We start from the raw sequence: 62,264 nt of genomic DNA on the forward strand, positions 1-62,264 counted from the left end.
GCAGGAGGGGGTGATTGATTTGCCAAGTATAATCCCAATTGAGTAACAACACTTTCCGTGTATTTTTTCTAACTTGGCGAACTTGGACCATGATGCTGGTACACATTGGCCTGCTCTTGCGAATGACGTCACGGGATCTTTAACGTTCACAGACGGTGCCTATTAGGGTTATTACACACCGCAGTATGTATGTTCAAATTCTTTCGCACCGTATGAGGCCACCCGTGCTAATCGGAAGTGCGGTGGAAGGACAACAAACTAAACACAACCACGACTTCTAAAGAAATTAGTTTTCAATTCATAATAAACAAAAGATATATATTATAATCAAGGCAGCCTCCAGGTTCGAACCGTGAACCTTTCAAGAAGCGGCTATCACGGCTGCCGCTGGGCCGTGGCGAGAGCGGCATAACGGACAGCCGAGCTGCCACGCGGACCATGTGGCCACGCGGCCACGCGGCCACGTGTCCCCGTACCCTCGCAGAGCTTGGTGAGCGTGGTGACCACGCCGGAGCGCGAGTTTATGGGGAGGCCTTTGTCCTGCAGCTCGGCGCGCACCACGGCCAGCGCCGTTTTGCTGTTGCGCAGGTACGAGTTGACGCAGTACGGGGAGAGGCGCTCCGGCGACACCGACCGCCTGTTGATTTCCGCCCACGTCACGTCGTACCTGCAAAATCACGCCACACACGGACACTCGCCTCTCACCGTTTGTAAACTAACAAACGTGCATTTCTACTCGCACGAGCAGTATAGCAGCGTAACCAATCAGAAATCTGGGCCCTCTACACCAGTGATTCTCCACTCCGGTGCATGCGACCGCCATCCCCCGCCCAGCCCCTCCCGCCAACCTACGGTTCACACTGCATGCCCCTGGTTAATAATCACGGTGAGCTGGCCTATTAACCAAAGATTTCCAGTGGAAGGTGTCTGCACAGGCAGACTCTGGACTGGTTTGGGCTTTCTGAGTTTCATCAGTAAATGAGGCCTTCTGTATGTATGTAGAACGTCTTTTGCAGTGTACATAGACAACCATGCTAATCGCTACTGCGTTTTATGATGTCATTTGAAAGAAGAAGATGTAGAGCCCCAATTGTGACTCATCTGAGCCCTGTACCCCCCCCCACCCCCAACACCACCCCCCACGGCCACCGCTCACTTCTTCTGTGGCTTCCCCTGCGAGATGTGCAGGAGGCTGTGCACCGACGCGCACACCCCCGGCGGCGCGGCGGCCTCCTCGGCCTCGGGCTGCGCCGGGGACTGGCGGGGGTTCGACGCCTCGGCCAGCGGGACGAACGGGAGGTTGTCGGCCCAGCTCACCGCGGCCGACGAGGGTCCGGCCACCACTGCTGCGCTCACGACCGCACCGGCGGGAGACAGAAGAATAAAGACATGGAGAGGGGGAGGGAGAGGGCAGACAGGAGGAGGCAGACACAGACAGAGGCATGGGGGGACAGATAGAGACACAAAGGGAGACAGAAAGAGGGACAAGAGAAGAAATGGAGGGGAACAGACACACAAAGGGGGACCGATAGACACAGGTAGACAGACCGAGCCAAACACAGAGAGACTTCATAGTTTGTTGAAAAATACATTTAACAAATATTTGGCTTCAAATTTAAATAGCTAATTAGGTATTGGATAATTGACCGAATTAGTAATCAGGGCAATTCAGTGCACCCCTAGCAAAAATACATTCACGAATCAACCTGTGGCTCAAACGTTCACGGACAAGCGGAGGAGACGGTGGTTATATCCTCCCCGTCGCTCACCTCCGGGCAGCGAGAGCGAGGCGTTAGCCAAGGCCATGTTGTGGTTCCCATGGTAGGCAAACTGTGCCGCCTCCTCCTTGATGGACATGAACCTCTTTGAGGGCGACTGGGCTGTGGAACACACGAGGCGCGTTAACAACTAGACGTGTTAACTAGACGTGTTAACTAGGCGTGCAAGGAAGCTTCGATTCATCAGTTAATGAAGACGCTTAAAGCTTGTGATGCATGCCTTTTACTGCACACGCAAACCATCAATGAATCGCAAATTATGCAAACGATAAGCTTGCGTTACATTTAGGCTAATGGGGTTAACACATCGACACAAACAAGACAGAGTAAATGGGAAACAATACGGGATCAAGCGGCGATCACGAATTGTGACAATTCGTGAAACTTGCTGTGGGGCGATGACGCTTAACATGTCTAGTATTCACAGAAATCAAACAAATAAACATGTGATCACCTTTTCTCTCCTATACTTCGCTACCGAGCGCTATAATGGAATAATGCGTTTGCACCCCTGGTCTATGCTCTCTCTCCGAGTCTCCCTCTACCCAAGTCGCTCACCTTTAGTCTCCCCGCACTTGAGACAGAAGCACTTCCCCTCGGCCCCGACCACCACATCGCCCGCACCCTCCCAGCACTTGTCACAGATCACCACGTTCACCGCGCCATCCTGTGGGGCACAGGGAGCCACCGCTTAGTCCAGAGCTCACTGTTGTCAGCGTGCGCCACATGCTTGTACATGCACAAACACAATCACACCCAAACCTCCGATTAGCATGGTTAGCTACGTACGGTACGAAAGAAGTTCCACATACATACATCATCACACAAACATGTTTGCAGTGCAGCGCATAATCACCTCGTGTTAAAACTAAACTATTTATATTTTATCAGCTAAGGCCCACTGAGCTATGCAGCTCTTTTCATGAAGCGACCTGGCCACAAATGTTAGCTCAACGAAGTGGCTTATCACGTGGAAATGTTATAGCAGCCAAATACTCTAAAACGCGTGTTTCTAAACGCAGAGGAAAAAACCAGAACCCGGAGAAAAAACCAAAACCCCGATGAAAAATCCACACGACCACGGAAAGAGAATGTAAACTACATATATACGGGCTGTCAGGGTTGTGATCGAACTCACGACCTCCTGTATACCAGGCGAGGTAGTTAACATCTCGCAGAAAGAGCCGTTACGGAACGGCTCCTGACATCTCTTTCGCGTGACCTCTCCCGCACTCGAACGGCACCACTTTGCCAGCCAGCCCTGCTAGAAAGAAAGAAATGTTCGTCTCCCGAAGGTCACACCGACCGATATTCTTCACTCGCAGCTGATATGTGGTGAGACCAAGTGGTTCACTGCCGTTGCTTCCTACTCCAACAACGAGTATGGGAGTTATTTACACCCATAAGCCAACAGTGAACACATTCCACATTCATATATGACTGAGGAGAGTGAGTCCACGTGGAAAACGTGAGATATTTAGTACCAGTTTGTACCCAAGTGAGAAAAGTGAAATTACCGCTTGTCCCGAGCTCCCTTCTCTGCTGTCCCCTCCTGAGACACACACACACAGACACACACATACAGACAGTCAGACTACAATACAAAGATCACCCGTACAGCCTTTACAGATTGTTTGGTCGAGGGGGATTAGCGAGCACCTATTAAAGTGAACACCAGCACACGAGTAGGGGGGGGGGGTGGCGTGTTCCATGCCCGGCCGCCTTCGTCTCCCCACAGCTCATGTTCACACACCGCAACAGGTACTCATTTTAGGTTCAGCCGACCTAGGGGAAACCTGGTGCGCATTTAGTTAGTCCACCACTGCAAGCCATGGCTTGTACCAGGCTAGGTGCACTTCCGAGTCCCCATCCATCCCCACGTATCTCGTATGGCTACGTCTTGGTCATCAACACGCTCCAGTGGTGAACATGCAGTTTGCCGATGTCCACGGTGCGTATCCAGACCAAAAAACACACCAATGAGTCTCGAGACTCGTTTTGGGGAGGGTTCTGCCCTGCAACGTTTGGCCACGAATGAATGAGCCCGCCACTCTCTCGCTCTCCTTGCCCACTCACCGGGGAGCATGGCGCTCGCCTTCCTCTTCTGCCTCATCCTGACGACGACCTACGGCGCCAGGGGACACAGAAGGAGAAGAGACCGTGGGTCAGCCGGGTCACCCACCTTGCAGCTTGCCATGGAGCATCGCGGCGCCAATAGAGCGGCCCCCCCCCCCCTGGATCAGAGACCCCGAGCGGGGAGACGTGGTGGACCGGGCAGGGAGACGTGGTGGACAGGCCTCTGAGGACTCAAGAGGAGGAGGACCCAGGCCGTGAGAGCGGCACCCCGAGACCCAAACCCTCGACTCACGACCCGGACCCGCGAGGCACAGAGGAGGCCGGTCCCGAGACACCGAGACACGGAGACCAAAGGGCGCTCCGAGCGATGGGCACCGAGACCCCTTTAGCGTGAGACGCAGCCTCATGGACCCTGCACCCGGGCCGCGGGAGAGCCTCAGACCCGGGCCGTGACGCCCACAGACCCCGCGCTCGCCACCCATCGCCCAGGCCTCGCCCTCTTCGCTGCGCGCGGTTCCCGTGGGCGCGAGGCCGCCGCGAGGCCGCCGCGGGAGGCGGGGAGGGGGCGGCTCGGCTCCCCGAGCTCTCGCCGCTCCTTCCCCCCCCGCAGCCCGCGGGACGTGGCCCGCCCGCCGCTGGACCCACCGCGCCGCTTCTGCCCTCGGAGCGGCTTCGCCAGGCAAAGCTTCGCGCGCGCCGCGGCAGCCTCCGTGCGTCGTGACGTCACCGCGGCCTCCGTGCGTCGTGACGTCACCGCGGCCTCCGTGCGTCGTGACGTCACCGCGCCTCTCGCCAACCCCCCCCCCTCTTTGTCCTCAACGAGCGCTGGGGAAGCGGGTGGGGGGCGGTTCATGACGTCATCGCGTCGCTGTGCGCGGTGACGTCGGCAGAGGGGAATGCTCACGCGGGATTTTGCGTCATCTCGGGCAATTGTGGTGACGTCACGCGGTAAATTCATATTTTGACGTCATCACTCCACCGTGTCCTCGTCTGTTTTGTAGTACTGTAACTAAGTTATTTGTACTGTAGTGTGCACCAGAGGTGTGGACTCGAGTCATGTGACTTGGACTCGAGTCAGACTCGAGTCATGATTTTGATGACTTGAGACTCGACTTGGACTTGCATAACAATGACTTTGTCCCACCTCTGGTGTGCACTATACCCTAATGTAAAAGAGTAGGCCAAATACACTTCATAGGGGAGGGGGGGGCTCATTCGCGCAAGGTGGAGGCCCTTTCAGCAGTGGCGTGAGCAGGCAATGGCGGACAGGGCTGGGCCTTTATCTTTACTCTTTCTGGGACAACCAAGGCTCAAGCATTCGTAAATGTTGCTTTATAAACTGCAAACACGTTTATGCAGTTTCCGCGCTGCGGCTTCAGCCACCGTATACACAGGACATTTTAATAATTTTTTAGCGCCGTGACGTCACCACGCGAGCGAATTAATGATGTCACCGAGCGAAGTAGATTATGTGACGTCATCACGCCCCCGAAAGCTCTGGGCAGACCATGACGTCATCGCGTACGACGAGATTTGGAATCATGCGTGCGGGAATTCTTGCAACGTCATCACGCACGATGAGGTCACGGGTTGATGACATCATCACGCACAGCTCGGACACACGTGGTGGTGGTTGGGGGTGCGAGTGGAAAATCTCGCGCCGCTCGCGTTCGGCAGGAGCCGGACTCTGCCTCTCGACGCCCGGGCCCCATCCCCAGCTCAGCGCGGCGGCGGCGGAGGAGGCAGCAGCAGCAGCAGAGGAGCCATGGCGGAGACCGCGAGGCTGCAGTTCCACGAAATGGGGCTTGACGACCGCATCCTGAAGGTGCGCCGCGCCACGCCGAGTTCGACGAGCCTCGGGAAGGCCGCGGGGTCCCCCCCCCCCACGTGGAGCCACCGCGCCTCGGCTCGTGTCGAGCCGCGCGCCCTCGTGGCTGCGGGCGGGGAGCTCGCGCTGCGGGCCGCGTCTGCCGCGGTTCAGTGAAGGAGTCGGGGTCGCAGCCCGAGTGAAGGCGTGGATGGAGCGGCGGTGGCGTTGTTAGAAACGTGCCTTGAGAGTGTTTGGCTACTGCTTTACATTTACACGTGATAAGCCACTTCGTTGAGCTTATGTGTGGCCAGGACGCTTCTGAGAAAGAGTTATACAGTACAGCTCAGTGGGCCTTACCTGGTAATATAAAACATGTTTTAAGTGAGTACGCTGTGCTGTAAACCAAGGATAACGACAGTAGCGAGTGTTACCCGAGCCGGCCAGCGTGGTGAAGTATGGTCACACAAACCCTCACGACCCACACAGCGTGAGGAGGTCTTCATCCAGCAGTGGGCCGGTGTTTGATTTAATTGCCAGGGTCCGATTTCCAGCCGGATAATGAAGTCCGTGGGGAATCGAGTAGCCATCCAAACAGCCACGTGACGGTGGTCTGTGCGCCGAGAGTGATAGTGGAGCTTGCGCGTGTGGCTATGATTGTTGATACTGGCTGACGTGGTTAGCGCCAGGGTCTGGGTGCTGCTGTGGTGAGGGCTGGGGTCTGAGTGGCTGGTGTGGTTAGGGTTGGGGTCTGGGTGCTGGCGTGGTTAGCGCCAGGGTCTGGGTGGCTGGTGTGGTTAGCGCCAGGGTCTGGGTGGCTGGTGTGGTTAGCGCCAGGGTCTGGGTGGCTGGTGTGGTTAGCGCCAGGGTCTGGGTGGCTGGTGTGGTTAGCGCCAGGGTCTGGGTGCTGGTGTGGTTAGCGCCAGGGTCTGGGTGGCTGGTGTGGTTAGCGCCAGGGTCTGGGTGGCTGGTGTGGTTAGCGCCAGGGTCTGGGTGGCTGGTGTGGTTAGCGCCAGGGTCTGGGTGCTGGTGTGGTTAGGGTTGGGTGGCTGGTGTGTGGTTAGGGCGAGGGTCTGGTGTGGTGAGGGCTAGAGTCTGGTTGGCTGGTGTGGTCATGGTTGGCTATAGGATCTGGTTGGCTGGTGTGGTTAATAATAATTGACTTATTTATCCAAGAGAGTCGCACTTAATCGTAGGACTTTTTCAGAAGGATCCTGCATTGGGTTACAAATAATGACAAGTGTTTATACAAGTAGCAGAAAACGGTGCGAAAGAAGTTCAACATACATAGAGAAATTAGTTTTCAATCTACATTTACAAGTGCATAGCTCCAGTGGCTTCTTAATATTGGAAGGAAGTGCGTTCCAGACGGCCGCAGAAGCGCATCTGAAACCGTGTGATACGGTACCTTTCTTTGTTCGATGGCTAGCCAAAAGCTGCTGCAAGGATAACCGATGTTCGCATGATGGTTTATGCTCCTTGACGAGATCAGCAATGTATTGTCATTCATTTGTGGCAAGCACCTTGCGTGTAATGAGTGTGACCTTATAATGTATTCGTTCGGCAACCGGAGGTCAATGCAGCTCGGTGAGCACTGGACGGTCGGATCTTGCAGTGCCCATCACGACACGTCCCAGACAATTTTGTACAAGCAGCTTGGTAACGTTTTTGCCAGACGTCCCGTAGATTCGTGAGTTGCAATAATCGAGCTTTGTCAATACTCTCCTACACCGTGTTGGCAATGTCACAGCTCAATAGTATTCTTGGTTCTTTCGGTAAAGTCACGTAAAAGGGAAATATTAAAATAATATAAATTAAACATAATATAATAAAATTATCACGACGTTTCGGCCACAACACAAACAGAGCTGTCTTTCCGACAGCTCTGTTTTTTCACCCGAGGACGGCTGCTTGTGTTGTGGCCGAAACGTTGTGAGAATTTTATCATATTATGTTTAATTTTTATTATTTCATTATTTTCCTTCTACGTGACTTTACCGAAAGAACCAAGAATATGAATCCCTGCAGTCACGAAAGCTTTAAATCGAAGCTCAATAGTAGTCAAATGTATCGTAGAGCCCTGATATGGCATAGTGAGGGTTTGGCATGCTTGAAGAGGGCGAATGCTTGTGTCTGTTTGGCAAGTTTGTGCCACTCCCTATCAGTTTTCTTCCCACATTACCAAGTGTGGCCTGTTCACGTTGATTATCATTGCCTGCTTTTGGTGCTGGGGTGATGCATAAGAGGATGACCCATAGTCCCCTCCTCTTCCCCCACCCCCACCCCGACACCTCCAACCCCCTAGGCGGTGGCGAAGCTGGGCTGGGCGCAGCCGACCCTGATCCAGGAGCGAGCCATCCCGCTGGCGCTCGAGGGCAAGGACCTGCTGGCGCGGGCGCGCACAGGCTCCGGCAAGACGGCGGCATACGCCCTCCCACTCATCCAGCGCGTGCTCACCGCCAAGGAGGTGTGCGCCCGACACACACGATGCCCGGCACACGACGCCTTGCATCACGGGGTCGCCCCGCGCCACGGTGGCAGCCGCTCGCTGCCCACCCTGCTAACGTTCACCCTTCACGACTGACCCCATCGCTTCCGATACCGAGCCCTGCTGTTTCTAAACGGTCCTTCTCAGAGCCAAACCAACCATGCCATTTGTAATTTGTCGTAGACCCCAACCTCTTCTCCCCTCACCGCCTGTTCAACATTGGCCTCCAAGGATTGGCTCCCCCAATTTCGTAATCGTTCAAATGTTGCTGCTGTTTGTAGTTTTAGAGATCTCACAATCGCATTTGAGTGAACGATTGTGCCCCCGTGTCCCCCCGCCCCGCCCCCCCTCCCCCGTCTCCGGCTGGCAGGCGGTGTGCGAGCCGGCGGTGCGCGCGCTGGTGCTCGTCCCCACCAAGGAGCTGGGCCGGCAGGCGGCGCGCATGCTGGGTCAGCTGACGGCGTACTGCTCACGCGACGTGCGCGTGTGCGACGTGTCCGGGCAAGTGGAGCTCAGCGCGCAGAGGTGAGGGGCTCGCTCGTGACGAACAGGGCCGGGGCAGAGCCCGAGCAGCAGACGTGACGACGTTTGGCCCGTGACCTTGCGGTGTCGCCAAGCGTGGGTGTGTGCACGTAGCCGTCTCACCCAGGTTTTCCCCCCTCCCACCCACGTGACCCCGTGGACCCCCTGTGGCAGGCCCCTACTGATGGAGAAACCGGACGTGGTGGTGGGGACCCCGAGCCGCGTGCTCGGCCACCTGCAGCAGAAAAACCTGGCGCTGCGCGAATCGCTCGAGATGATCGTCATCGACGAGGCCGACCTCATCTTCTCCTTCGGCTTTGAGAACGACCTCAAGGTCCTCTTGGGGTCAGTTTCTCGAGCGCACGCACGCGTGAACACGCGCGCCACCCATGAACGCACACACAGGCATGTGGATGCACACCCACGGACACATGAATGTGTGCACACACAGGTGCACACAGACAAAGATTCCCCATTTAGACATGCAGGCTGTTGGGGCAGAGGTGCGGGGGAAAGACAACAAACGACCACACAAACGTGCGGGCGCACACAGACAATATTGTACATTGCTACGTATGGATGCGTACAAACAGACATGCACGCGGGTACATGGATGTGTGTGCAGTGGTGAATCGCCGCTGTAGCAGCTGACTTGCAGTAATTGACAGCAGTAGTAGGGAAATCGCAGCAGCGAATTCCTCCTGCAAAAAGTGAACGACTTTGAGCAGCAGTGACGAGACCCCGCCCCCCCGCCCCGTGTGTGCCCCCAGGCACCTGCCCAACATCTACCAAGCCTTCCTGATGTCGGCCACGCTCAGCGAGGACGTCAGCGCCCTCAAGAAGCTCATCCTGCACAACCCCGTGAGTTGCGCCGCCGCCGCCCCTGTTGACCGCCGCTGACCCTAAGCTAAACTAATTTTTATTTTACCAGGCAAGGCCCGCTGAGCTATGTAGCTCATTTTCAGAAGGAGCCAAATGCCCTAAATGCATGCTTCTAAATGTGGAGGGAAAAACAGGAGGACCCAGAGAAAAATCCTCACCACCACAGGGAGAACAAGCAAACTCCAAATATACATACTGTTGGGTCTTTTGGTCAAGTTGCGTAAATACAAAATAATAGATCACGACGTTTCGATCGCAACACAAGCAATCGTCTTCAGGTGAGAAAGGGCTGCTGAGACGAGGTCTTATATAGGCCTGAGAAGGGTGCATCAAGGTAGGTGGGTGGAGCTAGAGATGGTCCAACCACAGAGGCTGGAACAGTGGACACCCAGCCTGTCATCCTTTTCCACTTCCATGGTGAATTTGATGGCTGGATGTATGGAATTTATGTGGTTGAAGAATTGGTTCTAGTGCTAGAGGGCCATGTGGCCAGATCACGAACGTGTCATCTACGTATCTCTTCCACAAAGAAGGACGTAGGTTGGATGCCTGGATGGCATCTGTCTCAAAATTGTACATGAAAACACTCGCTACCACTGGCGATAAGGGAGACCCCATTGGGGTTCCTTCATCTTGTTTGTAGAATGTACCATTCCAGGTGAAGTAATTGTTGGTAAGACAGTGTCTCACCGGGGTTGTTGGACCACATCTTCAATGATTGCAATGGTGTCAGGCACAGGAACTTGGGTGAAAAGAGAGACCACATCGAAACTAACAAGCAAATCACCTGGAGATAGTAAGATGCCTTTAATTAGAGAAACCAAATGAGCTGAATTAAGTACAGCTGAGGTGGTCTTGCCAGTGAATGGAAACAGGGTCTCAGACAGAAATAGGGCCAGTTTGTCGGTGGGTGAGTCAATGGTGGAGACGATAGGATGGAGCGGGTGTGCCTTCTTTATGGATTTTTGGTAGGCCATAAACTCTGGGTGGTCTAGCAGCAGAGGGTTTTAGAGAGAGCCGCTTGGTTGGTTCGATTAAAGATGTCGTATCAGTGATGATATTGTTGGTTTTCGTAACCAGGCGGTTGGTAGAATCTCTTGATTTTGGTATAGCTGCCCTCATTGAGTAGGTCCTGAATACAGCAGCAGGCATTAGGGTCGGGATTGACTCCACAACCTCCTGTATGCCGGCCGAGCTAGTTAACATCTCGCCACCGTGGCGCCCTGACTGAACTTGGCCGACCCTGATTTACGCCGGATCATCCCGGATGACCCCTATTAACTCGTGTCTTCGTGGTCTTCCCACGTACAATTGAGGAGCTCGGGGTGTACCTAGCATGGCACGGAAGCCACGGGGACGTCCCCTCCACGGAGTGGTTAACGATTGAGGTTGAACGAGTCTCGTGACCTTTTTCACGAGGGTCCTGCCCCAGGAAGTTTCCATTTCATTTCCATTTTAACACGTGCGAGGAAACTGGGGAGGACCCGGAGAAAGCCTCCACATACAAAGGCGATAACACTCCCCTACTTGAGAACAGCATTGAGACTCAATATCTTTAGACGTCCACGGGGAACCGGGGCCCCAGTCACCAACGAGGCCTCACCGCATCGTCCCCCCCCCCCCCCCAGGTGACCCTCAAGCTGCAGGAGTCTCAGTTGCCCGACAGCGGCCAGCTGGCTCAGTACCACGTGAAGTGCGAGGAGGAGGACAAGTTCCTGCTGGTCTACACGCTCCTCAAGCTGGGGCTCGTGCGCGGCAAGACGCTCGTCTTCGTCAACGCCATCGAGCGCTGCTACCGCCTCAAGCTCTTCCTCGAGCAGTTCAGCCTCCCGGCCTGCGTGCTCAATTCCGAACTGCCCGTGCACTCCAGGTGGGCCATGCCGTGTGCCTCCGTGTCCCGCCGTGTCCCTCCGTGCCCCGCCGTGTCCCTCCGTGCACCTCTGTGCCTTGTCACCAGGCCCGGATTTAGGGTCGGGGAGGGTGGCGGGAACTTTTGTCCAGGGTCCGAAACTCATTTGCACCTCCGATTAGCACGGTTGGTTCCTTACGGTGCGAAAGAAGTTCAACATACATACATTCCCGAGGGGCCTACAAAAAAATATATATATAATTTATTCATTGGTGCTAACAAAACTGGAGCTGTTGATTAGTACTCTGGTTTTAACAAGGGCAATGTAAACAATGCTAACTTAATCAGTAGCTGTCCTAATTGCAGCAGTTTCCTGCATGGGGATATTAGAGAGTTAACTTTTTAAGGAAAATCTGTGGTATGGGAGGAAATTGGTGAACCGGCATCATAGGCACATGCCATCACTCGGATTGTTCTTGTCGGTTTAGAGTTACGGATGATCACATGATGCAAAGCATCAGAATACCGGTTAAGCAATCCTCGACCAGCGCCGAGACCGACATGGCGTGAGAAGGATTTTATTATTATTTCTTACCGAGTCTCACCGAGTCTCAAAACCCCTTTCAGGAGGGACCTTGCCCAGTTTTTTGCAGTAGGGGGCGATGATTGGGATGTTTGGTCATGAACAGTTCGCTCTCACCCAGCAGTGAACCAAGGTCTGTTGCCTCCGCTCTGTGTCTACACGTTGTGTGCGACGGGCTGTCGTGTAACCGATCGCGGCGCGCAATGTGGGCTGAACCTCCTCGCGAGCCTCTCCTGGTGACGACGCGCGGCTCAGACGCTCACCGCTACCGCGTTCCCCAGGTGCCACATCATCAGCCAGTTCAACCAGGGCTTCTACGACTACATCGTCGCGACGGACGAGCACTCGCTCACCGAGAACGCCAACCGCGAGCGGCCCTCGTCGGACGGGGAGGGAAAGAAGGAGGAGCCGTCCAAGAGCAGGAAGAGGAAAGCGGTGAAGAGGTGAGAAGAAGCAGCTGCCCCACACACACACACCAGCGTTCTCACTTCTCCCCCCTGCGTGACTCCCCACCGGCCCCCGCCGTGTAACCACAAATACCCTCACAACCCCATCCTGGATCTACAGTAGCAGACATCGGTGATTGGTTTTTTGGTTCACCTTTTGCCTGCCATAGGACCCCATGGATTCGACTTAACTTTAACATTTTTATTAACTGTATGTTTACATTATGCACGCGGGTGCCAATTTCGACCAATCGGAGCGCTCGTAAGTGGGCTGAGCCATGCCTCAGCCAATCAGCGATGCCCATTTATGAGCGTTTAGACCTCAACTCGCTTTGTTTACTCTTTGGTTATTTTGGTAAAGTCACGTAGAAAGAAAATAAATTAAATAATAGAGTATGACGTTTTGATTGCAACACAAGCAACCGTCATCAGGGAGAACAAAATTTGAGAGAGACAAAACACAGACACGGAGACACACAGACAGACACACAAGCAGAGAGAGACAACACAGACACACAGAGAGAGACGCACAACACAGACACACAGAGACCCAATGCCTCTGTGTCGAGGCCTTAAATATAGAGAGAGGTGAGTCTGCTGGAGCAGAGAAATTAGCTTGTCACTGAAAGACTCAACAAGACTGGTACATTTTAAAGATTGTTGTGTGGAAATCCACCCCGAAGTGACCGAGGGAGAGAAAGTGTGAATGGAGCTATGAGAGCCTGGTAAATTTTAGAGAAATAGGCAGTTTGAGAACTAAATTTAGCACATTTTTTGGAAATGTAATGCAGTGCAACACAGAGAGTCGGCTAACACACAGCTAACGCATAGCCTGGTTGATTACGATCTCCAAAGAGTGAAATTTGACAAACAGATACACAGAGAGATGTGTGGAAATCCAACCCGAAGCGGCCGGGGGAGAGAAAGAGTGAATGGACCTATGAGATCCTGGTAACAAAAATAAATTCTACCTGATGACGGTTGCTTGTGTTGCAATCGAAACGTCGTATTCTATTATTTAATTTATTTCCTTTCTACGTGACTTTACCGAAAGAACCAAAGAGTAATTATTGCAGTCATGAAAGCTTCAAATCAAGTCTGGCTTTGTTTACATTGTGTTTTCTGTTTTGGCAGTGGGAACAGCTCTCTTGCACACTCGGAGTGATTTTTACTTTTTTTCTACTTATAAGTGAATTATATTTTTAGTTATTTCGGTTTACAGTACTTTTCGTGGAACGGGTACAAAATTTAAAACGTTTGAAATCCTCCCTGGCTTTTCCCCTGCCTATCTCGCCTCTCCACTCTCATCCCACTCTACTCCTCACGCATCCCTCCGCTCCGGCAAATGAGGCTTCCAGTCAAAACCCCCGGTTAACCTGCGCTTGAGTGGGAGGTCGCTCATTCTGCTCTGCTGCCCTCGGGGTCTGAAAATCCCTTCCCCCAGCCGTCCATCCTGTGAACTCCCCTGTTAAAGTCCAAATTCAAGATATTTATCATCTCGACTGACTATGAGTGACAGCCTCTGTCTCTCTGACTGCTTCTCGCTCTCACTCTTTGAAGTCAATGTCTTCTGTTTCTCTACAGCCATTCGTGATGCAGTCAATTATTAGACTATATGTAAACCAAATTGCATTATGTTGTATGAGCCCTCAGAGAATCATAGGCTCACATAGAGACCAATAGACTCGCATAGAGACAAACAGACTTACACAGAGACCCACGTAGAATCCAACCCTGATACCTTTTCAAGTCCAGGATCAAGACCGCACTAACTTGACTGCCCCTCTCTATAAAATAAAAATGTTTCCGTACAGCATCTCCAGACGCCGTTGCGTCTCGACTCCGCTGCGTAAGTCGACGTCGCGTGGGAACTGTGCGGTCTCTCATTGTCGCCATGTGCTCGTGCAGGGGTAAGGACAAGGAGTACAGCGTGGCCCGGGGCATCGACTTCCAGAACGTGTCCAACGTCATCAACTTTGACTTCCCGCCCACAGTGGAGGCGTACATCCACCGCGTGGGCCGGTGAGTCGGGCGATGGAGTTGTGTATGTGTGTATGTGTGTGTATGTGTGTGTATGTGTGTGTATGTGTGCGGGAAGCGGTAGTGTAGTGGTTCGCGCGCTGCGCTGCGAACCCGGCGACCCAAGTTCAATTCCCGCTCACGGTCAACACCAGTGACGATTTTCTGAACCGGTCCTGGGCCTCCCCTAGGTCGACTCAGCCTCAAATGAGTACCTGGTGCGGTGTGTAAACATCGCCACGGGGGAGACAAAGGCGGTCGGGCGTGGTGCTGGCCACCCACCCCCTCGTGTACCGTATCGGCCTATATAGGTGCTCGCTAACAGCACTTTCCCCTACAGTCTGTTAAGGCTATACGGGGGATCTTTGTGTATGTGTGGGGAGCGGTAGTGTAGCAGTTAGCGCGCTGCGCGATGAACCCGGCAACCCGGGTTCGATTCTCATTCACGGCCAATACTTAGTCTCTTGAGGCTATACGGGGGATCTTTGTGTATGTGTGCATGCCTCGTTGAGAACACGCTGCAGGAATCCACGTCGTGCTGCATACCAAGTACGCGGCGCCTCGCCAACCTCCCCTCGACTTCCCCTCGACCTCCCCTCGACCTCCCCCGACTTCCCCTCGACCTCCCCTCGACCTCCCCTCCATCTCGCACTGATCTCGATATTTTGATGGTGCTGTCAGGACGGCACGGGCCGACAACCAGGGCACGGCACTCACGTTCGTCAACCACAAGGAGATGTCGCTGCTGCAGGAGGTGGAGACGATCCTAGCAGGTCAGTTGCCTGTGTCCACCACCCCCTACTCCCCTCCCCCACACATCCATCTCGTACAACAGATTCACCCACCTGCTTCTGCCCTAACCCTGTCACCCACCCCACCTTGGGTCGAGAACTTCAGTGATCACACGCAGTGCAGACTGTTACCCCACTTCCCATCCTCTGGTGGTCCCTCGACTCTGGACACGGAAAGTCACGTCATTGGAGCAGCGAGCGGCCACCCATAATCACAATCGTTATTTTATATTCACCCAAGGCGGTTTCGGAGTGTCAAGATTTCACGTTGAGGATGTCTTTTGTTCGGGAACATTTTTGGTCCGATGGTGTCTCGTGTTTCTGTGAGAACCGCGAGCCGACAGCGCCCGTGTCTCCCGCTGCCGTTGCAGGAGACAAAGAGAGCGCGGCTCTGAAGCCCTACCAGTTCCGCATGGCGGAGATCGAGGGCTTCCGCTACCGCTGCACGGTGTGTAAGCCTCCGCTCGGGGCCCCTCGCTCTCCCGCGGCCACGCTCGGCCCTCGCGCGACCCCCCCGGCTCTCTCGCCACAAAGGTGGCAGCTGCGGCGCCACGAGCTTCCCGTGTGAACCGCGCGAACACTGACGGCAGTCGTGTTGTGTGTGTAAAGTGGTAGTGTAGCAGTCGTGTTGTGTGTGTGTGTGGAGTGGTAGTGTAGCAGTCGTGTTGTGTGTGTGGAGTGGTAGTGTAACAGTCGGCGCGCCCGTGCTACGAACCCGGCGACCCGAGTTCGATTACCGCTCACGGCCAACACCAGTGACGATTATATTATCTGAACCGTTCATGGGCTTTCGCGAGGTCGACTCAACGTCAAACAAGTACCTGGTGCGACGTGTAAACATCGCCACTCGGCAGCCAAAGGCGGCCGGGCGTGATGCTGGCTACTAACCCCCTCGTGTGCCATGCCGGCCTTCGTAGGTGCTCCCTATAACAGCACTTGCTCCAACAGACTGTTAAGGCTATACGGGGGGGGGGGGGGCCTTTGTCTTTGTGTGCGCATGTAGAGGGCCGTGCATGCTTCTGGCCACCCACCCCTTTCGTGTGCCGTGCCGGCCTTCATAGGTGCTCGCTGACACCTATGACAGCACAGTCTGTTGAAGGGGGATCTTTGTCTTTGCAGGACGCCATGCACTCCGTCACTAAGCAGGCCATCAAGGAGGCGCGTCTGAAGGAGATCAAGCAGGAGTTGCTCAACTCCGACAAGCTCAAGGTGCCGCCCGCGATTCCATCACTCGTGCCGCCACAAGCTCCGGCGTGTCGCCCGCTCGGGGTGGAGGGGAAGCCCCTGGGGGCTTAGCGCCAGGCTCGGGGTGTCTGTACACCTGGCGGCCTCGTCCAAGACCTCGTGGTAGAGCAGAGAAATTGGAGTTTAGTGACTTAGTGAAGGCTTGGAGGTTGTGTGGAGGCCTAAGGATTTAGTCGTGGAGGCCTTGGCCTATGAGCACGAATGCAACGTGTGTACATGTCACGTGTGTCAGCGCATACATTGTGTGTACGTGTCGTGCGTGCGCGTACATGAGCGTCACGCATGTGCTTAAGTGAGCGTGATCTCACGCGTGTGTGCATGTGAGTGTTAATCGTGCGCTTACGGGCGCGCTAAGCGTTTGCGTACGTGACCATCACACGTGTGTGTGTGTGTGTGCTCACGCACGCCTCCTGTGTCCAGACGTACTTTGAGGACAACCCGCGCGACCTGCAGCTGCTGCGGCATGACCGGGCGCTGCACCCGGCCGTCGTGAAGCCGCACATGAGGAACGTCCCCGACTACCTCAGTGAGTTCCCCCCGCCGGGCGCAGGCGGCGACCATCGAGGAGCGCGCAGGCGGTGCAACCGTGCCCGCCCTCCCCGCCCCCCCCCACCCCGGCGCTGTCCGCACGGCGCCCCGGGAGCGGGGAGCGCGCGGTGGCCCGGGCCCACCGGGGGGCGCTGTCGCCCGAGCCTCTGTCGTCGCCGCACAGCCTGCGCCGCCGTCTGGATCGCGAGCGCTCGGCGGGTCGGCAGTTTGGCCAATGGCCGTACTGCAGGGATCGGATTCGCTGGACGCGTGCTCGTTTGCATCGTCTCGTTGGTATTGTTTCTTGCTCCTCCCCGCTCGCCTCGTGCGGTTTTACTCGCTGATTTTGCAGCGTTATGAACATGGAGGAGCGCGCAGGCGGTGCAACCGCGCCCGGCCTCCCCTTCGTGACTGCAGGAATTCATATTCTTTGGGTCTTTCGGTAAAGTCACATAGCTAGGTTCCAAGGAAATAGCAAAATAACAACAAACTACAACGTTTCAACACAAGCGGTCCTGATGACGACCGCTTGTGTTGCGATCGAAACGTCGTAGTTTTTTGTTATTTTCTTTGAACCAATCTACGTGACTTTACCGAAATACCCAAAGAATATCGTTCGCATTCCTCTATTTAGCACGGTTGGCTACGCACGGTGTGACATTATTTCAATGTTCATACATACATGTACTGCTCAGTAGGGATTGATGCTAATCTACCACTGGTGGAAATTCCACATTATTATGGTAGAGGCAGGTTTGTACATAGTGCTGCTACCTCTTGTGATCTCTGGTACTTAACCAACACGAGAAGGCTCATGGGCTGAAGTTGACCCTAGCCAGGATTTGACCTCGCGACCTTCCGATCGCGAGAGCCGCTTGCTTCGACCACCGGGTGGCAGCACGTGGCCTCGCGTCTCCGCGGTCGTGGAACCGCGTGGATTTGAACTCCCCCAAAACGCTTTCTCCCCTCGCCTCCGCCCCTCCCGCTCCCCAGTCCCGCCCACGCTGAAGCAGATTGCGCGGCCCACGCGGGGAAGCAGGAAGCGGTACACGCCTGGCCCGAGCACGACCACCACCAGAAGACCCAAGGTGAGCGCGCACGCGTGCGGCGACAACGTGGCTACCGAGCATCGGGCGTCCACGCGCCGGAGGGAGTACTACGAAGAGGGGGGGCGGGGGAGGTGGGGGCGACGAAGGCAGCGGTGGCCCAGGGCGGTGGCCGACGGCCGGGACTCGGGAGGGGTAGCGGCCACATCGGTTTGCGCGGTCGGGCGTCCGTGACCCCGTCACTCGAGCCGCATGAGCGGAACGCGCCATTGGCACCTGGAGCCGTGACGAGGGAGGGGAACGGCGATAACATGAGGGGGGAGCGGGCATTGGGGGGGAGGGGTGGTGGAGTGCGGTGGGGTGGCACCCATTTGATTCCTCGCACCGGGGCCCATGCCGACTGCGCTCCGCCACGGGTCGAAGGGATTTCGTGGGTGTTGAGCGAGCGGCGTGGCGCGGTGTGCGTTGCAGAGGCAGCAGCAAGACCCGCTCAAGACCTTCAAGTTCGCGGACAAGGAGTAGGCGCGGGGGGCAAGATCCTGAGCGGGCGGGCGCATGAAACGACTCCCTCCCCCGTGCTCCGTCTGTCCGGGGGAGGAGCAGAAACCATCGCCACCTCGCTCTCTTCCCCGCTTCACCATCGCTGTGCCCGGACGTTGCCTTGTTCATCAGGGAGGCGTCAAACTTGTACATTCGTTGGTTTTCGGGGTGTTTAGTTTTTTTTAATAAACATCAGCGTACAGATAATTTACCAAACGACTGCGCGTGCACAAAACAAAACTGTCGCAAAAAGCCCCAAGCCGCGTCGGGGTTTTCTGAGCTCCACGGGGAAGTGCCGTCGCTGCCCTGCTCACGACGCGGTCGCCCCGGCGCAACAGCCCGAGCTCAGCCTGCGATGGATCTCCCCCCCCCCCCCCCCCCCCCCCCCGAGTCCTCCACAGCGGTGGGGACGGCTCCAGCCGGTCTGCACCATCGCAGCAAAATCCCCGAGCCCAGTGTGCTCGCCCGGGATTTCGCGTGCGACCCCCATGCCACCCTGAGATTTTCAAAAGACCAGCGCCCGCCGTTAGCCCGCTACCCGCGGCACGAACTCGACCCCTGGGGGTAGCGCTGTGCCCAGGAGGAGGACGCCCAGCCACGCTTGGCACCTCCGATGAGCACGGTTGGGTGCGAAAGAAGTTCCACTTACACGCCTCCACCTGCAAAGCCGCGTCGCAGGTGCCAGCAACGGGACACGCAACACGGACGGGTGTCCGCGCACAGCCGGCGTTATTCGAGCGTTGGGTAAATGTAACAATTTCTGTAGAAACAACTCTTTAATTCTAGGCCTGGGCTGTTATTCATATTGGAGGTTAAGCTAACGAACGCGCTTCAGCGTGGCCTTGGAAGCGCGAGTAGGAACGACGCGGTGAGCGCGCAGAGGTGGGAACGACGTGGTGAGCGCACAGAGGTGGGAATGACGCGGTGAGCACGCACAGAGGTGGACGAGAAACAACTCGTGGAGCTTCAGAAATAGCACTGCTGCAAGAAGGGAAAAATAAACAATCCCGAGGCTACCGACTGATACAATTCTCGTTTTTAACACCTTTCATCCGACGAGTTTATGCATTATCCTCCGTCTACAAAAGAGGGGAGAGGGAGGGGGGCGATAACCCCTCTTAGAGATGATTCCACCGTGAACGAAACTTTTCGTGTAAAGTTGTGGACTTGCCTGAGAGAAAACCAAACATCGATAATTATTAATCACCACAGTTAGCCTTTGTAAACCGAGCTGGGTACCTGCCAAAGCGGCTTTCTCCGTGTAACAAACGTTGGATCGAATGTTTGCAAAACGTGAAAATGCATTTGCATATTTGACAGCCCTATCCGCCGTCGGCTTGCGTGCTGCTAATTAAATACTTCCCAAGACAAACGCGTGCTAGAAAGCGTCATCTAATGTATGCGTTTTGTTCTTAATTTTGTCTCAAAGCCTGCTTCCCTTACACTGCCTGGTCAAGTTGATGCCAGAAGCTGCAGGTCGTCAAGCCTTAAAATCGCCGCTCAGGGCCGCCGAACGAACCCCACTGGTCCTCAACCCACGCACCACCGCACTGCCCCGTTGCGCGAACTCCCCCTTTGCCACCCCCCCCCTACCGACGCCACGGGCTGCGAGGGGGGGGGGCGGGCGCCCCCGACCACCTCACGACACGACGGTGGAGCTCATCATCGCCGCATCCGCGCCGCCCGCCTCCTGCGCAGCGCTTGCTGCCGCCGCGGAGGACGAGGACGAAGCAGATGGCGAGGGAGGCGAGGAGGAGGAGGCAGAAGAGCAGCAGCAGCGTCGACCAGGCACCCACGGGCAGGAAGGAGCCCCTGGGCGGCTGGACCGCCGGCACCATGTTGGTCTGGTTGAGCATGTAGCCCAGGGTCCAACCCAGGCTGCTGCCTTCGATCTGCACGCGCACAGGAGACCGGGAGGGCACCCGAAACCCGGGGCTTGAACTCAACCTCGGCAGTGCCGGCGCGGCCCCTGGGAGTGCGGCGTGAGACGGGTGGTGTTCAAATTGCGTGGCATTTGGACGTTCGCCAAGTAGTGTGCTCGGAGCTCGTCGCCGAGCGCAGTGTGTACATGCGTGTGTACATGCTCGTGTACATGCGTGTGTACATGCTCGTGTACATGCGTGTGTTTCGCTTCCACTACTCGGTCAAGTTACGCCACAGTGGCAACAAATAGAGAATGTACTACTACTTGGCTTCCCTCCTTGCCTGGTATGCAGGAAGTCGTGGGTTTGATCCCGACCCGTGGCACCTTTATATTTGTGAGTTTGCATGTTCTCTCTGTGGTCCCGGGTTCTCCGTTTTTTCCCTCCACATTCAGAATCCACATCGCACGTTTCGAGTTTGGCTGCTATACATTTCCACATAGTAAGCCACTTCGTTGAGCTGGCATTTTTGTGGCCAGGTCGCTTCTTACCTGGTCGAATAAAAACAGTTTAGTTTTGTGTGAATCAATCCGCCTCCCTTTGCCCCAAATCAGGCGGTCCCCCCCCCCCCCCCCCCCCGCTTGCTGCGTCTCGGCAGCGACTCACGCTTTTGAGGAAGCGGATTTTGGCGAAGCTTTCCTCCGTGAAGCCGTAGCCCCCCAGCAGGAGGCTCTGCACGTAGTTTCCGTTGAAGCAGACGTCGCGCAGCCGGTCCTCGCGAGTGCCCGGGTTCGCCTGCTGCGCCTGCACTCGTGACGACAGGCAGTCAGTGCGGTCAGTGCGGGCTGTGAGCCGCCAGGAGGGGCGCGTTGGGACGTCGCTGCGCCCGGGGCTGGCTGGCCCCAGCCGGCTCGGGGCGCGGCTCGGGGCGCGGCGCGCTCGCCGGGGCCTCCGCTCTCGGTCGGCGTCGTAGCGAGCGCCCCGTGCCGGCCCACGGCGCTCGAGTGGCTGTCACCGCACAGAGGCAGCGAGTTCTCGCTGCCTCTGCCCGGAATAAACCGTCGATGATTCGCCGTGAGCAACCTTTGACCCAGGTTTAAAACACCGTGAAGGGTGGAAGGTCAGCATCACAGCTCATTAGTGGCGTGTCGAGTATCAGATATTTTTTGTTTTCCTTGGTTCCCCCATCTCCCCCTCTTTTTCCCTACCCCCCCTCTTTATTTGCCCTTCGTTACCCCCTTACCATGTTGGTTATATCCCCCCCCCCTCCCCGTTTTTCCCTCCCCATTTAAATCTTCATTCTCGCCAAAACACGAAGTGCAGCGGGGGGCCCCATCATTCCCCTTCTTCCCTGCCCGTTTCGTTGGGTCCCGTGTCGCCGGGACAGCTTTTGGCAAATTTTGGTTAACCCTGTCCACACGACCTCGTGGGCATCGTGAGGTGCAAGCCGTGTAACCGATGCTAAACACAATCTCAAAATCTGAATTATGCTTCGTGCCATGCACCCCTCTATGTCACCGTGTCCCTCCGCTCACCTGTGTCCAGGGGCGCGAGCACGCGGTGGCCAGTTTGGAGTTGAAGGTGGCGACACTTGCCGTGCCGTCTCCGTGCGTTAGGTTCAGGCTCTGCATGGTGAAGTAGAACCCAGCGAACGCCTGCATGCGGACACGAGACACGGAGACCGTGGGACACGGGGGACACGAATCACGGGGACCGTGGGACACGGGGCACGAGACCGTGGGACACGGGGGGCACGAGTGACGCGCGAACACTTAGACCCGAGGGCTCTCGGGAAGCGCTGCACGCTGGCGGACCGCTCTGACTCTCCTCACCATGAAGCCGCCGTCCACGGGCGGCTGGTAGACGCCGTTGAAGGAGCACTCGGTGTGGTTGTCGCACGCCGAGAAGTTGAAGATGCGTCGCACGGCCCGCAGGCACCGCGCCGCAGTCGCCCGTGCCCACCAGGGTGACCGTGGTGGTGTTCCCCGCCGGGTCCCACGTGCCTCCGCCCGGGTGCGGCGCTCGCGAGCAGCCGCCGCCATAGAGGTCCGCGAGGCGCACAGGAGCGGCGGTAGCCCTCGTTGTAGCACGGGTTCGGCGCCGTGTCGTTCCCGCGCGCGGCCTGCACTGCGCACACAGCAGAACCCCCCCGCGTGACCTCTGGCAGACCGTCGGGGCCGAAGCGCCGTTCGCACGCGGCGCCCGATCGAGGTCCGCACGGCCGCCGCGTTGGGCACGCACCGCCACGAGCGTGCGCAGCAGCGCCAGGCTGGCCTGGTCGCGGCCGTAGCACAGGTAGCTGTAGGTGTACACGGCGTAGTCGGAGCCGAAGAGGCGGAAGGACGAGGCGTCGCGCCGGGGGGGGTCCCGCGGCACGAACGAGATCTGCGTGGAGGCGCCCCCCAGGTCCAGCGCCCCGTGCGTCACCAGCGGCTCCGGGCGCCACCAGCGCATGGCGCTCGCCACCCACGACGCGTCGGGACTCTGCAGCGCCACGCGTGGAGGGGGGGGGGGTCAAGGGAGAGGAGGGAAGATGGTGGGGGAACTTGAAACTTTAATCTTCACTCGCAACCCCACTTTTGTGACCTTGCACTTAATGGGTTTTGACCCGGGCATGGCACAGCTGGTTTGTGTCTCAACGTCGATGAAGAGTTCCGATTTTATGTTTGGTGGGCACAAGCGCTTCAGTAAATCTTATGCTCAATGTAAACAAATGAATGAAGTGAACCAAAAAATGGTGGAACAAAGCAATCATTACATAATTAACGAACCGAATAAACCAACGGAATGCCTGCTTAATGATGGTATACGACGGCGATGGTTTTGATTTGCGCCGGGGTTAGTTCTGTCACTGACACAAAAGGAAAACCTCTGGTTTGGAGGACGTGTATGAGCACAGGTTCACCCCCGGCTCGGTCATCGTCTGGTGACTCCTCACAAGCACAGCAGAGCTCAATTCAACCCGCTTGGATGGCGCACACGGGCGTAGGAAGGAAAGGACGCAGCTTCATACCCCCCCTCCCCCCACATTTTTTTTACTGGAGGTGGAAGGTCAGCCATACAATGCCGCCCCCCCTCCACCACCCCCTCAACCCCGCCACCAGAGCTGCCTCTTTCACCGGGCGACGACTCAAGAGAGCAGGGCCGAGTACCCTTTGGGCGAGAGTGGCCAACACGGCGAGAGCGATTAGAATGAAGCGACGAAGCGAACGGAGAAATCGGAGCTCAAAGCAATCGCGCCCCAGCCAGCGCGGGTCGCCTCGTGCCTGGAGGAAGTTGCCCTTGAGGTAGTTGACCGTGACCCAGCCGCACGCGCCCTCCTCCTCGCCCGTCAGTATCCGCGCCTCCCTGAAGCTGAACTCAGAGCGCCGCATGGCGTCCCTCACCGACGCCAGGATCTTCTCGGTCGCCGCTGAGTCCTGCAGTCTGAGACGGGCGGTGCTGGAGTTCGTGAGAGGCTCCCCGTGGCTCCCCGTGGGGTCACGTGGCTCACCGTGGATCCCCGTGGGGTCACGTGGCTCCCCGTGGCTCTGTCATTTTGTGGCCAGATTGCTTCTGAAAAAGTGCTAATAGCTTAGTCGGCTTTACGTGGTAGAATCAATATTTAGTTTGATTTATGTTTGATGTCCCCACCGACTACCCTGCCCGGAGCACTCTCTCTGATGTCACCCACGCGGAATTCTGCCCGCTCAGGACGCTTCTCCCAGCTGCACTGTCCGAGGAGAGAGTCGCGTTACGTAGCATGCGAGGGGGGGCAGACTCACCGTGGACAGGGTGGGGGGTGAGGAGCCGCGGTCCAGAGGGACATTTATGGGAGTGAGAGGAACGATTTATTCAGCAGTGCCCTGCACTGGCACGTTCGTCCAAATGCCAGACTACCTGGGATTAGCATGGTTGGCTACGTACGGTGCGAAAGAAGTTCAAAATACATACGAAGTAAACCCAAGGCGCACTCCGGAGCTCACGCCCCACCACCGCGCGCCTCCCCTACGCCGCGTTCATTAAGACTCTCTACTCGTACGCACCCGGGGTGTCGTGCAGACAGCACGGGCGGTCTGTACGCGTTCGTACAGACCGCCCGTGCCAGCGTCACCGCCATATAACCCGCACGTTCAACATTCGCTGGTTCGTATTGTACCATCTCCCTACAGATGGCCACACAATGAACTTCATAACTCAATTTTATGTCGTTGCAGCATCTACTCGGTGCCCTCCACACTCCTACGCGTCCCACACGCGGACCGGGTTTTTTGTTTTGTATGGCACTCGGAAGACTGAGACAGCCGCTCCACAAAGCCCTGGGCGCTGAACCGCGCCAGGCGGGGTCCTGGGGTGGGCACTGCGCCACCGAATGTCCTGTCCCCCCCGCCCAAGTCCACGCAGTGTGGTGGTACCACCACCACCCTGTGACCACCACCAACTAAAAGTTCTACTGCCCCCCCCCCTCCGCCAAAACCGAGTAGAGCCTAAGCCGGGCCTGGTCACGGCGTGGAATAAAATAACAATGACAAAGATCCCCCCCCCCCCGTGTAGCCCTAACAGGCTGGTGAAGCAAGTGCTGTTAGCGAGTAGCAGCACCGATGGAAGCCCGGAACGGCGCACGGAGGAGGGAGAGTGAGAGAAGAAAACGTCGTGTAGAATGAAAATGTTTTAACGAGGAAGGGAACGAGAGTAGATGGAGACGGAGCGGAGAGCCCCAGCGGTTAGGACTTGGGAAGCGAAGGGCACGGCGAGGAGGAGGCAGGAGGAGGTCACGCGCCTCTCACGCTGCACGAGCTGCGCGAAGACGGCGAGACGGAGCGTCGTCGTGACTTTGAAGATGAGGATTGAGGAGGAGGAGGATTATAATGCTTGAGGACGATGAGCAGGAGGAGGAGGATGTTAAGAGAGAGTCGAGAGTCTGGGCTCGCTCACTCGAGGAGCCGCATCCCGGCCGTGGCCCCCAGGAAGACGGGGCTCTCGGCGCGCCTCTCCGCGGGGACCCGCGCCGCCACGGCGCTGAGGCACGGGCCCAGGGAGCGGCCCGCGCCCGCGGGGTCGCGCGCGTAGCTCGAGATGCCGGGGCCTGCGCGCGCACGGAGACAACGCGACGCGACACACATCACACATTACAACACGACACACAACACACACAACACACATTACAACACGACACATCACACGACACATCACACGACACATCACACAACACGACACACACACGACGCGACACATCACACGACACACACACACAACAAACCACACGACACAACACACATTACAACACGACACACACATCACACAACCTACGACACACACAACACATGAAGTTCATCCTCTAGCCTTAACAGACTGTAGGAGCAAACCACAAAGACGACACACACACACACCGACACACGCGAGTGTAAGTATCCTGCGTGAGTGTGCGCGTGTGTACGGGGTCGTGTCACGGTTAGCGCGCTGCACTACGAACCCGGCGACCCGAGTTCGAGCCCCGCCTCACCATTCCGAACCGGTCGTGGGCCTCCCCTACGTCGATTCAGCCTCAACTGAGAACCCAATGCGATGTGTAAACATCGCCAATGTAGGGAGACAAAAGCGGCCGGGCGTGGCACTGGCCACCTACCCCCCTCCGTGTGCTGCCATGCCGGCCTTCATAAGCGCTACAGGACTCGCGAACAGCCCTGCGAAGGCTCCAGCGCGCGGGCGTGGGGGAGGATGGGTCTTCGTCTCTTTGTGTCTAATCCTGCATTTCCTCTACCGATGCATCTGCCATTTGGCAAAATCCCTTCCTTCCCTTCTCCGCGCTCACGCACTTCGAGAGGCGCTTTTCCGTTGGGGCACCGCGCGTTTATTTCTGTTTGTGACCGCGAGTCGCGTCGCGCCGACAAAGACGGCGGCGACGGCGGCTATGAAAGTGTCACGCCAAGGCGCAGCGAGAACGACGAACGAGATGAGAGAGGAGATGGAACACAACGGGGATGGGGGGTAGGAGGCGGCATGGACGGGGCCACACCGCTGCTCATGCAAAGAGAATTCCCCCCGGGAAGGGCTTGGGCTGCAGGTGGCCTGGAGGGCGGGTGGGGCGGGGGGGGGCGGGGGGGCACTCAAAAGCCAAAATTGAAATGACATCCGGGCGCAATCTCCTCTTCTTCTACAACACGATGTGGATGTGTGTCAGCGCCCAGTGCGCTGCATCTCCAGGTGCTGTGCAGGGCGGGTTGGACGCATCGTTGTCACTGAGCAGGGGGTCAAACAGCACGGACGGCCGCGGGAAGAGAGTGACAGACAGTGGGTGCCAGCAGACGCGAAACGAGCGACCTCTCGCTGAGCGAAGACTGGAGCAGAGAGCACGTGGAGGGGAGTAGAGTGAGATGAGTGGGGAGAGGTAGGAGAGTGCGTGGAGAGGAGTAGAGTGAGATTAGTGGGGAGAGGTAGGAGAGTGCGTGGAGGGGAGTGGAGTGAGATGAGAGGGGAGAGGTAGGAGAGTGCGTGGAGGGGAGTGGAGTGAGATGAGAGGGGAGAGGCAGTCAGGGGCGAGTCAATGAAGGACCATGAAGACGGGGGGTGGGGGAGTTCGACCTTGAAGTCGATCGGGGATTGGATTGGGAGCCGGTGGCATGAATCTGAGTGTTGCGGGGCTGTGGTGTCATTTACGTGTGCGGGTGAAGAGGCTGACAGTGGCGTGGTGTGGACCGTGTGGAGTTTGGCCAGGGGGTTGGTTTGCGGAGGCCGTCGTATCTCGAGCGCCACGAGTGGAGGGGGGGGGGTGAGTCACTCCCAGCGAGTTGCACTCCACGGGCCCCGGGGGCTTTTGCTGGGAATTCTATCCCCGTCTGCGGCGTCCGCGACGCGCGCCGTCGCTCCGCCGCGGAATGACGGCGCTCATTCATTTGAATGTCAGGGGTCAGACCGCTCACAGGGGTCACGCGCGCATGAATGCGGCGCTCAGTGGTGAAGGCCAAGACCTCTGCTCACCCCCCTCCCCTTTCGCCTCGAAGCACAAGTACGGCTGTCTGCGTCCTCCACAACCATCGCTATTGTCCTGCAGACAATGCCCACCCCCTTTCCCACCCCACTGTGCCCCTCCACGTGGGCCCCCACTTGCCCGCCCCCAAAATTGGGGCCCCTCGCGCGGGGCCACAAGCGATGATTTCGAGCCCGCGCCACGTAGCGTGAGAGCGGAAACACAGCAACGTGGGCCCTAAGAGGGCGGAATGTCCCGGTGCCACCAGCGACACGATATCGGAAACCGCGGCGGGCGGCACGGCGACACGGCGACACGGCGAGGGCCACGTGCCCTGCACGTCGCCCGCAGTCGCCGGTGGTGCGTGACAATCGTCAGCGTGCTTCCGGCAAAGCCTCGTCGAGCCGCACGACACGTTTTGTACTGCCTCAACAAGGACGCCTGAACAATTTGTGTGGTTTTAATCGAGAAGTGTTTTGAAACCGGAGCGCCTGTGTTGGCTCGCGTGTGTGCTATTGTAGGGGTGTTACGGAGGGGCTGTATACAATGGGATCAGATGGGAAAGAAACACAGTGGGCGTGGCTATGTCGGTGCACGGGCAGGTGCTCCCAGCGACGTCCGCATCGGGCAGCCTGGGGCGCTGACTCGGAGCTGGGATCCCCCGGGGCCCCACCCCTCAGCGGGGGTTTTGGTATAAAAGGGGATGAGCCGGAGGGCTCAGAGAGAGATGTTGAAGCTAACCAGTGAAGATCGAAGATCGTCATAGATAGAGCCCTGGACTCCCCTGGATCGCCGCCCTTGTCAGGGCCGGACAGGATCGAGCCAGCGGCGTGGTCCCGAGAGCCAGAGCCGGTGCTCTTGTAAGAGCTGGTCTGGGACTCCGGGTACCGTGAGCCCGACTTACCAGTGTCGGGCTAGCTAGACTTCCCTAGCCCGTTAGTGGACGACCCAGGGGTAGGCTAGGCGTAGCTAGAAGTGTATCCCCAGTTAGACGGGTGAGGGGGCCGATACCCCCTCCAGTGTTGTATGTCAGTGCTGTACTGTACCGACACGGAATAAATACGTGTGCCTCCAACCCCGGTGTCAAAGTCTCCTGGAACACTATTACACTATGGGTAGGGCGGGTGTCTGGGATACAAGTAAAGTGTCGCTGGGGCACGGGCTAGTATCTGGCTGCCTCGTGTAGCTGGGGCACGGGTTAGTGTCTGGTTCGTGTAGATGGGGCACGGGTTAGTATCTGGCTGCCTCGTGTAGCTGGGGCACGGGTTAGTGTCTGGTTCGTGTAGATGGGGCACGGGTTAGTATCTGGCTGCCTCGTGTAGCTGCGGCACGGGTTAGTGTCTGGTTCGTGTAGATGGGGCACGGGTTAGTATCTGGCTGCCTCGTGTAGCTGCGGCACGGGTTAGTGTCTGGTTCGTGTAGATGGGGCACGGGTTAGTATCTGGCTGCCTCGTGTAGCTGGGGCACGGGTTAGTGTCTGGTTCGTGTAGATGGGGCACGGGTTAGTATCTGGCTGCCTCGTGTAGCTGGGGCACGGGTTAGTGTCTGGTTCGTGTAGATGGAGCACGGGTTAGTATCTGGCTCGTGTCGCTGGGGCTCGTGTCTTGTGTCTGCCTCGTGTCGATGGGGCTCGTGGTTTGTCGTCGCGGGCGAGTGTCGCGTGAGCTCTTCTCCTTCGCCACTCTCGTATTGGTCTCGTTCAGTTTTTGTTTTTTGAAGTTTCGCTCTTTGGCGTCACAGCCCCAACTCTGCACCCCCCCTCCCCCCAATCTCCCCCATCGCCGCCCCGCCTCCCCATTCCACCCCCAATCCCCCACCACCCCTCCTTGCCCCCACCCCAGTGCTCACCTTCAACAGAGCAGTCGGTGGTCTGGCTCACGACCCCCGTGCCGTTCTCTTTATCCGCCGGCCACTGGTACAGGGTCACCTTGGTGTGCGAGGAGCCCGCATCCAGCACCACGCCGTACTGCGTGGCCGCGTGCGGGTGGCGGGCGGGGGAGGGAGGGGGGGCAGGGGTCGGGGTGAGAGGCACGCCGATGGGGAGAGGCAACACGTGCCAGACAAGGACAGGTCAAACGTCCCCGACCTTTTTTTTCAGAAGTCGATCCAATTGTGACCCCAACATGTCCTCTCAGCGTCATAACTCAATTCTGATCTCTAGCACGGGGCCAGTGCGACAGACACCCCGCGTGTTCGATGATAAAATGGCCCCGTGGAAGGAGATATCATGAAAATTATTCATGAAATGAAACTAAACTGAACGATTAAACACATTTTTTTTGTTTTACCAGGTAAGGCCCACTAAGCTATACAGAAGCCACCTTGCCACAAATGATAGTTCAACGAAGTGGCTCATCACGAGGAAAATGACAGCAGGCAAATGCTCTGAACGCGTGATTCTAAATGTGGAGGGAAAAACCGGAGGACCCGAAGAAATATCCACGCGACTTCGGGGAGAACATGCAAACATGCGTCAGGCTCGGGATCGAACCCACGACCTCCTGTACACCAGGCGAGGTAGTTAACATTTCTGCACCGGGTGGGGGCAGCACTTCCCCACGTGATCTGCTGGAGAGCTGTTCGTCACGTGCCGGGCCAGGCAACCCAACCCGTTAATTTTTAACTCTCAGAGTTGGAATTTCGCCAAATGAGGTTGAAAGCACAAAAGTAAATTGATGTTATTCGCTTGTTTTCAATTTGTATTCACTGAACCCTGTCACGTGGCTCGGCGGTGGAGCACCGAGCGGCTCGCGAGTGGAATGTTTCGAGTTCACATCCTGGCTGGGGTTGACTCGGACCATCATTCATCCCCCTGGGGTCAATACAACTAGTGCCAGTTGTGAGGAAGCTAACAGTGGTTATCCTGTGGATAGAAACATCCCCAGCGATATTAATGTGATATTTCCACCGCTGACTCAGAGCTATGAACGGGAGTCGAGACCTACCTACCTACACGCTCATTTGAGCAGGAAATCACTCTGACTTTTGGCCGTTCATCATCCCCCTGGGGTCAATGAAACTAGTACAGTAGCAGTTGTGGGGAAGTCAACAGTGGTTGTCCTGTAGCTAGACATCGACTCATCCCCGCGATATTAATGTGAAACTTCCAGCCGCGGCCTCAGGGCTGTAAAGCGGCAGTCGAGCGCCTGCCTCAGCGCTCCTTCGTGCGGGGAATCACTCTGACTTTGTACTGCTGCCTTTCCTCTCCGATGGCCTCTCGAGGTGAACCCGTGAGCGAACCACGCGTGGAGCGCCCGGGCTGCGGCTGCTCGGACGCGACTTCACTTCTCGCGATGGGGGGAGGGAGGGGGGAGGGGGGAGGGGGGAGGGGGCTACTCTTCGCATCACCCCACGCCAACTCACCCCCCCCCTCCCTCAGACCAGCCACAAACAGCACTCCATCGCGGGCAGTGGAATCGCGTGGGGCTAATGCGAGTGGTTGAGGAAATGACTTATCCACGTCGGCACTTGGGAAAGACGCGTGGGAGTTCGCAGGGAACATTTCAATTTCCCTGCAACGCTCGGAGATCCAAGGGCGGCTCTTTTCGAATCGGGCAGTGCGCTCAGCTGCGGCTGTTGCTGCTCCCGCTTCTGCTGCTGCTGCTCCCGCTGCTGCTGCTGCCGCTGCTACTGCCGCTGCTACTGCCGCTGCTGCCGCTGCTACCGCTGCCGCTGCTGCCGCTGCTGCTGCTGCTGCTACTGCTGCTGCTGCTGCCGCTGCTACTGCTGCTGCCGCTGCTGCTCCCGCTGCTGCTGCTGCTGCCGCTGCTGCTACTGCTGCTGCTGCTGCCGCTGCTGCTGCTGCTACTGCTGCTGCCGCTGATGCTGCTGCTGCTGCGGTAATCACGAGGAACAGCAACAGCAGCTCCCGCGTATTCGAATCTCAAATCTCAGCTCAACAAGGGAAACCACCTCGTAAGTCGCTTACATAAGAGGCCTCCTTTCTTAGTCTTGGCATGGAAACGGGACAGGGAAGAAGATTCATGCATGCGCACCGTGGATTCTTAACAACAATAAAACGCTTTGCTTTGTTGCTATGAATAGATGCATGTTACCGGCTCTGGCGACTTGGATCACAAAACATTGGAGTTTAGCATTGACCGTGGCAAGTGGGGGGCGGGGGGGGGATAGACAGACGCGCGTGGAGGAGGGGCGCACACTTGGAATGACATTGAGAGACAGATGCACGCGTGGCTTAGAGGACATGCACAGGTTAATTACGTAATTCCAACTGTTAAGAAGAGAAAATAGGAATTTGGGACGATGGCCGACGGTTAGGAGTAATGACCGGAGTGGCAGCCAAGGGATAGAACGGGTCCGAAGAAAAAGCCCAAAGGCGTTGGTTGTCATGGACCCTGCATGGTGCAAGCGGATGAAATGTGGCCCCCTGTCCAATGTCCTCCCTGTTCGTAGCCCGCAGTTTGTGCCCTTCTGGCCCAGCGCGCACCGGTGCAGTTGCACCGCCTGCACGCCCGACTGCTACGCCACTTGCCCCATTAATTCCAGTAGCGAAGCAGGAATCAGTTAACAAAGTTAAATCGCAATGCGTTTGGTAGCTGGTGGACCTCCGCGGCTCGCGGGCTCGAGCCGACGACGGGATTTCCTCCGCGTGCCCAAGGGGCCGCGAGCGAGCGCTGCACGCACCTTGAGCGGAACTTGGGGCACGGCTTTGCTCGCGTTCCACGACACGCAGAGCGCCACGAGGCCCGTGACCCCCAGCACGAAGAGCGCGAGGCCCACGGCGCGCCAAAGGCGCGGGCGCGCGCGCAGCGCAGACTCCACCCCCATGGCGAACTGCGCGCAGCGGGGGAGACACGGGAGAGACACGGATGGAGGCACCGGGGGGCGGCGGGGGGGCACGAGGGAGACATCGAGAGAACCGGATACACGCGGGGACACATAACAGAGAGACACTGGCGGTGGAAATGTGGAGACACCGAGACCACACAGGTGAATGTACGCACACGTGTCGCAGGGAGCATCGTGGAGGGACAGAGACACTGAGACACCGAGACTGGAACAGAGACACTGACATACCGAGACTGGGGCAGAGACATAAAGACAGCGAGACTGAGACACAGAGACACCGAGAGAGAGAGAGACGCTGGGAGAGGCAGACAGAGAGAGCCAGAGACACAGAGACACCGAGAGGCAGACAGGCCCGGCGAGAGACACTTGCGTTCTCGATCTCCGCTCACGTTCACTCGTGGTTTCACTGTCACGGGTCTCCCCATGTTTACCTATCCCTTTGCGCTCCCTTTGCGCTCCCTTTGACTCTCGTCGTCAACACCTGGACGCACTTGCGGGACCCCGGGGCCCCACGGGACACTTCCTGCGAGGCCTGGGAGCGATTAAGGGGGAGGGGAAGATGTGGGGGGGGGGGGCGTTAAGCGGCGCTGCCTTTGGGGTTGACAGGCGCGCGGTGGGGGCCCAATCAGAGCCACATGGTGACCTCCGCCTCCAAACCTCGTAATCGAGACACCGCCTCCACCTCCCCACTGCGTTGCTGCTTCACGCCCTCGGCAGTCAAGAGGTTCCCGAGCCAGCCAGCCCTGCCTGCTCCTGTGGGAGCCGCCCTTGTGGCTCTCCCCACACACATGCAGTGGTGCATCTCGCTGTAACTGTCGGTGCCACGGTGGCGAGATGTTAACTACCTCGCCTGATCTACAGGAGGTTGTGGGTTCGATTCCGACCCTGACGCCTGCTGTATATGTGCATGTTCTCCCCGTGGTCGCGTAGATTTTTTTTTTATCTCCGGGTCCTCCGGTTTTTCACTCCACGTTTATAAACATGCGTCGATAATATTTAGGGTATGTGGCTGCCAGAAATGTCCACGTGATAAGCCATTCGTTCAGCTCTCATTTGTGATAGCCAGGTCGCTTCTAAAACAGCGTAATAGGTCAATGGGCTTAAACTGTTAAGATTTTAAAAATATATAGTTTAGTTATATTGTTTAAATTTGTTTACATTTCCAATACTTTGTACTCTTATTGTGTCTTTGTATTGTTTGTTGTCGTTACGTTCTGACCGACTGGACATCTGTGAAAATGAGCTTTATAGCTCATCAGATTCCTCCTGCAGTATAAATACAGATTCTGATTCTGGTGGCGCATCGCGCCATGATCCAGCGTCCGAGGGACGCGAGGTCGATTGCAAGTCCTGTGTGCTGGCCGTCATCCCGCAATGCAGCAGCACGCTCCTGAGCGACAGGCTCTCCGCGGTTGATGCATTGGCCTTGACATCCAAGACTTGGCCTGGTGATGCAGGGACATGGGGCGTTGTTAATCCTGGGCGCCTTTCGTGGAAAAACCAACAAAAGCCACACCCACACACCCACGCAAAGACAAAGATCCCCCGTATAGTCTGATCAGACTGTTGGGGCAAGTGCAGTTAGCGAGCATCTATGAAGGCCGGCACGGAACACGAAGGGGGTGAGTGACCAGCACCACTCCCGGCCGCCTTTGTCTCCCCAGTGGCGATATTTACACACCGCACCGGGTACTCATTCGAGGCTGAGTCGATCTACGGGAGGCCCATGAACGTGGTCGATTTCACGCCCTCGATTCGTTTTGTGGAATGCACTTGCCTCTCCGCTATCACTCCCCCACAGACAAACACACACAACAAATCAAAGATCCCCCCCCTATAGCCTCACAGACCGTTGGGGCAAGTGCTGTTAACGAGAACCTACGAAGGTGCTCAAAGGGGTAGGTGGCCAGCGCCACGCACGGCCGCCTTTGTCTCCCCCAGCGGCGATGTTTATACACCACGCACGAGGTACTCATTTGAGGCTGAGTCCACCTACACGCGCAGACACGCGCAGGCGCGTCCCACGGGAGGGGGGGGGGGGCTGTCCCCCACTCCCTCCCTCGTCCCATCCGGATTCACGCGGCACGCGCACTCGCACGCGCCTCTCTCTCTGAGCGCCTCTCTCTCTGAGCGCGCGCGTACCCGTCTTGAGTTCGCCGTCATTCGCAGGCGAGGAGCAGCCGAGGGAAGCCTCCAGAGCGCGTCGGCAAAAGTTGGAGACGTAAAATATCACACACAGGCATCACAGAGACAAAGACGCGAGGCAAACAAGACAAAGGTCCCCCGTATAGCCTCAACATATTGTTGAGACAAGTGCTGTTAGCCAGAACCTCTCAAGGCCGGCACGGCACACGAGGGGGTTGGGTGGCCAGCACCACGCACGGCACACACAAAGACAAACACACACAATCACAAACACACACCACAAACACACACACACCTCAAACACACACAATCACAAACACAGACCACAAAATACACACAAACACACACCACAAACACACACAAAGACAAACACACACAATCACAAACACACACCACAAAACACACAATCGCAAACACACACACACACAATCACAAACACACATACAATCACAAACACACACCACACACACACACAATCACACACCACACACACACACAATCACAAACACACAATCACAAACACACACCACAAACACACACCACAAACACACACAATCACAAGCACGCAATCACAAACACACACAATCACAAACACACACACAAACACACACCACAAACACACACACAATCACAAATACAAACACACACAATCACAAACACACACACAATCACACAATCATAAACACACGATCGCACACACAATCAAACACAGAAACAGCAAGAGACGCAGTCTCCCTGGGCACGGCCATGAACCCCAAACACAAACCAACCCGTGCCACCACCAGCAGCAGCAGCAGATGCGGAGACGTGATTATGAGCTCCGCGGCCACTGTGGTTGGTCAACCAGCCAGACGAGAACAACCGCGGAACTCAACGGCGACTCGACGACGACTGATCAACGACTCGGCTGTTTCACAAACACGCAGGAGGAGGAGGAGGGGGAGGCGGCATCGTCACGGCGAAGCTGCACAACTCCGCCACTCCTCACACAATCATCTGGCTCATCGACCACCTCGGTGTACAATTGTAGCCGTCGCTCTGCGTCCACAACCAGCAACACGAAGAAGCTGCCCGCGATAAAAGGGGAAATATACAAGAGGCGGCGTTGGAGCGACGGGTCAGCTTCATTGCCTGTGTAGTGACATCACGGGATGTCACTGCGTGGTGCCGGCCCGAGAGGGGCACGGCGTTCGGTGTAGCGACACCGCGGGCACCACGTGGTGTGGGTGCAGTAGCGGCCCTGGAGGGGCTCGGTGAGCGCTGACTGACAGTGCTGGATGGCACCACGCTCTGCGTGCAGTGCCCACCCCTACAGGATAGGGTGTGGGAGTGCCGGCCATGGGAATGGGGTTACCAAGGGCCGTGGCACTCTGGTTGACCCCAGAGGACACGTGACCGGTAAAGTCCACACAGGGGCCCCAAGTGGGGGCTAGGGGTGGTCATGTGTCAGGGTCGAGATCCTGCTCGAGGATTCTGGAAGGTGGGCGTGGCCAAGGGCGGACCTGGCCACGCCGCAGAGGATATAAGCCGGGTCCCCCAGAGGGACCGGCGCTGTTGTTCACCCTGAAGACACCTTCGTCTACGTCCTACAGAGTCTCCAACACGTGGACCGGGACCCAAGTTGTGGTCCGGTCCGTTGTAGCTAGTCACGGTGTAGTTAGTGTAGTAGGCCTGGTGGTCACCACCATAGGTTGTTATCCTGTTCAGGGGCAGCTACCCCATGTGTTGGTGTTAATACATGTGTTTGCCTCCAAAGAGTACGTCTGCGACTCAGTTGAACTCGCTACACCTATAATAGGCTACGCCTCTTCTCTATCACATAACGCGTTGTAGGGGCATTGCCTAAAACGTCGCCTATGCACATTTGCTTTCCTTAGTCGGGCCGCAGTGTTACCGACGGGTGTGTTTGGGTTGTTGCCATCGCATCGAGAGGGTGACATCGTCAGGAGCGCTCGGCGGGTCGCCACGCATGGGAAGGCTGGGCGAGGCGGAGAGGGCGGGGAGGGGGTAGAGGGGGTAGAGAGGGGGAGGGGTAGAGAGGGGGGGTAGAGAGGGGAAATAGAGAGGGGGGGTAGAGGGGGGGTAGAGAGGGGGAGGGGTAAAGGGGGGGGTAGAGAGAGGGGGGGTAGAGAGGGTGAGGGGTAGAGGGGGGTAGAGAGGGGGGTGTAGAGAGGGGGGTTTAGAGAGAGGGGGTAGAGAGGGTGAGGGGTAGAGAGAGGGAGGAATAGAGAGGGGGGTAGAGGGGGGGTAGAGAGGGGGGAGGGGTAGAGAGGGGGAGGGTAGAGAGGGGGGGGGTAGAGAGGGAGGGGGGGGGCTCTCGATGCTGACGGCTTCTCTCCGCAGCTCGGGGTAGAGGTGGGAGGGGGAGCGAGGCCGTTGGGGGTGCGGTCGAGGGGGGGGGGTCCGTTGGGGGGTGGGGGGCGCTCGTTCGAATTGAGCTCCGCGAGTCTTTGTCATGGAAATCGCCGCGCTTGACCGAGAGCGGGACGACCTGGCCTGGCTCCCGGCCTCATCCCCCGAGTTCCCGCTCGGAACTCCCCAATCGACGACTGTACGCCTGTGAAGAAGAGCTGTGTAACTCATCGCATTGCTCCAGCATGGATACAACAAAAAATCTGGTTCTGACTCGAGTGGGCTGCGCTCAGCTCGTGGCGCAACGAATACTCCTCCTCCTTCTCATCATCATCGCACAACATTTCACTCCTAGACTCCTCACCACCAGCACCAGGACACCGAGACCGCAACAGCCCGCTCCGCCGATCCCTCTACCGGCTTCCAATCCAGTCAAGGTCCTCCATAAACTTGCCTCTAACTACCTCTACACTCAACTCCCCTCCACGCACTCTCCTGCCTCTCCCCTCTCATCTCCCTCTACTCTCCCTCCACGAACTCTCCTACCTCTCCCCTCTCATCTCACTTTACTCCCCTCCACGCACTCTCATACCTCTCCCCTCTCATCTCAGTCTACTCCCCTCCACGCACTCTCCTACCTCTCCCCTTTCATCTCACTCTACTCCCCTCCACGCACTCTCCTACCTCTCCCCTTTCATCTCACTCTACTCCCCTCCACGCACTCTCCTACCTCTCCCCTCTCATCTCACTCTACTCCCCTCCACGCACTCTCATACCTCTCCCCTCTCATCTCACTCTACTCCCTTCCACGCACTCTCCTACCTCTCCTCTCTCTACTCCCCTCCATAGGCTCCTCCACCCCTCCCCTCTCATCTCACTCCGCACACTGTCGCTCAATGGGAGGTCGCTCATTCTCTTCCCCAGTGGATTCCCTGCCCCTGTTGAAGTCCAGGCTCAAGACGTTCCATGTTCGTCTGCCAATGAGCGACTGTCCCTCTCTCTCAGAGCGTCAACCGGCCCCCGGCTTCCGTGCGGCGTCTTGAGACGCGGTCCCACACGGACGCCACGGGCGTGCACCCTGCGTGGTCACTGCGTCGCGGCAGCGCTGATTGACACCCCTCGATCATCAGCATCATCATGATCACCACGACCATCACCATCTTGATCAGCGCAGCCCCGTGAAGCCGCGCTGCAAACATCACTCCCAGAAGACCGCGTGGCTGATGGGATGTGTCAACAACGCGTGCTTGTGTGTGGAGGGACAGCTGTGGGAAGGAGGCGGTGTTCTGCCTGCGTGCTTGTGTCGTGATCTAAAGCCCCCCCCCCCCCCCCACACACCTCACCCCCGCAGTGAAAGTGGACCCCGGATAAAGCCTTACCTTGATGCGGGTGCCGACTCGGGGGAGACGGGGTCCTCTGGCGGCGCGCGGGAGCTCCTCTCCTCGACCCAACTCACGCGTCCCACTCCGCGCGTCTCCCAACGGAGTCTTCTCCCTTCTCTCTTTCTCCCCCCTCTCTCTCTCCCTTCTCTCTCTCTCTCCCTTCTCTCTCTCCCTTCTCTCTCTCTCCCCTCTCTCCTTCTCCCCCTCCCTTCGCGCGCGTTTTTGTCTTTGAGGTTTTTTTTATTTTTTAGCAACGGTAACCAATCGTGACGTCACGAGCCCCGGAGCCGCGCGGGGTTCCTCCTCCCTCCTCTTCCTCCTCCTCCTCGTCGTCGCCGTATCCTTCTTCTGCGCTCCTCTTCCTCCCCGCGATCTCCTCCCCTCGTCCTCTACTCCTCCTTCTCGACTCCTCTCGTGCTTCCTCCGACTCTGTGCGCTCCTTGAGCAAACACCGACTCCGTTCCTCCCTCCCCCCTCCTCCTCCTTATGCAGCCGCCGCCGTTTCGCCCTCCGTGCCCGTGGCGTGGATGGGTGGCGATGGGAGCGCTCCCTCATCCCGCTCCCTGCACCACCCAGCGCGTGACGCCCGCTCCAACCCGCAGCTCCAAGCCGCGCCGCTCTCCCTGTCCGAGACACCCTGCGTCGCCCTGCACCCCGGAGCTCGGCCCGGACCAGCCTGCACAACCATGGAGCATCTCCGGTTGCCGTGTGGACCCCGGCGTGACCCGCGTGTGGACCCCGGCGTGACCCTCGGGGCGGGGAGAGGTCCGCATTGGCGACTAAAGGCGAGGGGGCCGCGATGAAAGTAGGGGGCACCATCGCTACCTCCTCATTGTCCACCCGGCGCCCCCCCCACCGCCCTCAGCAATCACGTGCGCGCAGAGTCCGCAGTTCAAGATGTCGCGTTATCTGCGCTCCGTCACCTGACTAAGATCCCACGTGTATCCTTAACAGGCTGTTTGGGGTAAGTGTTGTTCGCGAGCGCCTGTGAAGGCCGGAACAGCACATGGGGGTGGGGGGCAGAACCACGCCCGGGCGCCTTTGTCTCCCTAGTGGCGACGTTTACACACCGCAGCAGGTACTGTACTGATTTGGGGCTGAGCCGACCTAGGGGATGGCGTTTTCCAGCGGGATGAAGTTGGCTAGCGCAGCGCGATGACCGCTCACTCCCCTCGGTGTGTGGAGCCGGGTTGCCATCAATTCCCACGTCAAGGGATTTCCCGTTGCTTCAAAGCCGCTGCGAACGTGAACCACATGAATCGCCCCCCACACCTCACACCCCACACAGCCGCCACGTGGAACGCACGGGAGCGCGCCCAATGTTTGCTATCGTTTAGCCACTGAACATCATCTGTAGTCGTCGTCGATACAGACAGAGAGAGTGATTCCCATTTATAATGCCAATTATTTACCAAGGAAAAGCCTCAATGAGACTCGAGACGCTCTGTCAGGAGGGTGATGCTCCACCGGGTGACTTGGCCACGAATGCCTCGAGCGGTGCGAGTTCGACTCCGCGTGGGAGGAGGGGACCGGAGACAGCCCGGAGACAGGCCGCACCGCGCTGCTGGACACGAGGGGGTGGGGGGGGGCACTCGGCACTGCCGCCTCTCGCGGCCACAGCGCGCACCCTGCAAGCCCCGGGGGGCGGTGCTCGCCCATCCAGGCACGAGTCACGCCTCAACCTGCTTAGCTTCCCAGATCCGACGAGATCGGGCGAATGCAGGTTTAGTGGGGCATTGCTGTGGTGGGTGTCACATAGCGTAGGTGTCACACACACGTGGTAGGTGTCACACAGGGTGAGTGGAGCATTGCTGTGGTAGGTGTCACACAGGGCAGGTGACACACACACGTGGTAGGTGTCACACAGGGTGAGTGGAGCATTGCTGTGGTAGGTGTCACACAGGGCAGGTGACACACACACGTGGTAGGTGTCACACAGGGTGAGTGGGGCATTGCTGTGGTAGGTGTCACACAGGGTAGGTGTCACACAGGGTGGGTGAGGCATTGCTGTGGTAGGTGTCACACAGCGTAGGTGACACACACACGTGGTAGGTGTCACACAGGGTGAGTGGGGCGCAACCTCTCGCGCTACCACGGCCCTCGCAATGTTGATGTTGAAATGTCTGCCGCTGGCTCGGGCCACCAACGTCGCGGAGCGGAGTTTGGTGCCAACCGAATTGCCCCTCGCTGTCTGTGTCGCTTCCCCCTCCACGGGCACCGCGGTGTTTGTAAACCCGTTGCCTGGAGTCTCGCTGCCTGGCTCGCATTGCTCACCGCAGCCCGCAGCGGTTCCACATTTCGCTTCTTCAAAATAAAAAATAAGAACAGTTCCCTTTTCATTTCCTCGCTGGACTTGGAACACAACAAACACGTTTTTTATTTCCACTGCGCAACGCCAGGCCGTGTCACGCGGCGCGACTGCGGCGGCTGCAACGGCTGCGACGGCTCGGAGAAAATCGCGTCGGAGTGAGCGCTGACCGCCGGTTCCCCCGATCGTCCTGGAAGGGGCACTCGTGCACCTCCGATTGCCATGGCTTAGCTACGTACGGTGCGAAAGAAGTTCAACATGCATTCGAACTAAACACAAGCCGCACTCCGGAGCTCACGCCCCGCCACCGCGCGCCTCCCCTACGCTGCGTTCATTAAGATTCTCTACTCGTACGCACCCGGGGTGTCGTGCAGACAGCACGGGCGGTCTGTACGCGTTCGTACAGACCGCCCGTGCCAGCATCACCGCCATATCACCCGTACGTTCCACACTCGCCGATTCGTATTTTATCCCCTCCCTACAGATGGCCACACAATGAACTTCATAATGAACTTTGTTTTCAACATACACACATCGTCTTGGAAGGGGCAGCACTCACTGCGCGTCAGCCGTGGGGCGCAGCATCATCCACTCGCAGCCACTCGCAGCGTGTCGCCCTTGATGCGTTCTGGGGGCCACGTGGTCTGGCAGAGGTGAATTAGCGCGTGCACAGTGGACATGGGGCCACTGAACACGGTCAAAGGGATTCGTATTCTACTCCGACCACGAAGAAGTACACGTATCGATGTTTCGGATGACTGGCCTTGCTCAGGAGACAAAAACAAACAAGTGGCTCGTGGTGACGTGGTGCTCTCTTGGCCGGTGCGCGTCCTCGCGGCGGTGCGCGCCTCAGGGGGAGGCGGTGAGTGCAGCGGTTAGCGCGCTGCGCTACGAGTCACCGTCGGAGACGATTACGTGAACCGGTGATGAGCCTCCACTAGGTCGACTCAGCGTTAAATTCCCTCCTGGCGCGGTGTGTAAATGTCAGTGATGGGGAAATGAAGACGAGCGTGTCGGCCTTCGAAGGTGCTGGCACTTGTCCCCACAGCCTGTGCAGATGACAAGGGGATGTTTGTCGTTGTAGGCATGTAGCCCACATGCCCAAATCAGCTTCTATTCGGTGGGATAGATGGGGCATAGGCTAGAGAATAGATGGACTGATGGGGTACAGAAGGATGTGGAACTGATTGGACTTGCTGATGACCGGTAGCAGCAGTGTCTCAAGATTGGCCTCTGTGGAGGAGGCTCGTGAAGGACGCTGCTAAGGTGTTGGAGGCAGTCGCCCTCCAGCAACAACGGAGGGCAGAGGAGCGACGCTCACAACAACGAGCAGAGCGCCAGGTTGCTAAAACGCAGAGAGTTGGCACAGTGGGGAGCACAGGTGGTGCATCTGACAGTCGTCTCAGTCAGTCAACCCATGCCACCTGGGTCTGTTCCGTGACCTCCTGCCAGCGGATCTTTGACACTTCACGTGGCCGTGGCGACGTCACCCCTGAGTGATGAACTACGGTTGTTGTTTTGTGCGCGTGACGAGACGTGTCCCCTCTTTCATTTCCTGGATGATGCCACGTTTCCAGGGCGCATTTAAAGCCAAACAAACACACAACACCCGCACACACACATCTCTTGCAAATATCCAGCCACCACACCTCGGCTGCCCACGCCAGCGAGAAGATTCGGCAATGATTCACCGTGCCAAGGTAGCACCGTGCTGTTAATCCACCACCGGAACTTCAAAACCTCCCCTTCTTAAATTCGAAACTCCACATCCGAGTCTGGCTTTGCTTGAAGTTGGCGGCTTAAGGGCTGAGATCTCATGATATGCCAGTGCCTACAGCACACGACCACAACACCTACGGGTCGTCGCCCTCTCTTATTAACATAATAGACTTCGAACCCCTTCATTTTCATAGCCGGGCAGCAGTTAATTTGAAACTCTGCCACACGACGGGCCGAGAGCCAAGCGAACTCGGGAAGAAGAGACGGGGGTGGGTGGGGGGGAGTCTGTCCCCGCTCGTGATGGAACATTTGTGAAGTCCTGGAGGGGGAGGGGTGAAGTCGCTAGGGGGGGCCCGCGCTTTGGGACCTGTGAAGGATGTTGCATCGTCAGATCCAACTAGGGACCCCCACTCCGTGTGTATGCACGTGTTCTCGAGATGAACCTGTGGTTAAACTCTAAGTAATCTCCTGCTGCTCAAATGGACATCGACGCGATTCGCATCTCCTGCTTACAGGCCCTGCAGAGGGGGTCGTGGAAATTCCACATTTCTATAGTGGAGGCAAGTATCTCTATAGAACAACCACTGTTGACTTCCCCACAAACTGGTAAGCACTTTATCGACCCTGGAACGATGATGGGCCGAGTCAACCCCCCGAAACAGGATTTTAACTCGCAACCTTCTTGTGGCGAGCCACCCACTCTACTGCTGGGTCAGCTGGCCAGTGGTAATGATGGTGTGGTAGTGATGGTGTGGTAGTGATGGTGTAAATCAGTGGTCGTGACGGTGTAAATCATGGCTGTGGAGGTGCTCGTGGTGGTGGAGGAGCGGCAGTGTAGCGGTCAGCGCGCTGCGATACAAACCCAGCGACACGAATACAATTCCTGGGCCTCCCCTAGGTCGACTCAGGCTCAAATAAGTACCTGGTGTGGTGTGTAAATATCGCCACTTGGGAGACAAAGGCGGTCGGGCGTGATGCTGGCCACCCACCCTCTTCGTGTGCTGTTCCGGTTTTCATAGGTGCTCGCTAACAGCACTTGCCTTCTCATGGCGAGCCACCCAACAGTCTGTTAAGGCTATACGTGGGATCTTTGTCTTCGTGTTTGGAGGAGTTATTTTTATGTTGGGAGGGACACCCACATCGCTCGAGAACTCAACTGCTGGTACCGCAGGAGTCACCGATCACCTCCGTGTGGGTTGTCAACTCCAATGGGAAGGAACCGGTCGACCGGGGCACTCAAGGCTCCGTGACGGCGCGCAGCCAACCCAGGGCGTGGCAGCGCGTGGCAGCGTTGTGCGGCGAAACTCAAGAGCTTCAGGGCTGGAGAGGTGACAAGTGACGGGAATTAGGTGCTGACGTCAGCTTGTGACTGTTGTCTCTTTATTGCGTGGGTCGTCTCAGAGCGCTCTGGTTTCTTCCATTTGCAAAAACAACAATAAGAATACTTACTCTTTGGTTCTTTCGGTAAAGTCACGTAGGTAAAAATATAAAAAATAGATCACGACGTTTCGGTCGCAACAAGCGACCGTCTGTTTGTTGTTGCGATCGAAACGTCGTGATCTATTATTATTTCTACCTACGTGACTTTACCGAAAGAACCAACGAGTATGGATTCCTGTAGTCACGAAAGCTTCAAATCAACAATAAGAAGTTATATCAACAGCCCGAATCGAGGAGCAAGGGGTGGAATATGCAGAGCAGTATCGGTTAGCACACACTGTAACGAACTCAGCGACCTGAGTTTGATTCACAACCGTCAATAACATCAGCTTGATTCCTAACCGTGGATAAAATCAGTGGCGAGTGATATCTGAGCCGATGCTGTGCACCCCCTTCATCACCATCACCAACCAGCAACTGAGCAGCACGCAGAAATCTAATCAAGCATCACTCATGCCCAATCTGTTGTGGGGAAGCCTTCATCCAGCAGTTGATTGACCAATGACTATAAAATGTTAATTCACTTATCCTGATCCAGGACCCTACTGAAAATAATGATTGAGAGTGAGTGAGGTTTTGTTGGACAGAGGAAAGGGCACTTGGTATAGGAGACAGAACTGTCAATGGGTGCCATAACCTGTGGCTTGATTTATGGAGGAAGGACCACGTGCCTGAGATGGCCCTGACTGGAGAAGATGAACGCAGTTGTAGAAACTTTTAACAGCGGAAGTCCCACAAACTGGAATGCGCAGCACATATGGCAAAAAAAATATATGGAAAATAACAAAACAATACTTAGCTTGTCAAGTAGTGCAATTTTTAATCGAGGATTTTTCTAAATTTAAAATCAAATAAAAAAGCATGGCACACAAAGGTGCATCGGTAAAAATTACGTAAAATATTAACAGGGTGGTGGTTCGGTGGAAAACTCAGTAATTGTTGTGCCATAAATAATGCAGGCTGCTGGATGAGTGGCACACATGAAATCGCCAGAAGCCCCAGTTGAGTTTCATTTCAGCTGCGTCTGTCCAGGTTAGAGACCCAGAAATGAATTCCACCTCCGGCACACTACATCCATTATAAATATCTCGGTATGGCTGTGGATACTACGAGTTTGGGTACCGCTTACTCCAGTCAAACAGCGGCCCGGGCAATATTCTGAGAAATTAAGCCGTGGCTACAAGCATCACTCACCACGCAGTGGCTGGCAGCTACCTCATAAAAAAGCAGAACTCTTAAATATTTCTTAACTCAACAGGCTATCCTCAGCACGGGCAACAGGAAGCTTGCCAGTTATGACAAATCTGTTTCTAGTCTACCAACATGTGTCTCTCTTTCAAGGGGAACTGCAGATTCGTTTTACAGAATTGAAAGGCGATGTTTTGAGATGACGGTTTTACTTTCTCCATGTTTTAAATTACATTTTCCAATCGTTTCTATCATTTATTAAATTGCAAGGATATAAAGTCGTGCCCCACAGGCAGTACATCTCCTCCCAAAGGCCTTAATAATGTGGCTTATCCCACGACACTGTCCAGCACATCATTATAATCCTCATTTAGCCAACGCAAAACGGGAAATAATTATCACCGTCTCAGTGGGTGGGGGAGCACGTGCCCAGTAGATTGTGTGGCTTTGCATAATAGCGTGTGTCCATATCACGCGGTGTAGCAGCAGCTGTAGCTGACAGCCAGATGGCTGTGAAGTGCTGCTGCTGATGCTGCAACACCGCACCAGGGTGTCGCACAGCCTGCGGCGGTGGCGGCAGTGGTCATGGCACGGCACAGTGAGTGCTTGAGAACAAAACAGCCTCTGCTAATTCTGCCCACCAGAGAAAAGCAAGCCTCTAAATCTAGAATAAAAATTGACATTAGGAACCTCTAGAGATTGTTATGGCAACTTGTTTTTTTATTCAAGAATAGAGACAGACCCTCTCCACATGAGTAGTGTGTGAACAGTGTGGCACTTGAGTGAGTATAAAGACTACAATTTTAAACCATTTACACAGAAGTAGCAGGCTGGACAGGATGCTGTAGGAAATGTTTTCTGCCAATTCGTACAAAGCCTGAAGATGTGATCGCAGTTGGAGGTCCACTGCATATTTAAAAGAACACGTAAAAATACGAGAAGAGACTTGAGCACGCTTCAGCACTGTGCTTCTGCGACCGAGGAAAACCCTGACCAAGCCATGAACCAGCACGGTGAAGCACACACAAACGTCAGAAAACCTAATGAGGCACGGCAACAACAGCAATCTGTTCAGCCTTAGCCCGAGCCACACTTGTAGATCTGTAGGTTGCCATTTCACCAAGCCATCGACAAGGTAGAGTGCAACGGCACTCTACACATAATAAGATCAGCTCAGGAAAATAATTTTTCGTGCAGTGGCAATTCAACGCAAAAGTGCAAACAAGAATGACGACGCAACTTTATAGGTGCCTTATAGCTACCAATAACCTTTGTTATCTATACGCCTAGCCCCTACGTGACGTAGTTCAGGGTAGGCCCAGTGTGGCACGGCGTGGTCCCACTAAGGCTGCTCGGGGTAGCGCGTGAGGTCCACGTGCACGGCGCGCGTCGGCTGACCGGCGGGGCCGCCCCGAAGGCCGGCCAGGTAGACGCTGGGCCTCGGCACGTCGGTGGCGCCCTCACGCTTGGTCTGCGTGCCCACCTCACGCGGGAGGTACACCTGAGTGGCGCCGTCCCTCCGCAGGTGGCTCAGGTCCGTCTGCGCCGAGTGCGTGGCCTTGCGCCGCAGATTTGCCTGCCGGGGAGGTGGAGACACTCATCACGGTTACACGACGCGTGGTGGCGCATGCCCGTGACCCGGCGATTTGGAGGCGCCGGGTCATGGATCCAACTCCTGGACGCGCTGGGCTGTGAGGTGGCTAGATGACGGTAGCACGATGAGTGGATTTGGCAACCCTCCGTGTTATCGCCTCTCATGTTTATTACCCGCGTAAACAAATAAAATCAACCAATCAAAAAATGTATCAAACTAAACTAAACTATTAATATATTTTTATTTCACCAGGTAAGGCCCACTGAGCTTCATAGCTCTTTTTCAGGAGTGACCTGGCCACAAATGATAGCTCAATGAAGTGGCTTATCATGTGGATATTTAGAGCAGTCAAATACTCTAAACGCATGTTGATAATAAATGTGGAGGGAAAAACCGGAGGACCCGGAGAAAAATCCACACAATCACGGGGAGATAGACATGCAAACTCTAAGTATACAGGCGTCAGGGTCGGCATTGAACCCACGACCTCCTGCATACCAAACAAGGGAATTAACATCATGCCACCTCTGAGTATGCTCGCTTCCCCTCACATACCAAGCACTTCCTAAAAAAAATGGATAAACATTCCAATGTAGGACTCTTCTGAAAGAGTAATAATTCCACCTCCGGCACACTCTCTGAGGCTTTACAAGTAGAATAAATCAGTTATTGTATTTGAAATAATAAAATGTACACAAATAATACGAGCAGTGACAACACTGTTTGAAGGTTATACTAGTGTAGTTTATTACAGAAGTGTTATTGCAATAACTCTACAACATTTCGGAAAGAAAACAGAAGCTGCATTTCTCCTGTGATGAATCACAAAGGCCTTTATCGCCAGTGCCCAAGCAAACCACGCACGGCCATGAGGCAATATTGATTGGTGTCACGCTGTGTACCAGTTTAATGGCCTTGCGCCGGAGCTCCCATTCGTTCCACTCGTACGACCTCACGATGCTGGACTCCAGGATGTGCGTGTCCGTCTGCGTTCCACTGTCGCACTTGGTGATGGGCGTCTCGGCGGGGCCGCCCTGCTCCCGTGTCTGCGTGACCACGACGCCACCACGCCGGGCCGCATCACCAACGCAAGTCACACTTTCCCGAGAAAACGCGACGGGCACCGTTGCGGTTTCAAAACACGACACCCTCTACCCACTTGTAGTCCCGAGGGCAAAACGGCTGACGCGCACACACACGTGCGTCTGGTTTTCCCATTTGCATATCGGAAAATATATATTCTGCTCATTATGCTTTCGTGCTGTTTTATTTTTCACAGAACGTCAAAAAAAATGTGAGCCAGACCTTACGCCAGACGGTGTTTACCCGGGAGTAGGGCGTAATGACTGCGAACTGCTGGTGTAGTTCCAGCAGCTGAATGAGCTCTGCGGAGCGCCTGGCTGCCTCGGCCACCATGCCGACGAAGTGGTCCGGGTTGCTGGCGAAGGCGCACGCGGCCTGCTTGGAGGAGAAGGTGTAGAGCTTCTCCCTGTGCCTCAGAACTCCAATGTTTGTGTTGCCTGCAAGGTCACGGTATAAAAGACAAAGTACAAACATTCCCGAATAGCCTTAACAGACTGTTGGGGCAAGAGCTATTAGTGAGTAGCACTTATGAAGGTCGGCATGGCACACGAGGGGAATGGGTGGCCACGACCACGCCCGGCCGCCTTCATCTCCTGAGTGGCGATGTTTACACTTTGCAGCAGGTACTCATGTGAGGCTGAGTCGAGCTAGAAGAGGCCCAGGACTGGTTCAGATAATCGTCACTGGTGTTGGCCGTAAGTGGGAATCACACTCAAGTCGCCATGTTTGTAGAGCAGCTCGCCAACGCTCCCCACAGCACGACACACACGTGCACGAGCACAGAGAAGGGTCCGGGATATCAGTGTTACATGTGTGTCTGCTCAGGCATGCTTACTGACTAAATAAGACTGACTAAATAAGACAAAATGTACATAAATGTGTACGACAGGCACAAGCAAACAGCAAGTCCCTTGAGCCAGCACCAACAAAGTAGAGAGTGAGGACCTGGCAGAAGCAGTGTGTCTCTGGCGGCCAGCGTGTACGCGCAGAAGCCCCGATACTGGATGGGGAGGCGGTCCAGGTTTCGTGTGGTCTTGGGGAACAACCACTCCTGGCTCTTGAAATCGGCTGGGTTTACCTGGTCACCTGTTAATCAAATAAGTTCATGCAATGTGTAAGCATATACTCTATATAAGGCATATTGTTTAAGTTATTTACTTCCACCAAAAAAATACAGAATGTAACCTATCATCGTATGCAGGCCACTGCTATTGTTTTACAAATGGACATCATTACCCTCGAGTGCAGAAAGACAGAATCAAACATCAATTGGAATTTTATTTCCCAGCTCCTCTGGCCAGCAGAGTAAATGATTTCCACTTAGTTTGCACAAGAGAAGAAAGTCACCTCAGCCATTGTATGCCACCACACGCTGGACCTGACGCAGCATCATTTATCGTTGGCGGTTCAGTAGGTGGGACCACAACAACATACGTCCCCGCCGGGGAACAGCAGCCGGCACAGTTACACTTCCCAGAAGGGAAGTTCAGACAAACGCACGTGCGATTCCGCCAAATTCAAACAACAGACTGGTCCAAGTTGAATGGCTCACCCGCGGCCTCCTGCAGCCTCTGAGCATCGCTCTTCTCAGCGATGCTGCCCACGAGCGGCACCAGCAGCGTCTCTGGGCACAGGCGGCCGTGAGGCTCCAGGAAGGGCGTCAGGTTGGTCATGACGTTGCTGAGGACGCTGAGCAGCACCATCTGGTCCTGGAAGCTGCACCAAACCCGCGCCACCGCCATGAAATGAGGCTGCACATTCCACACAGTGCAGGGTGTGGGGGGGGAGGAGAGGGGTGGCGGCGGAGAGGTGGGAATGAGGGTGATCTGCAACACGCAGCGTGGACAGCAGGGTTGATGTAGTCAAAATGATAATTGGCTGTGTATAAAATATTTGTCAAATTCAGATTGGCTCACGTGATCACATTTGGGAGGGTGGATATTTTGCATGCCCCCTCACACCAACATCTAATGACTGAGAGTGGACTATTTAGTTTTTTGTTTTGTCTTCGTCATCGTCTAGTCGATGACAGCCTGTGGATTTCTAGTGGAGGCTTAGTCTGTGGAGTCATTCTTTTAGTCTAGTCGAATAAAGCAGTGAAACATTTAGTCAAACACTCTTAGTTGTTACATGGGGCACCGCAGTGGCGAGACGTTAACTACCTCGCCTAGTATACAGGTCGTGGGTTTGATCGCGACCCTGACGCCTGTACATGGGTTTGCGTGTCCTCCCCGTGGTCACGTGCATTTTTCTCTGGGTCCTCCGGTTTTTCCCTCGACATTTTGAAATATGCATTTAGAGTATTTGGCAACTGTAAATTTCCACATGATAAGTCACTTTGTAGAGCTATAATTTGTGGCCAGGTTGCATCTGAAAATAACTGTATATATCAATGGGCCTTACCTGGTAAAAAAAAAGTGTTAGTATGTTGGTGTGGGGGACGAGAAATTTCACCCCCATACCCCTCCTAATATTATTATCTCAGCCAGTGAACTTGGTAATTATTTGCATACCGTAATCCCTTGCCAACCACAAAATTACCAACTGTGAGATTTGAGTATACGCGGATGTACTTCTGTATACCTGATTACCAACTACTCTTTGGTTCTTTCGGTAAAGGTCATGTAGAAATAAAATTAATTAAATAATAGAATATGACGTTTCGATTGCAACACAAGCAGTCGCCATCAGGTAGAACTAAATTTGAGAGAGATAAAACACAGACACGGAGACACACAGACAGACACACAAGCAGAGAGACAACACAGAGACACGCAGAGAGACACACAACATAGACACAGAGAGACCCAATGCCTCTGTGTCGTGGCCTTAAATAGAGAGTGAGGGGGGGGCAGAGAGAGAGGTGGGTCTGCTGGGGCAGAGACATTGTTAGCGTGTCAATGAGAGAGCTGTGTGAAAATCCACCCCGCAGCGGCAGGGGGAGAGAAAGACCCAGCAAGTCTAGTAAAAAAAAATAGAGAGAGTTGCCCGAAGCGGCCGGGGGAGAGAAAGAGCGAATTGTACCTATGAGAGCCTGGTAAATTTTAGAGAAATAGGCAATTTTTTTTTGCCCCACCCACCCCCCTCTCTCTCACTACACGGAGACATTGGGTCTCTGTGTGTCTATGTTGTGTGTCTCTCTCTCTCTGTGTCTCTGTGTTCTCTCTCTCTGCTTGTGTGTTTGCCTGTGTGTTTCTGTGTCTGGTTTTGTCTCTCTCTCAAATTGTGTTCTCCCTGATGAGGACTGCTTGTGTTGCAATCGAAACGTCGTATTCTATTATTTAATTTATTTTCTTTCTACGTGACTTTACCGAAAGAACCAAAGAGGAATTCCTGCAGTCACGAAAGCTTCAAATCAAGTTTGATTAGCAATTGTTTGAGAATACGCAAGTTTTAGTAACCTGCAAATTTAGAAACCGTGAAATTGAGTATACACGATTTTGAGTCTATACGCCAGTTTGCGTAAACTGCAAATGTACCAACTGTGAGATTTGAGTATACGTGGATTTACTTCTGTATTCCGGTTTACCAACCGCGAGCATCTCGGTTTGAGTGATACGCGAATCGCGAGTCGCGCAATCAAAATTGGCGCTGCTGCATGTACCATCCGTCAAGTCTCGCAAACTCTTTTGAGAAATTCGAAGCACCTCTGGGTCTGTAACTACCCAATCCTCTTTCTTCTCCACGTTGCTACCTCCGCGAACAGTCAGATTCACGCTCCATCTCACGAAATATGTGGATATTTTATGTTTTGTGATTTGTGTATTACTGTTTTGTGCTTAAATATCACATACTGTACGAATATTGCGTGCCACTCTGTGATATACATTTTTTCATAAATATGTATTATTTGTTAAGTATGGCACCAAAGCGTATGAGCAAGTGTTGGTGATGGAAGTGCCACACCATCATCATCAAAGGTAAATGCAATTTAATTTACTGTACTTTTCTTAATTAAACATGTCTTAAATGTCACTGAAATTCTCTTTATTTAGTGTGCTGTGTTCATTCGTTAATTTTAGTGAACGTAAATAATATTTAGATGGGATTTCATAGGTTCACTCGTGACCTCGGTCCCACTAACCCTATTCTTCCCGTAAGTTTACCAACTGTGAATTTACCAACTGCGGGGGTTTTCAGGAACCTAAGCCTCGCGGTTAGCAAGGGAATACTGTATGCATATACCTCCTAAGTGAGTTGCCGTCTCCGTAACATGAGTCATATTCTTTGGTCTTCGTTCAAACTCGTTAATTTAATCTCATTATAGTTGCACTTTGGCCTATGGTGAGTAGTCGCAGTCATCGTCACGCCGGGTGACTTTTGTCCACTTGTAACCATGGTTCAGTAAAATAAAAGACTCCGTTGATGAAAACTTTCACGACCAATTTCTTTCGCAAACACGGCACCGAAGGCGTGCTGGACGTACGTAGACTTGCGTTGTGGGCACGGCCTGCTTGGCCTGGATGATGCCCTGAAGCGCGTCCATGTGAGATGCCAGCTGGCTCTGCAGAGACTCCACCTCTCCGGCCGATGTGATCATGTCTCCCTGTCGGCAAAAACCCAGGGCAATGATGCAATTGACAGAAGGTGCAAAGGCGGTGTTTCTCAGACCCCAGTCCTCGCGGGCCGCACACGATGCAACTTTACGTGATCGCTAATATTTTTCCGTTCACTTGTTAAAGGGGGCCACTACACATTGCACACTAACGATGGCTGGTAATGACAGAATGGTGCACCGTGAGGTTTGTGAGGGCTGGAGATCGATAAAAGGAAAAATTTAAGAAGCAATACCATTCATACAGCTGCGAAATTTATTATTTATCATATATTCGTAAGCAACATTTCACACCGAAATCAATCCAACATTTAAATAACGTGATTAAAAGGTTATCATTATAAAATATGAAACACATGTTTGGCTGTCAATATTTTAACAAGCAAAGGTTGATTAGAGAGCACCTATGAAGGCCAGAACGGCTCATGAGGGGGTGGTTCGCCAGCACCTCGCCCGGACACCTTTGTCTCCCTCGTGGCAATGTTTTTACAAATCGCACTAGGTACTCAATTGAGGCTGAGTCGACCTAGGGGAGGCCCAAAACCGGTACAGATAATCGTCACTGGTGTTGGCCGTAATCGGGAATCGAACCTCGAGTGTCCGGGTTCATAGCGCAGCACGCTAACCGCTACACTACCGCTCCCCACCACACCCCACAGCGTCACAAACACAGGCTCACGATACCCTCCCCCCCCAACTTCCTACCAACAATATCTTGAGGAAGCACTCGTGCTGCCGACAGTTGAACAACAGCTCTCTGAGGGTGTCGGGGAATATGCCGGCCCGGACCAGCTGGTCGGCCGGATCGGAGCACTGCTCCAGGATCGCGGTGTAGCGGTGCGCCAGCTGCCGTGTGCTTCCCAGCTCCGCGTCGAGGTGCTTGGTGGCGGCCGGGATGGCCTCGTTGAGGATGGCCGGCACTAGTTGTGACGAGGCGTACACCGTACAAATGCGCTGTTCACTCTGTGTTCTATTTGACCCACTCAAAGGCACGTGTGCAACACATTTAAGGAATCTCTGTTCCAAATTAACGCGAACCACGTGAGACTATCAACAACATGATTACGTTGTCGTCGGAAGTGAGGGAAACAGGGTTTGGTAATAGTTCACAGAACTCACAGTCATCGATGCCCTCCCCTCCCTTGCCACATTTCTTGTTGAATAGGCGGATGCCCGTGGTGATGAGGGAGAGCTCCGTCAGCTGCTGTTCCTTTTCTTTTTTTGTCATGGCCAGGAAGGTGCCCAGGTCCGTCTGTGGAAAAACGCTCTGCAGCGCCGCTGCACAGCACACAACGGCACCCGTCATTATTGAAATATGGCTGCTCTTTGCTTATTCAAGCTCTTGTCTGTTTCTGTGCTAAGGCTCCAAAATGTTGCTCACAGCAGGGTAAGATAAATAGCAGGTCGTTGACATCTGGCCTCATGCATTCCAGATGTCACACGTGAAAAAGTAAACTTTGGCCTTTGCAGTATGAAAATGGGCAACATCCCTAGCTGGACCATCATCAAAGAAGTGGGACCAATTATTGGAACAAATGAAATACTTCAGTCACGAATGAATGATGTCACGAATGAATGATGCCACAATCATTCTTTCTATTCAAGGAGTAGAACTTGCATAAGACGCATTGTCATGCGTCGCAATGGGTGTATGCCATCTCCTGGTCACATAAAGGATAACAAGTGACTAATTTGCCACGGATCACACAAATATAATATACAAAAATTATAAACAGAAGCATAGAAAATATAGAGGCCAAGGTACCATCGACCACATACATACAATGTATCAGATTCTGGACACCACTAATGAATGTCAAACACGATTTTGCTTGGTCAAAGAAGGGAACACGTCTGAGACAGCATCTATCGTGGAGATGGAGCAAGTAAATCAGCTTGTGTATGAGAACTATATGAATGTTATGCATCGTTAGACCATAACGAACGGAAATAGCTTGGGGAGGCCATCATCTTGCAGTGGATAGATCATGGCTGCTGATGATAATGATGACAATGACAACCTCCAGCAATTTCGGATGCAGGTGAATTTAACAGTCACAATTTCAATGGTGCACTTTGAAAACAAGTGATGAGTGAGAATCCAGCCAAGGCGCCCCGTTCCAACGCACAGAAACCAGAGCGCAGTGAAGTGCATCCCTTACCGGTGGCCTCACGGACGACGGCGATGTGCGTGGGAGATCCGAGGCCCGAGGAGAGCAGTACGTAGCTCACCACCTTGCGGTAGAGGGCCTCTAACTCCTCCCGCGAGCGTGCCCGGCTGTCCGTGATCTCACGCTGGATGGGCGCCAGCCTGGTCTCCAGGACGCGCCGGTGCTCCTCAAGGAACTCAGCTGCGCACAAGAGACCAACCGTGCCTCGATTTACCTACGCTTGTTATATTTAAAAAAATAACAATCCCCACAGCACCGATTCACCACTCTCTGGTCTCCTTTAATCCTCTGCCCAATGGCAGCAAGTCCCTGGCTAAAACTCCCTCCATCACTGCCGCCCCCCCACCCACCCCATTCCTTAAGGACGGCAAGCAGCATCTTTCGTTTCCTGCCTCTTGTCCTCCTTCCCCATATCCTGACTTCCAAAGCCTCCTCCATCCAGCTATGCCATCCCACATATTTGGCATCAACGCTCATTATGGCAATCACTGGAACTAGCTTTTGCTAGAGAGTTTTCGTTAGTATACAAAAGCGCAAAAAATGTTTAGTGCGGAATCGCAGACACATAAATAATGTGACGTGGATGTTCTTTTCTGGATGGTCAGTATGTAATGGTATATTTAAAAAGCAGAATTATGACAGCGAATTACTTTCCTGTGGTGTAACTCACCTCGGGTTGTGTAGTTCATGTCAAAATACACCTGCATTTAATGGTTTCCAGCGAAGGGCGGCTATTGTCCAGCAATCGGTCCTCGCATAGCTACATATTTATGTTGGCAAAAGATAAACAGGGCACAGGAATAGCATCAACAATGATTTTTACCGACGGGGGTCTATGACTCATCGTTCATCATTCTCACCACGTTAGGCCATACAATGTACATGTCCGTCCCATCTATATTTAGCATTATTTACACAGCTAACAAGCTGACCATTTTCCTTGACTGCAGTAATTGGTCATTTCTTTTCCTTTTTAAAAAAATATTTGAAAATGTTTGTCCAAAGTACACAGGCAACAGTGAAACCTGTCCACGCATGCCCATAAATGCAATCACACTTAACAATGACTTAAGAACTATACAATGTTTCCTCATCCAATGTCTGTCAACTCCCCGCAGGGCCCTTCAACATTGGCCTCGGTTAAAACCATGTCACCTTCACGCCACTAATTATGCTTGCTTGGCTGGTGCTTCTCAAAGCCCCTTGGCATTGTCACCGCTTATAATAATGGAATTACACCTCCGCCCGCGACACTGGGCGGCCGGCCGCGATCTTCTCTCCACACCTGCTCACGTTCAAGCCACGCGTCTCACGGTGGAGCCAGACCCTGCTCTACCTTGATGAGTTTCTGCACGTCCTCCTTAGTCAACGTACGGTCCACGTTGAAGCCATTGCGGGGGTCAAGAACCACGGCCTTCACCTGCAGACAGCGCAACCAATCAGCTCCGTTGCGCAATGTCTCCTCACAACCTGCTTTCACGACTAAGGTGACAAAGCAGTGGCGTAGCGTAATTGGCGTGGGCTCTGCCGCATGGAATGAAATGGGACCCTCTGTCCAAGTTTTTATGGCCTCTTTCTAGCCCGGAGCCTGCGTCTCTGTGATACTGTGGGCCACTGTACCGGTGTACCGCCTGCACACTCGACACCTACGCCACTGCAAGAGGTCCCCTTTATTAGCAACCAAGCAAGATGTTAGCGGTCAGTCTGTGCAGCATCTATCACAAGGGCACGATAGCGAAGTGTAATGGTGCCAGTGGCATGGGCCGTGATGACCTTTTGACCTTGGCCTAATGTAAATGTCAACAATGCTATTGCCTTGTATACGGAATTATGTACTTGTCCCATGTGCAAGATGAAAACAATTGATCAGATGAGTTCTGCACGGCATACAGCATCTCCATTAAACCACGGCATGGCGCTGTGGTAACGCCAAAGCAGTGTTACTGTACCACGTTTCCATTTGAGTCGACGCTTTTATAATAATCGGTTGTTTATACTGTTCGTGGTGGAAAGTCCACGTATCCGTGGCTGGGACAAGACTTTCCACAGAACAAGTGACATTGAATGTCGACTTCTCTGCACCAATTGGCGCGGCCTCCACCGGGCCGTGATCGTTTAATCCACCCGACAGTCACGATTTGCGTGTACGCACCGTGCACTGTGAACCATGCACGTGACAGTTGTACACACTAACACGTGTACACCCACAAGGACTCGTGTAACAGTGTTACACACACAGGGAGTCGTGCCCACACGTGCACACGATGACACGCTGACACGTGCACACGATGACACGCCTGCATACACAAGTGTACACGATGACACGTGTGTGTACACACACAGGGAGTCGTGTACACACACAGGGAGTCGTGTACACACACACGTGTAAACAATGACACGTGTGTACACACACAGGGAGTCGTGTACACACACACACACGTGTAAACAATGACACGTGTGTGTACACACACAGGGAGTCGTGTACACACACACACACGTGTAAACAATGACACGTGTGTACACACACAGGGAGTCGTGTACACACACGGGTAGTCGTGTACACACACACGTGTAAACAATGACACGTGTGTGTGTACACACACAGGGAGTCGTGTACACACACACACGTGTAAACAATGACACGTGTGTGTACACACACAGGGAGTCGTGTACACACACACACGTGTAAACAATGACACGTGTGTGTACACACAGGGAGTCGTGTACACACACTCACGTGTAAACAATGACACGTGTGTACACACACAGGGAGTCGTGTACACACACAGGGAGTCGTGTACACACACAGGGAGTCGTGTACACACTCACACACGTGTAAACAATGACACGTGTGTACACACACAGGGAGTCGTGTACACACACGGGTAGTCGTGTACACACACACGTGTAAACAATGACACGTGTGTACACACACAGGGAGTCGTGTACACACACACGTGTAAACAATGACACGTGTGTACACACACAGGGAGCCGTGTACACACACACACGTGTAAACAATGACACGTGTGTACACACACAGGGAGTCGTGTACACACACACACGTGTAAACAATGACACGTGTGTACACACACAGGGAGCCGTGTACACACACACACACACACGTGTAAACAATGACACGTGTGTACACACACAGGGAGTCGTGTACACACACACGTGTAAACAATGACACGTGTGTGTACACACACAGGGAGTTGTGTACACACACACGTGTAAACAATGACACGTGTGTACACACACAGGGAGTCGTGTACACACACACAGGGAGTCGTGTACACACACACGTGTAAACAATGACACATGTGTACACACACAGGGAGTCGTGTACACACACACACGTGTAAACAATGACACGTGTGTGTACACACACAGGGAGCCGTGTACGCGCCCCGCACCATAAACGCCACGAGGGTCTCCGACGCCAAGCATCCCCGCGCCGCGCTCGCTTGGCCGATTTCGCGGATGATGTTCTTAATGACGCCCTCCGCCTGCGCTCGCGACATCCTCGCTGCGTCACTGTGATCGGTAGTTGTCTTCTGAAGAAGTTGGCGTCTCGTTGTCGTCGTTGTTGTCGTTGTTGTCGTCGTTGTTGTTGTTGTTGTCGTTGTTTTGTTGTTGTTGTTGTCGTTGTTGTCCTTGTTGTTGTTGTTCTGCTCCTTCTCTGCGGGGCGATTTAACTCTCCTGAGCGACTCTCGGGCTTCTCCTCGCGCAGGCCTCAGAGACGCGTCTCCACGGCAACCCTCGGGCCCGCCACGCCGCCACACCATTGGTCCTTTCGGGGCACGTGACCCGCGCAACCGCCAATGAGGCGGCGATCCGCTCTTTTTAAAAATACATGAAACTCTTCAAATGTGAATTTATAAATTGTTCAGGAAACATTATTTATTAATCTTCATTATCAGGCCGAACTCTTGTCCGCTACATCTTTCTGGAATCTGTATAGATCATGAGCCTTAATACAACAACGAACACACGTAAATCCTAAGGGGCCGTCCATAAATGACGTCACGAACCTGGGGGGGGGGTGAGATTTTGTAACGATGTGTGACGAGGGGGGGGGGGTGAGAAATGTGACGTCACATCAAAATGGGCAACTTTAAATAAATGAAATTTTTATTTAAAGCTTTCGTGACTGCATATTCTTGGTTCTTTCGGTAAAGTCACGTAGAAGGGAAATAATAAAACAATAAAAAAATAATAAAAAAATCCCACGCCGTTTCGACTGCAACACAAGCAATCATTTCTTGCTGTGGATTTCACACCTGATGATGATTGCTTGTGTTGCAGTCGAAACGTCGTGATCATTTTTATTGTTTAATAATTTTATTATTTTATTATTTCCCTTCTACGTGACTTTACCGAAAGAACCAAAAATATAAATATAGAATTGTTAACAACACTCCTACAACATCAGAGTGCAGCGCCACATTAAATACGCACTACAATGACAACAATAGTTTTAAGCGATTGGAAGCGTGTTTTATTTTCAAAATGGAAATATGATTTTGGGGGGGGGGGAGGGGCAGAGGTTTGTGACGCCGTGTGACGAGGGGGGGGGAATCGTCCAAAATCGCGTGACGTCATTTATGGACGGCCCCTTAAAGTAGTGGTTGTTATAACCTGGGGTTCGTCACGCACCCCCAGGGGGTTCGTCACGCGCCCCCAGGGGGTTCGTCACGCGCCCCCAGGGGGTTCGTCACGCACCCCCAGGGGTTCGTCACGCGCCCCCGGGGTTCGTCACGCGCCCCCCGGGGTTCGTCACGCGCCCCCAGGGGGTTCATCACGCGCCCCCAGGGGGTTCGTCACGCGCCCCCAGGGGGTTCGTCACGCGCCCCCAGGGGGTTCGTCACGCGCCCCCAGGGGGTTCGTCACGCGCCCCCACGGGGTTCGTCACGCGCCCCCAGGGGGTTCGTCACGCGCCCCCAGGGGGTTCGTCACGCACCCCCACGGGGTTCGTCACGCGCCCCCAGGGGGTTCGTCACGCACCCCCACGGGGTTCGTCACGCGCCCCCAGGGGGTTCGTCACGCGCCCCCAGGGGGTTCGTCACGCGCCCCCAGGGGGTTCGTCACGCGCCCCACGGGGTTCGTCACGCGCCCCCAGGGGGTTCGTCACGCGCCCCCACGGGGTTCGTCACGCGCCCCCCACGGGGTTCGTCACGCGCCCCCACGGGGTTCGTCACGCGCCCCCAGGGGGTTCGTCACGCGCCCCCACGGGGTTCGTCACGCGCCCCCACGGGGTTCGTCACGCGCCCCCACGGGGTTCGTCACGCGCCCCAGGGGGTTCGTCACGCACCCCCAGGGGGTTCGTCACGCGCCCCCACGGGGTTCGTCACGCGCCCCCAGGGGGTTCGTCACGCACCCCCAGGGGGTTCGTCACGCGCCCCCACGGGGTTCGTCACGCGCCCCCACGGGGTTCGTCACGCGCCCCCACGGGGTTCGTCACGCGCCCCCAGGGGGTTCGTCACGCGCCCCCAGGGGGTTCGTCACGCACCCCCACGGGGTTCGTCACGCGCCCCCAGGGGGTTCGTCACGCGCCCCCAGGGGGTTCGTCACGCGCCCCCAGGGGGTTCGTCACGCGCCCCCAGGGGGTTCGTCACGCACCCCCAGGGGGTTCGTCACGCGCCCCCACCGGGTTCGTCACGCGCCCCCATGGGGTTCGTCACGCGCCCCCAGGGGGTTCGTCACGCGCCCCCAGGGGTTCGTCACGCGCCCCCAGGGGGTTCGTCACGCACCCCCAGGGGGTTCGTCACGCGCCCTCACCGGGTTCGTCACGCGTCCCCACGGGGTTCGTCACGCGCCCCCAGGGGGTTCGTCACGCGCCCCCAGGGGGTTCGTCACGCGCCCCCACGGGGTTCGTCACGCACCCCCAGGGGGTTCGTCACGCACCACGCATCCCCTGGGGTGCTTGATGAAGGAAAAATCATCGAAACACAAATTCAACACGGGCACGGAAGTACAACCACTTTGTTTCATCAAACCTACGCATTTATTAACATAATACATTTATATTTTTACGATTGAGAACCAAAGGGGTGCACATTTGCATTAACGGTTAAGAGCCACTGCCTTCGAGAGTGATTGTGTGTGTGCCGCGTGAGTGAAGTTGTGCAATACCCGGCGAGTTTCACGTCGTTGTTGTTGTTGTGCGCGTCCCAGCGAGACGGCAAACGTCGTCTCGCCACAGTTCAGTCGTCGCTGTGGACTTGGCTCAACACGCCCCCACACCAGCTGGTCGGCGGCTGTCAGCAGAAGCCATCCTGTCGCAACATGCGTTCGGAGCAGTGGAGGTGCGGGATGCCCTTTCAGAGAATCAAAGGCGTGCAAGGCTGCAGTCGAGTTTAAAACCGCTGGTTTAGATTATTTAGAATATTTTGCTGATATAAATGTCAAAATGACCAGCCGCTTTGTTGAGATATCATTTGTGGCCAGGTCACTTTTGAAAAAAGGTTGATACCTCAGTGGGCTTTGTCTGGTAGGATGGGGATGTTTAGTTGTTTGTGTTTGTGGGATTTGTTTTCTTTCCCTGTACGTTGTACTCCGGTCATGTGTTTGTATTGTTTGTTGATGTAACATCTGTGCCATTTTTGAAAAAGAGCTTCATAGCTCATCGGATTCCTCCAGGATAAATACACATCCCGAAAAACATTCTGAGGTCACCCTGTACGACGTGGATCCTGTACTTCAGCCCTGCTGTGGCACGTTGTCAATTTATGCTGTTAATGTTTTATTTACGTTACGTGGTCGTGTGATTTTGCGCGCAACGCGAGTGTGTTCTTATTTGATTCGTTACACGTGCGGTCCCGTTTAGTCAGTTGCCCGCCTATTTTACAGCAGCGACAAACGCAAAAGTGAGAGTGCCTGTGTTTAATCTGTTCGAGTGCCACAGATGATAGGCACTTTCATGTGTCCTGAGATGAATGGCGATGGTGATTAACAGAGCGGTGACATCGCTCAAGAAGTGCCTCCCATTGCCCCCCCCCCCTCGCCTGCGTTGAGAGAGCGGGGTCGTTTTTGGCCGACACTCGTCTTTGGATGATAGCGATGATCATGCATGTCTAGATGGTGAAGATGATGATGATAATGATGCATCGTCTGGATAAGGGAGCATTGTGGAGCCGGGGTTGCCTGGAGGAATTGGGAGAGCTCAGAGATCGAGCTATCTTTAAAGAGACACCCGCAATATGAACGGGCTGTCACCTGGTTAATAAAAGATGATCGATGTTCTGGACGATTATAACCATGCAGCAATATTACAGTGCGCTCGCCAAATGCACTGTTAATGGCATTTGATATGATCGGTGCCTTGTGTTTCTTGAGCGAAGGGGGGGCGGGGGTTGGTGTTTTAGAGGCATGGTGTTTTATCCTAGCTGGCCCATTATGTTTATGTGAACGTGGTGGTCTACTGCGTGCTTGGCCAGTGTCTCATCACTCCCTAGGCCCTCTCTTCCCCCCATTTGCATATGGCTCCATGCAGTGTTGAGACGGCTCAGTGGACTATGATGATGAATTATTCATCAAATATTAATGAGACCAGACGCAATCTCATCCCTGCCGCTCCATATGGGATGACCGCATCATCATGAAAGCACCGGGTAAGCCTGGTTCGTACTCGTGTGGGAGACTGCCTCTAAAAACTCGGTGTTGTCGGCTTGGGCTTATGAGGTGACCAGGAGAAGGCCGTAGAGCAATCTGTCTATGCAGAGCCTTGAGTATTTCACTGTCTTTTGAGACTCGGTGAGGCTTTGCCGGGTAAATAGTTGATAGCGGTTCTCAACTGCCAAATAACCCGGTTATGCGCCTATCAACCTATGGCCCACATAAAATCCAATTGGCGGATAATCGGATCTTCTTTGTATTGTTACCACATTAGATGAAGAGAGTGACAGTGTTCTATCCCGCTTAATGCGATTTGTTTTGACTGACCACCGCTGACAATTGGCCAATCGACGGGACTCCCACTCTCTCAAAACCCACCATCTAGCGTCTTCCAGAGTTGGCCAGTGTGTGAACAATTCAGTTTACAAAAACAACGGCAACAACCATTGTTTAAAGCCATTTGTCAACCGCCTGCTGGATGAAGACCTCCCT

The 62,264-nt window shown here is 55.0% G+C and overlaps 3 protein-coding genes and 1 pseudogene across 6 annotated transcripts in view; 1 reads left to right on the forward strand and 3 right to left on the reverse strand.

Annotated features, from left to right (window-relative positions):
* LOC133343538 (uncharacterized) overlaps positions 1-4,584 on the reverse strand; it is a 7,575-nt gene extending 2,991 nt beyond the window's left edge. For 2 of the 4 annotated variants that reach the window (XM_061553215.1, XM_061553214.1), the window contains exons 1-6: positions 3,855-4,493; positions 3,296-3,330; positions 2,337-2,445; positions 1,770-1,880; positions 1,157-1,346; positions 477-667 (exon numbers count right to left, since the gene is read on the reverse strand). In XM_061553215.1, the coding sequence (XP_061409199.1) occupies positions 477-667; positions 1,157-1,346; positions 1,770-1,880; positions 2,337-2,445; positions 3,296-3,330; positions 3,855-3,891 (673 nt within the window). In that variant the 5' untranslated portion in view covers positions 3,892-4,493. The other 2 variants (XM_061553213.1, XM_061553216.1) reach the window with 2 other exon arrangements.
* Positions 4,585-5,459: 875 nt separating this feature from the next.
* On the forward strand, positions 5,460-18,807 carry DDX56 (DEAD-box helicase 56). Its single transcript, XM_061553218.1, has 14 exons — positions 5,460-5,679; positions 7,967-8,128; positions 8,520-8,674; positions 8,846-9,016; positions 9,442-9,532; positions 11,182-11,423; positions 12,267-12,428; positions 14,340-14,453; positions 15,132-15,223; positions 15,613-15,689; positions 16,361-16,450; positions 16,907-17,012; positions 18,008-18,102; positions 18,532-18,807. Exons 1-14 carry the CDS (start codon positions 5,620-5,622, stop codon positions 18,580-18,582), a joined length of 1,668 nt encoding a protein of 555 aa, XP_061409202.1. The 5' UTR covers positions 5,460-5,619; the 3' UTR covers positions 18,583-18,807.
* A 1,301-nt stretch (positions 18,808-20,108) lies between these two features.
* On the reverse strand, positions 20,109-38,278 carry LOC133343542 (ectonucleoside triphosphate diphosphohydrolase 8-like; annotated as a pseudogene).
* Positions 38,279-46,041: 7,763 nt separating this feature from the next.
* On the reverse strand, positions 46,042-60,421 carry LOC133343539 (cilia- and flagella-associated protein 206-like). The gene is given in 14 exon segments (XM_061553217.1): positions 46,042-46,327; positions 47,248-47,391; positions 47,672-47,865; positions 48,374-48,514; positions 48,981-49,179; positions 51,855-51,974; positions 52,689-52,903; positions 53,103-53,261; positions 54,146-54,334; positions 54,825-54,863; positions 54,866-54,914; positions 55,491-55,574; positions 57,571-57,836; positions 60,291-60,421. Coding segments are annotated over 13 exon segments (1,875 nt in total). The 5' UTR covers positions 57,679-57,836; positions 60,291-60,421; the 3' UTR covers positions 46,042-46,093.
* Between the last annotated feature and the right edge of the window lie 1,843 nt (positions 60,422-62,264).

Source organism: Lethenteron reissneri, chromosome 17 (assembly GCF_015708825.2).
Source record: "Lethenteron reissneri isolate LAM-NWPU_2019-01 chromosome 17, ASM1570882v1, whole genome shotgun sequence".
NCBI classification, from domain to species: Eukaryota; Metazoa; Chordata; class Hyperoartia; order Petromyzontiformes; family Petromyzontidae; genus Lethenteron; species Lethenteron reissneri.

Bases quoted from the DNA above. Each gene is read 5' to 3' on its own strand.
- DDX56 (XM_061553218.1), top strand. From the start codon at position 5,620: ATGGCGGAGACCGCGAGGCTGCAGTTCCACGAAATGGGGCTTGACGAC. The intron at 15,224-15,612 runs GTCAGTTGCCTG...CTGCCGTTGCAG, and splicing joins GGTGGAGACGATCCTAGCAG to GAGACAAAGAGAGCGCGGCT. The intron at 18,103-18,531 runs GTGAGCGCGCAC...TGTGCGTTGCAG, and splicing joins CCACCACCAGAAGACCCAAG to AGGCAGCAGCAAGACCCGCT.